The following is a 72089-nucleotide window of genomic DNA, read 5'->3' as shown; positions in this document are numbered from 1 at the left end:
CCTCATTATTTCCTATTGCTGAAGTATGACTGTACTATGGCTACGTGGTCCAAAAACATGTTGCAGTTACTCTGACTGTCCTAGTCCAGTGGGTAGTGCTACAGTCCTAAAGTTAGTCCTTTCCTGTTCAGGCATGGGATTTCAATTCACTGAGATTTGTTATTTCCAATCTGAAACACCTCTTTCTGGTGTGTTTCTCAACATGATGCAGAGTAGCTGCTACAAGAGCATGCACAGTCTTCCAGGTCTGGGCAGCCTGGAACCTACTTTAATGGTTTCCTGATGACTCCACTCCTTACTCAAAGTTTCTGAGATCCCACTTTTGTGCAGATCCTCTTCTAAAGCTGCACACTGATTCACCAAAAAGAGATTGTAGATAAGGAAGAAAGTCTGAGCAAGATATAATAGGTGGCATTAAGAATGATTTATTTCTCATGAAGTTTCATATTACTAAGAAAATACTCTAGCAATGGGATACTTCAGTTGTTCCTGTACGACCCTATGAAGAATGGAAATATCATGTTGGATTATGACAAAGGGACTGAAATTTTAGACATTGTAAATTGTTACCTCTTGAATCAACTTGTTAGAGAACTCTCAAGGAGAAAGACAAAGTTGGGTTAGCTATTGAGCAACCTGGCTCAATCTGTGAGCCTTAGACTCCTGTAGAACTTACCACAAGATGCTCAAGTGCAGTATTCTTACAGAAGGGTAAGAAAACCTCTACTGAATTAATATTTTAAATAGGCTGGGTGTGGATAGACTGTTCAGCATGAAAATAATGAAACTTGCTAGAGGGCAATTGGAAATAATAAAAAAAATATAAAACATTTGCAAGAGTCATGGATATCTGTTACTTACTAAACCAGGTAAATAGGTATGGCAGACCAAGAAGGGCTGTAAAGACAATACATGCACACACACAAAAAGCAATTGTGTTCAACAGCTGAAGGATACTTATCAGTTTTAAGATAAGGAATTTTTTAACACAGGGGTCAAGTCCAAAGGAAAGGCAGAGACATAAGTCAATTTTTTAGAAATTAGACATGAAATCACTGTAACACAGACAAAGAACAGAACTACTACCAAAGACGTAAACAAAAAGCTGGGGAGTTAACAGACAAAGCAAAAAAAAAAAGCATTCTCTAGGAAAAAATATATACTTAAAATATCCATAGCATTGAGGTATTGCAGTGAGTCATTTTTGGTAGATGAAAAGTCTAAAGAGTTGGATGAAAATAAAATTTCTCAAAAAACTGCTTTGAATGAAACACTAAACAGCAAAAAACTCGCAGGTCCAGCTGTTATTCACCAAGAGTTTGAAAAGACCAAGATGTGAAACAACTGAGATAGCAGCAACAATGTGGAACTTCTGGTCAAATAAGCCCTGGCACAGAAGGATTGGCGGGTGGCAAGTGTGGCCCCTGATTCTCAATGGAGTTCCAGGAGAGGATCAGAAATCTAAGTACCAGTAATCTAACAGCAATGTCAAGCAAATGTGCAACTACAGCAATGAAAAAGGAAATTTGCAGACAGCAGAGATGGACATAATACTCAGGAAAAAAAAGCATGGCTTTTGTAAGGGAGAACGTGCATCACCAGCACTACTAGTTACCCTGAAGCAATTGTATATGTACGGTGAGTCAGCTCATACATCACAGACAAAATTACAAAATGCCTTTGACATGGGCTCCTGTGAAAGTCTCTTAAAGAAATTACGTTGTCATGGGAGAGTAAGGTTGTTAACAATCAGCTAAATATGGAGAAATAAATGCCAGGAATAAACTGTGAGGTTTCACAATGAAAGGACATTTTCAGTAAGATCTCCCAAGGATTTGTGTTGTCCTTCTCATATATGAACTAGAAGAAAGAATTGAACAGTGAGATGACAACTTTTGCGAATGGTATAATAATAATTGACATTTTTCAGAGCAACCTCTGGCAGCCAGTTTTATTCTTGGCCAAAGTTGCACGGTACAGAGTGACAGAATGCTAAAATGGCATTAAATAGTGATAAATGAAAAATAATGTATATGTGAAGAAACTGCCTTTCCAGTATTTTCTTGGTTAGGTATAATTGTTCAGGTCATAGATGTTAAAGCCACATGCAGATGTTAGTTCAACACGCAGAAGCATTCAAAAAGGCAAATAAAATTCTGAAACCCATTAAGAAGGCAAGATTTATGGATAATGTGTTTTAATAGGTCATGCAGTTTTAAGTTAAAGCTTTTACTTGGTGTTTTGGCTGCAATATTTCCACAGTTACACGAATTGCAAAGAGCAGAAAACAAACAAAAATGATTCTGCAGCTATGTAGATCCGCATCCCCATCATGGCTAGGCTTCGTGAATGAAGATTTGGGAAGGGGTCTACTCACATTTGCTACAGGCATGCTGGTGGCTAAAGAGGCCAATGCGAGATAGGTAAGATCAGTTGCAAAAGGCACAGTAGAAAGATTCCTTGGGTGGTATTGGAAGGATATGATTCTTTCTGTGTTGTCTTTTCTCTTTGATGGTGATCCTGTGTGTGTTCTCAAAGGAAGCAGCAGTGTTATAGACAGTGTGTCTCCAGACCTCTCGACTGGAGGCCAGGGTAGACCAGCGATGAAGATCAATGTGGCCAAGGCTGAGATGTTGCTTCAGGGAGTCCTTGTATCTTTTCTTCGGGGCTCCTCTCAAGCGGCAGCTGGTGGCAAGTTCACCATAGAGCACGATCTTAGGGAGGCGGTGGTCCTCCATCCTGGAGACGTGTCCTGCCCAACACAGCTGTGTTCTCAGCAACATGGCCTCAATACTTGTAACTGCTGCTTGTTCTAGAACAGACGTATTGATCACATAATCTGACCAGTGGATGTTTAGGATTGTATGGAGACAGCGTCAATGGAAGCGTTCTAGGAGACACAGGTCACCACCTGTGCGGTAAATGACCCACGATTCGGATCCATATAAGAGAGTAGACAGCACAATAGCTTTGTAAACATTGATCTTTGTACTTTTCTTCAAGTGTTTATTTTGCCAGACTCTTTTATGGAGTCTTCCAAAAACTCTATATGCCTTTGCTAACCTGTTATCTATCTCTTCGTCAATCTTGCCATCTGAGGAGATGAGGCTACCTAGGTAATTAAACTGCTGGACTGATTTGAGCTCTGATTCACCAATGGTGATATGAGGATGATGGAAGACTTCCTGACGTGCAGGTTGATAGAGAACTTCTGTCTTCTTTAAGCTGACTTCCAGCCCAAAAATCTCAGCAGCATCTGCAAAGTAGGATGTTAAACGCTGCAGAGGTACTTCTGTGTGAGCGTCAAGGGCGGCGTCATTGACGTAAAGCAGCTCCCAGATAAGATGATTTAAGGTCTTAGTATGGACCTTCAGTCACCTTAGGTTAAATAGGCTTCCATCGGTACAATATCGAACGTAGACACCATCTTCTTCATCGAGGTCTGCCGTGGCCCTTTGGACTATCATGCTGGAAAAGACTGTGAATAGGGTTAGTGCAAGAATGCAGCCTTGTTTCACAGCACTGGATATTCGAAAGGGCTCAGAAAGTCCATTGCCATAACTGACTTGGCTGTGCTGATCCTCATGAAGTGAGATGATCATTTTAAGGAACTTGGGAGGACATCCTAAATGTTCCAAAATCTGCCATAGACCTTTTCTGCTCACAGTATTGAAAGCCTTTGTAAGATCAACAAAGGTTACATATAGACCTTTGTTCTGTTCCTTACACTTCTCTTTCAGTTGTCTGAGAACAAATACCATGTCTGTGGTACTCCTGTTGGCTCTGAAACCTCACTGGCTTTCAGGAAGAAGTTCTTCTGCTATAGCAGGTATTAGTTTGTTCAAGAGTATTCTTGCCAGGATTTTGCCAGCAATGGAGAGCAGAGTAATGCCACGGTAGTTTGAGCAGTCAGATTTATCTCCCTTCTTCTTATACAAGGTGATGACGACTGCATCACAGAGGTCTGATGGTAGTTTGCCTAGTTCCCAACAGCGCACCACAAACTCGTGGAATTTAACATGGAGTGCTTGGCCCCCTGAGGTGGTGAATAAGGCATGAACCCCGCTCAGACATGAATGGGTGCCAGAGCAGAATTAAGGTTTATTACAAAACACTTTGGTTTAAATACAGCGCTTAAACATGTCACATGATCTTCCAACCAATGACAATCAAGTATTGATTGAGCGTGTGTGAGAATCCAGAAAACTACAATTCCCATGATTCCTTGCTACAGCCCCCATGCTTTCAGACTTCAGGTGGAATTTCATCAACCCGAGTTGTCTTGCCAATTTTCACCTGCTGTATGGCCTTAATAACTGTTGAGTCTTGAACTACACAGTTGGTACTGAAAAGAGTCTGCAAGTGTTCAGACCATCGATTCAGAATGGAGGTTTTATCTCTTAGAAGCGTTTGACCATCTGCACTGAGTAGAGGGCTTTGGACCTGGTACGTAGGCCCGTATGCTGTTCTCAGGGCCTCATAGAATCCTCTGTAATCACCCGTATCTGCGCATAGTTGAACTTTTCCTGCTAGACTGATCCACCACTTGTTCTGTATGTCACGGAGTTTCTGTTGGAACTTGTTGCATGCGAGACAAAAGGCTGCTTTTCTTACATGACAGGATGGCAGTGCAAGGTGTGCTTGGTGAGCAGTTCTCTTCTTCCTCTACAATTCCTGGATCTCTTGATTGCTTTCATCAAACCAGTCCTTGTTCTTCTTGAAGGAGAACTCTAAGGTTTCTTCAGAGGACTGCAGGACGCTATTTTTAATATGGTGCAAAAGTGATTCAGGAGAGGGATCTATGGAATGATCCTCGAGCCTAGTTTGAAGGTTTGCCTAAAAGCTGTCTCTCACTTTAGCTGACTGAAGATTGTTCACTTGGAGTCTCCTCCTTGGGATGCTGCCCCTTTTAGGTTTGAACTTAAGGTTGAAGTTAAGTTTGCAGTGCACAAGCCGATGGTCTGTTCGGCATTCTGCATTGGGCATCACGCAGGTATGGTGGACATCGTGAACATCTCTCTGTCGCACCAAGACGTAATCAATGAGGTGCCAACGCTTGGATCTAGGATGCATCCAGGTTGTCTTCAGTCTATTTTTCTGCTGAAAGATAGTGTTAGTGATAGTGAGCTGCTGCTCCACACAAAACTCTAGCAGAAGGTGTCCATTATCATTGCAGTTTCCAATACCATGCTTGCCTAATACTCCTTTCCAGGCTTCAAAGTTCTTTCCTACTCAGGTGTTGAAATCACCAAGGATAATGATCTTATACTGCATTATGAATACCGAGTCCAGTTCTGGTTCCCTCATCTGAAAAAAACAGACAGATGGGAAAAGAAAAGATGATGGAGTCTCTGTAAAAGAAGCTCTTCCACCAGCAAGATACAACTGTGGATGTATCCAAGGGATGGGCAAAGGGGTGACTAGGGAATGTTTACTTATGAAAAAAGGTGCATGACACTCTCAGACATCAGATTTAAAACAGAAAATGGAAGCATTTTTCTAGTCAAACCGTAGTCAACCTCTGGCATAAATCACCTTAGAAGGCATGAAAATGAAGGAATGGAATCAGGCAGGGCTTAGAGTAGATCCACTGAGGGCTCTTGAACATCACTAACTGAAAGCTGCCCCTGGCTGAGGAAGTCCTTGAACCACTGATGTCAGAAACTGGGTTAGTAAGCCAAGGCAGCATCCATTTTCTACACAACCTGTTTCTAGTACTCTTTTCCAAAGTATTAATCACTTGAGACAGGATAATAGAATAATTGCAGCATTATAGACCTTGATCTTGATCTTCTGTTCTTCTGGGTCTGTTTCAGGCCCATGCTGACCCAAAGCAGAGATTAGGTTTGGTCTTGGCCCCTTTGCTACCCCTCATCAAATGTGGGAGGCTGCCAGTGAGTCTTTTGACAGTTTAGCTCATGATAGATGTAGTGGGATTATTTCTGGGGATCTTATTGCTGTCCCTCCACCTCCACAACTTCTCTGGAGCTCTTCTCATTACAGGAATTTTCCCTCCCCAGCTTCTCCAGCTTGGCAGGTATATGTCTTTGCTAAGTCAGGACCAGGCAATCTATACTCTCAAAATGTTCAGAAATCCCAGTACTTTTCACCAGGAAGCACAAAGCCTGGCTGACACTTCGAGTAAGTGTATATAACCCAAGGAACACATTCCTGAAATGGGGGTTTTCCCTGCTACACCAAGTGAACTCTCAAAGGTATGAGATGACACACAAAAGGGTTGATCCAAGAAAGAAGCAAAGCAGCTCTTGGGAATAAGCTCAGAATTCAGATATGGCCATATAAATTCAGTCCATTTCCTAAGCATGCTATAGAACATGATTTAAAAGTATATAATCATAACTTAGGAATGTCAACATTATAGAACATCATTTTCACACATAACTTCTCTTGAACATTCACTTCACACACTCCTTACTGTTTGGGTCTTGTATTTCTAAGCATTATGTTTCTTCTCAGACTCTTTGAGGACATTTATAAATTTGTCTTTCTTGTCAATTCTTCTTAAACTTTCAGTTTAATTATGTAATTATTTTAATTTTGAAGACTAAAATGTCAAATTTTAGCACCCATTTTGAAAATCATAGAATGATAGAACTGTTTAGGTTGGAAAAGACCTCTAAGATCATCAAGTCCAACCATTAACCTAACAGTGCCAAGTCCACCTTTAAACCATGTCCCTGGTACCACATCTACAAGGTTTCTGAACACTTCCAAGGACAGTGATTCCAGCACTTCCTGGGCAGTCTGTTCCCAAACTAAATATCCCCTCATGCAACTTGAGGCCATTTCCTCTTGTCTTATCACTTGTTATCTGGGAGAAGAGACTGACACCTGCCTTACTACAACCTCCTTTTAGGTAGTTGTAGAGAGCAATAAAGTCACTCCCAGGACTCCATTTCTCCAATCTGAAAACCCCCAGCTCCCTCAGCTCCTCACAGGACTTGTGCTCCAGACCCTTCCTCAGATCCATTGCCCTTCTCTGGGCATGCTCCAGAGAAAAACAGGAGAAAAAACCCCCAAGATTTAGGTGGGGATAATGTGGGTAATTTCTAAAATAAAGAGAATAAATGTTTATGAAATCTGTGAAATCCCCAAAATTTATTTCTTTTTTTCTAAGGAATTGTAACAGCTGTCCTCTAACATCCTTGGCATTGGAGGGAAGGAAAGTAATAAATAAAATACTCGCTTTTAAAGAACCCTCCAAATTAAACATCTAGCCATAGTTTAACTTTCTGGTTTTAGGACTGAAGCAAAAAATGCTATTAAAACTGAGCATGACTCACCAATGTAAGATAAGGAAAAAGAAGAAGCAAATATCATAATGCAATTTAACCTCAAATGTCATTTTCAACAACAAGACTCATAGTCTCTCAGCTGCAGAGTTGAGTCTAGTTTCTGTTGAAAAAAAAATGTTGACCAGGACTGATCAGAAGTCTAACTGACCTTTAAAAGTAGTTTGAACAAATTTTAGTTGTTCAATTCAAGAACAAGTACCCTGAGAGAAAATAACATCCCTCAAGAGTACAAAAAACATCTGCAAAGAGCAAAGTGTTTAGTTCTTTTTCTCCCAGGTGGGAAAGATATTGACTAATGGGCTTAAGATCTGTTATGGGTGGTATAGCACGGACATGAGTAAACACTGTTTGAATAGTAGCACTACAGAAACTTGTCTAGAGCAGTCATGTTATTTTCATAGCTTGATGTGATCAAGCACATGGTGACAGGCCCTCTGTCAGATATAGGGTAGATACAGATGATTGTGCCTTGAGGAATGATGTAAATTATCATCTCTTGACAGCTGTTCTACCTCTGTGTATTTTTATTAATAAAGAAATATTGCCATTGTTTATATTCCCTCCTGAAGTACTAAGTAAGTGTTTCCTTCCCTCATTCACTAAATGCTAATAGATTCATAGAAAGAGCTCCATTGCCCTGTCATTAATGGAATTAATGGAATTAATTCCTGCCAGTTGGAATTAATTTGGAACCTTACATATTATGATTTTTTTTTAAGTTATCTTATTCCTTTATACTTAACCTTAGTCATGGTAAGTATTGGCTTCAGGGAGACCAGGGCAGAGTTCTTGCTATAAGTAGTACCATCAAAAAGAGGGAAGATAACACATTACTGTCTTTACTCATCATTGACTTTTCTAGTCCAAACAGCTTCTATCCCAGCTCCCATATTAAAATCTTCCTTGACAAAAATTAACTGTCTTTTTTCTGGGTAAATATTTTATTCTCTATCAGGATTCATCAATGAAGTAAAAGGCTTTCTCAGAGTAGGACAGCATTCTCTTTGGATTTTCCTGAAAATCACTCTTCTAATAGGATAAATATTCACAGAGGAAGAATATCATAAGCCAATTACCTAATTCCTTTTGGGATTTGATTATGTTTTTTGGATGCTGAAGATCACATTGGTTTAATCATGAGCAGATAGCTCATGTTAATGCTGTGTTAAATATGGCTTTGGATCTAGGCCTGTCCATAGATTTCCTCTGTTCCCAATAAATGTGGTCATTCCCCACCAGAAAACAGGATTCTCCACAGATGAGGTGATGTTGCCTTGGGGAGGTAGTTAAAATGACATTTATTGGGAAATCTGTGCCATTTGCTTTGTCATCTCCTCTTTGTTGCTCATCTTTCCTTAACATGGCATTGATAATGACCTCAGAGGCTCGTGGGGTAGACTGTCCTCTCCTCTTTGTACTCATCCACCATTACATCAAAAAACTGGGAGACTAGGGTAGAATAAACAAATCTGAGAATGGAGGCTCGAGCTTTCATGATGTTTCTGTTTGTGGGCTAAAACGTTTATGCAGAAGTTTACCTGTGGTTAGAAAATGGAGAACTTTGTCTCCAGGAGCAAAAGTCTTAAGCATTGCTATTTGTAATCTCAGTTATTTTAGAAGCCATCTAGTTTCCACTCCCCCAAAATACTGGAGTTTAAATGGCATGCTTTCTGTTTTTTTTTTAATTTCTCTGCAATAGTCTATGGAATATCAGAGTATCAGTATCTGGACTCATTAGGGGCTAGTTTCATTTCTATTCCTAACAAATGACAGCTTGGGAATTGTATGCTTTCTTCTGTAATGCCTTATCTAGAAATTTTTTAAGACTCTCTTTCCAAATATCTGATTTATCTGTTGTGTGGTGTTACCAAGTGGAGTTGAAGACAGTTACAAACGTGGGTAGAGCCCTTCCCAAATCTTCGTTCGCGAAGCCTAGCCATGAACTTGAACACAGTTGTTTGAGTGATTTAGTCGCTGGATTGTAAAATACCATGTGATTTCTATATGTATGGTGTCATCAATATTTACTTTTTCCTTCTGTGCAACTACAAAGTAAAAATGTAAAAACTCCAGCTTCTTATCTGGAGTTACCCGTAGAAATATAATTAAGTTGTCTTCAACAACTTAATATAATTCAAGTTGTCTTCACTGAAGTACATTAGTTCTCTGTTAGATTTGATCCTTACAAATAAGAATATACAAGACTTCCTCAGGAATTGTTAACTCAACACATAGGATGCAGAATTGAAACATTAAATGTAGGAGGTTCAAAATTCTCATCCCAATTACTTTGAAAAAATGGTCTGGAGCAACATTTTGTCATGGACTTATCAAGTTCACATATGAGCTTTCTTGCCTAGATCCAAGAGTTGTGATACTCATGATCTTATTTCCCATAAAAGCAGCCGTATATGGAAACTGATGAAAGGCAGTGTCCAGACTTTATAACTTCCTATTTATTTGTAATATTTGGCATGATACACTTGGATGTCTGTCCCAAAGGAGGAATGGGAGAATGTGTAAAAAGTTTACCATGTAGGCTTTCTACCCCAAATAGCTGCATTCAAGCCAGTGGTTTCTCAGGCACACCCTTTTTTCTTCAAACTTAAAAGCTAAAGGAAGATTGAGAAATTTTACTTTCAGTTAACTGCTCTTCATTCTAAAATCCAAGTAGGGAAAAGTGTCCTGGAAAATATTTTTTCATCCTATCTTATCTGAAACATTCTGTGGTGAGTTACACACTAAGATAGTGTATTTACCTACTTTCTCACAGACTATAATTAGTGTTTCAGTATATAAACATAATCTGCACACACTTAAAGTGGTTTTGTCAACTTTTATCAAACTTGACAAAGCATTTACCAAAACCACAAAAATACTCTGTCAGAAAGGTATAATCTATAATGGAGTTCTTTCTAGAGAACAATAGAGGGTTTAGCCATTGGAAACAGACTGGTACCTCTGATACCAGGGATTTTACCTAGTAAAATTATCATAATTTTACCTTCTAATTTCCTGCTTTACTTGTGAATTCTTGACCTGATTTATTTTACAATGTTTGGAGTCTCAAAAAACCAAGGTTAGAAAGTTCAGCTTCATGTGATCAGATGCTCAGTTTCAGTAGCACTTATAAGCTGTCCCCCCCACTCACCAGGAGAACAATTTGACTGCCTGACACTAAGTACTTTCTGAAAGCAGCCCATGAAATCAGTCAAGCTCACAGTCTTGTAGCTCACATTCCCTTAGATATTTAATGCTGACTTGAAATTGTGTTCAGCAGCACAATGCTGTGGAAGTTGTGATTAGAACCTGCCACCAGTTCAAAACTGGAAAGAGGAGTCAAAATTCTCCACTGTTCTTGGGGTGGCCTGATCTACCAGGATTACTCAAAATGTGGTTAAATCCAGCTTGCTGATCAGGCCAGCATCCAGAGCAAACAAACACGGTGGGATGACTCACCCAACTGAAGTGCTGCAATGGATGACTAAAAACTCTTCAGAAAGGATAGGCAAGAAAGGAGAAGCGGTGGGGTAGACCTATCAGTTAGTGAGGGTTTTTAATGTCTATAGCTTGGCAATGGTGATGAAGGGATCAATTGTCCATGGATAAGAGTCAGGGGAAAGACCAACAAGGCAGATATCATGGTGGGATCCATGATATCCCAACCATATCATGATCAATATCATCCCAAGTAGGATGTAGAGACAGATGAAATATTCTATATGCAGCTGAGACCTCTCATGATTGCTAATCTTTGTTCTCTTGGAGGACTTCAACTCATCAGATCTCTGCTGGAAGTAAAAAACCATGGATAGGATACAATGTAGGAGGTTCCTGGAGCGTGTGGAAGATAACTTCCTGACACAGCTGGTGAGGCCCCACTGGACCTGTTGTTTGTGAACAGAGAAGGACTGATGGGTGATGTGGTGACTGAAGGCTGTCTTGGGCATAGCAATCACAAAATTATCAGTTGAGTTTTCAATTCTCAAAAAAGTAAGGAGGATTGCTGCCTTTGGCTTCCAGAGGGAAAACTTTGGCCTGTTTAGGAGCTTGGTTGACAGCAACCTCTGGAAGAAAGTCCTGAAGGGCAAAAGTTTTGATGAAGGCTGGACATTCTTCACAAAGGAAACCCTAAAGTTGCAGGAGCAGCCTGTCCCCATGGTGGCAGAAAGGACCAGCCTGGTTCAACAGGCTGGCTTGATCTCAGGGGAAAAAAGGAGAGTTTCTGACCTTTGGAAGAAGGGCAGGCAACTCAGGATTGCAAGAATAGAGTGAGGCTATGTAGGGAGAAATGCAGAAGGGCTATAGCCCATCTAGAACTTAATCTGGTTACTGCAGTAAAAGACAATAAAAAATTTTTCTATAAATACATCAGCAACGACAGGAAGGCTAAGGAGACTCTCCATCCTTTGTTGGATGTGGTGGGAAATGTAGTGACAAAGTAATGAGGAAAAGTTTGAGGTGCTTAATTGCTTCTTTGCCTCAGTCTTTAATACTAAGACCAATTGTTCTCAGGGTACCCAAGCGTCTCAGCTGGAAGACTGGGAAAGGGAGCAGAACGAAGCCTCCATCACCCTAGGGTAAACTGTGACTTAGACACATACAAATCTGTGCATCCAGCTGGGATCCAGACAGGATCCAGCCAAGGGTACTGAGGGAGTTAACAGAAGTGGTCACCAAGCCACTTTTCATCATCTACAAGCAGTGCTGACTAATCATGGTGGTCCCAGATGACTGCAAATGAATAAATGTGACTCTCATCTACATGAATATCCAGAAGAAGGATCTGGGGAACTTTTATCAGTCTGACCTCAGTGCCAGGGAACGTCATGGAGCAGATCATGTTCAGCAACATCACACATCATGTGCAGGACAGTCAGGTAATCAAACGGCTTTGGTTTATGAAAGGTAGGTCCTGCTTCAGTAGCTTTATCTTCTATGATGAGATGACTCACTTAGCGGATACAGGAAGGGCAGTGAATGTTGTCTACCAGGACTTTAGTAAAGTCTTTGACACTATTTCCCACAGCATTCTCCTGGAGAAACTGGCTGCTCATGACCAATGCATTGTTTCTGGGTGAAAAACTGGATAGCCAGGCTCAGAGAGAGTGGTGGTGAATGGAGTTACATCCAGTTGGCAGCTGATCACTGGTTGTGTTCCCCAGAGCTCGGAGCCAGTCCTGTTTTATATTTTTACCAATGATGTGGACAAGGGGATCGAGTGCACCCTGAATCAGTTTGCAGATGACACTCGGGTGGGAGTGTTGATCTGCTGGAGGGTAGGAAGGCTTTGCAGAGGAACACACTGGATCAACTAGCTGAGGCCAAAGGTATGAGATTCAACAAGGTCAAGTACTGGGTCTTGCACTTGGGTCACAACAAGTGCCCCTGCAGCACTACAGGCTGGGGGCAGAGGGGCTGAAAAGTTGCCCAGCAGAAAAGGACCTGGGGCTGCTGGTCAACAGAAGCTGAACATGAGCCAGAGTGCGCCCAGGTGGCCGAGAAGACCAGTGGCATCCTGACTTGAATCAGCAGTAGTGTGGCCTGCAGGACCAGGGAAGTGACTGTTCCCCCTCTGCTGGACACTGGTAAGGCCACACCTTGAGTTGTGTTCAGTTGTGGGTCACTCACTGCACAAGACACTGAGGTACTGGGGCAGGTTCAGAGAAGAGCAGCGAGGCTGGTGAAGGCTCTGGAGCACAAGTCCTATGAGGAGTGGCTGAGGTAGACAGGGAGGCTCAGCCTGGAGAAAAGGGGACTGCAAAGCCACCAGCCGCTCATGTGGCTGTGAACAGCTGTTGAGCTGCCAGGACAGTTTGCCTTCAGCCTCTCCCCCACCACCACTCCCCCAGGTTGCCACGGATTTCTCCCAGCCACCTGGGGAATCGGAACTTTGTCTTGCTTCTTTTTGAAAGTTCTGACTGCACCATTTGTTGTTTATTCAGATTTTGTTAATAAAAGGTGTTCTTTTCCTTTTGCACACTTCTACCTGAAGTTTCTTAATTTCAAAGTTGTAATCTTGTTAAACTGAGACAAACCTAAACCTCTCCTGGCACAGCTTAAGACCATGCCCTCTTGTCCTACTGCTGGTTGCCTGAGAGAAGAGATCAACCCCCACTCAACTACAACCTTCTTTCAGGGAGTTGTAGAGAGTGATGAGGTCTCCCCTGAGCCTCCTCTTTTCCAGCTCCCTCAGCCTCTCCTCATAGGACTTGTGCTTGAGTCCCTTGCTCTTCTCTGGACCTGCTCCAGCACCTCAATATCCTTCCTGAACTGAGAGGCCCAGAACTGGACAAGGTGTGTCCTCATCAGCACTGAGTACAGGAGAAGAATCACTTCCCTGGTCCTGTTGGCCACACTGTTCCTGATACAGGCCAGGATGCCATTGGCCTTCTTGGCCACCTGGGCACACTGCTGGCTCATGTTCAGCTTTCTGTCAATCCAAACTCCAGGTCTCTCTCTGCCTGGGTGCTCTCCAGCCACTCTGTGCCCAGCCTGTAGCACTGCATGGGGTTGTTGTGGCCAAAGTGCAGGACCTGGCACTTGGCCTTGTTGAACCTCATCCTGTTGGAATCAGACCATCTCTCCAGTCTGTCCAGGTCCCTCTGCAGAGCCCTCCTGCCTTCCAGCAGATCAACACTCCCCCCCAACTTGGTGTCGTGTGCAAATTTGCTTATGGTAGACTCAATCCCCTCATCCAGATCATTAATAAAGATATTAAGCAGAACTGGGCCCAACACTGATCCCTGGAGGACACCACTAGTGACCGGTGCCAACTGGATGCAGCCCCGTTCACCACCACTCTCCGGGCTCAGCCCTCCAGCCAGTTCCTAACCCAGCAGAGAGTGCCCCTGTCCAAGCCATGAGCTGCAGCTTTTTCAAGAGAATGCTGTGGGAGATGGTGTCAAAGGCTTTGCTGAAGTCCAGACACACATATCCGCAGCCTTCCCCTCATCCATCAGGCGGGTCACTTGATAATAGAAGGAGATCAGGTTGGTCAGGCAGGACCTGTCCTTCCTAAACCCGTGCTGGCTGGGTCTGATCCCTTGTCCATCCTGCAGATGTTGTGTGATTGCACTTAGGATGGCCTGCTCCATAACCTTGCCAGGCACTGAGGTCAGGCTGACAGGCCTGTAGTTGCCCAGGTCCTTCTTGCAGCCATTTTTGTGGATGGGTGTGACATTCGCCAACTTCCAATCCCCTGGGACCTCCCCAGTGAGCCAGGACTGTTGGTAAATGATGGAGAGCAGCCTGGCGAGCTCTTCCTCCAGCTTCGTCATCGCCCTAGGATGGATCCCATCTGGTCCCATAGACTTGTAAGGACCCAAATGGCTCAGCAGGCTGTAACTGTTTCCCCCTGGATTACAGGGGGCTATTCGGCTTCCTGTCTTTGTCTACCAGCTCCAGAAGCCAGTTGTCATGAGGATAACCTGTCTTACTGTTGAAAACTGAGGCAAAGAAGGTAAGTACCTCAGCCTTCTCCTCATCTTTGGTGACTATGTTCCCCCCCAAGTCCAACAAACAATGGAGGTTTTCCTTGCTCCTCCTTTTGCTATTGATGTATTTGGAGAAGCACTTCTTGTTATCCCTAACAGAAGTGGCTAGATTTGAGTTCAAGTTGTGCCTTTGTTTAATTTTCTTTCTATGTGACCTAACTATATTCCTAAACTCTTACTGAGTAGCCATCCCTTTTTTCCATAGTCGATAAACTCTCTTTTTTCCCCTAATTTCCTTCAAAATCTTCCTGTTCAGCCAAACTGGTCGTCTTCCCTGCCGGCTCGCCTTTTGGCACACTGGGACAGCCTGCTCCTGTGCTTTCAAGACTTGCTTCTTGAAGCACGTCCATCCCTCCTGGACCCCTTTGTTTTCAAGGGCTGTTTCCCAAGGTGCCCTCTGAACCAGTCTTCTGCATAGGCTGAAATCTGTCCTGGGGAAGTCCACGGTAGAAGTTTTATTGATGGACCTCTTTGTGTCCCTGAGTATTGAAAACTCTATCATTTCATGGTCACTGTGCCCCAGACAGCCTCCGACCACATCTCCCACCAGCCCCTCTCTGTTTGTAAACAGCAGGTCTAGCAGGACCTCACTCCGGTGGGCCCATTTAGCAGCTGGAGCGGGAAATTATCCTCTATACACTCTAGGAATCTCCTAGACTGCCTTTTCTCTCCTATATTGAGTTTCCAGCAGACATCCAGTAGGTTAAAGTCTCCCACAAGGACAAGGGCTGGTGATTTTGAGACATCTGCCAGCTGCTTGTAGAATAATTCATCACCCTCATCATCCTCATTGGGTGGTTTGTAACAGACTCCCACCAGGATGTCAGCCTTGTTGGCCTTCCCCTTCATTCTGATCCACAGGCGCTCAACCTTATTGTTACTGACTTCAAGTTCTACAGAGTCGAGAGATTCTCTAACATATAGAGCCACCCCTCTACCTCTCCTACCTTGTCTGTCCCTTCTGAAGAGCTTGTAGTCATCCATGACAACACTCCACTCATGACACTCATCCCACCACATTTCCATGATGGTGACTACAGCACAGCTTTCCTGCTGCACAATGGCTTCCAGCTCCTACTGTTTGTCACCCACACTGCATGCATTGGTGTACAGTTACCTCAGCTGGGCTGCTGGTTTCACATCTAACTCTGGCTTTCCACCCTTAGGCTCATCTCTGGAGAGCCTGGTTTCAACTCCTTCCCCCTTCAAACATAGCTTAAAGCCCTCTTGATCAGCCCCAACAACTTATGGGCTAGAGTCCTTTTACCCTTGCTAGATAGATGAAGCCCATCTGACTCTAGCAGGCTAGGTACCGTAGAATTTGCCCCATGGTTGAAAAAACCAAAATTCTGCCAGTGGCATCAATCCTTTAGCCACCTATTGATAATATGGGTTTTCCTACTCCTCATTCATCCCTGCTACTGCAGGAACTCAGGTGAACACCACTTGTGCTCCTGTCCCATCAATTAATCGGCCCAGCACCTCAAAGTTCTTTTCAGTTAGCCTAGCACCTCTTTCATTGATGTCATCACTGCCAGCCTGGACCACCAGCAGTGGATAATAATCTTAGGGCCGGATTAGCTCAGAGAGTCTGCTACTAATGTCCCTCACCTGGGCCCTGGGAAGGCAGCAGACCTCCCTGTGGGATGGGCCTTCAGTTCCCCTCAGAAGGGAGTTGCCTATTACAATTACCCTTCTTTTCTTCTTTATAGCTGTGGTTGTAATCCGTCTGGTAGATGGGGTGCAACCTGCAGACCCTCCAGACAGATCCTCTTCTTGACTGCCTTCTGCCTGACTCTCTGGGTCCAGGGCCTCATACCTGTTCTTTAAGGGCACTGTGGTAGCTGATGGGGGATCGGGAGGGGATTCTTTTACGTCTCCGGTCAGGGACCTGAGTTGACTTACAGGAAAAAAAAAAAAAAGAAAACAAAACAAAAACAAACCACAGCCACACACCTACCTCACAAGCCACTAGAGAGAGCTGGGAGGCGGACTGTGCCCTTCCAGCTCCCCCTGCCTGCGCGAACTGCCGTGCCGCACCCTCACTGCCATGCCTCGCTCCCTGGAGCAGTTTAAATCTTCCGGCAACGACCTCGGCTCCACCTCCCGGTCAGCTGATTGGGCCTGCAGGGCAGTCGGGCTAAGCTGGTCAATGCTCTTAAGGGTCCTTTTCAACCTGTATGGTTCTGTGTTTCTGTGATTCTATGATATTACCATTAACATATAGTAATTTCTACCACAGAGCTGGTTCTTACTACAAAACCAGGAGGAGACCTGCTAGAGCATCTTTCTCTGAGATTCAAGAGAAATAAAAGGAAGTTCTGAAACAAATGGAAATGTAGGCTTATGCTGTGAGCCCTATCATGAGATAAAAGCATCGACACAAGCACTTCTTTCCTTCATTCCACACCACCTTTCATAGCCTCCAGGAAAATGAGATTGTGTATACATTCCTTGGAATTAAATAGAACCGCACAGAAGGAGTAATTAATTCGTACTGCCTGTGTTTTGTCTCCTAAGAGAAACAAATCTTGCCATTCAGGCAACTGTTAGTATATAAATGAGAAATACTGAATTACAATATGCAAAGTATCTGTTTTAAACATTTCTTCGCAATGAATATCTAAATGTTTTCATCTAAATAGTATGGATCTCTGAGCCACCTGGTCTGGTAAAAGTTGTCCTTACCCACAGTACGGGGGTTGAAACTAGATAATGTTTAAAGTCCCATCTAACCCAGGCCATTCTATGATTCTCTGATGATTCCATATACTGTTCAGCTCCAGCACAAAGATAATAACTTGTAAACTGAGAAATTAGAAAATACTCATAGATAATGACGGTTTGTCCTTCAAAGAAAACTTAACTTTTTACAAATATATTTATCTGAAAAGATTGCCACATCTAAACTCCTTATTGTCTCCTAGTTGTTGGGGTTTTTCCTTGTAACTATATATATAATTATATTTTACTGGAAACAATGTATTTACATTTATACTCTGCAGTCTATTCTTCTTAGCAAAACATGTTACTTACTAGACAACATTTGTTAACATTTCTAGTTTCTCTTGCCTTTAAGTAATTTTATTAAAACTATATGCTGTACTTCTATTTATTAATGTTTCCCTTGAGTTATTTCACCCTTTACAACATGATGGTAAACTTTGCATTAATCTTCCTAAAGACCATGGTCACAAATATTTCTGCCAGTTTTTCAGTAGCTCTCTATTTCAAGGCCATGTGTGCATATAAAATATAGCAGGATCAGAGTGAATTTAAGATTCCATGATCTTTTTTTCAGATTGGTTTTTTTCCTTTGTACTAGCTACTTTTAACAGAGGGGAAAAAATTAGGAAAATAGTATCTAGAACTTAAAAAGCAAAATCCTGTTCTCAACCAATCTCTGACCAAGCTATTTTTGTGTGAATGCTTGTGTGGCAAACACTGAAGACATGCACATGGCGTGTGAAGAACATGCTTGATGTGGAGTCTCAGACTGCAGGGTTTCCTCCAGTTCCACAAACCATGGCTTCGCTGCTTTTCTTTCTTCTTCCCACAATTAGAAAATTAGAGTGTGGCTCTCTTTAAACAGTGCTGGAATTGAAAGCAAAAGCTTTGATTTCTTTCACACTGCATAACACACAGTGAATCAAGATCCACAAAACTGGGAAATAGGTTAGCAATCCCTAAACTCATAAGCCACCAAGATGTCCAGTTTTATACAAACATCAGTGCCAGAAGGCTTTAAATTCTTTAGGGAACAGTCCTCAAATACATGGTTAAGATACTAGTTTCCAACATATAAACAGTTATAACTTAAAAAAATCCGGAGTGAGTTACCTCCAGCTGTTCATAATTGTCATCAGGAGACATTAAACAGAGATGGACTTGCATGAGTAAGAAGACATTTCCAGTCACAGCGCTTTTGAACCTGGTCATCCAGGCTGTAAGAACAATGTCTTCTAGTTCAGTTTAACCTACCAGACCACACTTCCATTTGCAGCAGCAACTGGCTCCCAGTTTCCTCTAAATTCCCACTGCCTATGAAAGGACACAGAGCAGCTGCAGTTGAGCAAATATTTGGGTTTTAATTCCCTGCAGGTCACGACCCTACTGTCCAAGTGCAATTCCCAGTAAGGCATTCCACATCTCCTGTGCCACAGGGAAGGAGACAGAAAAAATCTCCATGATTTACATTTCCTCTCCCTATGGCCTTCCTCTTTCCTGCTTAACATTGAGTGAAACAGGCACCTTGCTTTGACATCAGAAGATGTAGGTTTACTCACTGTTACGTTTTTGTTACGTGGCCACCTGTCAGGCTGTGTGCAGTCAGTCATGCTGCTACATAGCTCCTGTCATGGTTCACATGACAGGACATTCTGGGTCCACGGACATAAGATTTCTGTCTCTTTACAGGGGAGAACTGCTTAAGTACATATCTAAATTCAAATTCTTATTTTCTTGTCCATCCACTTACTTCACACCCTGCTTTGAATGTCAGACACCTCTACCTTGCAGCTGTCAAGACTATGCACAGACTTGAGCTCTTCATTCCCTGAGCTCAGGGTACACTCCCTCTGGGAAATTAAATTTGTCATGGTTCAAACTCTATACTGATGCCTCTACCACATACACTTGTGGGAAACATTTTCCTCCAGTCAAGCCATTATTTCAACCAACCAACACCAACAGCAGGTCTGAACTTGTGCTTCCTACTTAGGAATGGGTGCAAGACACACAGGGCATTCCCTACCCTCTGCCCTTCACCCAGCCTGGCTGCTAACAGGAGGCATGAGCATGTAAGAGGGAAGTTAAAGACAGAGAGATGAGTGGCATTTGGGTTAACTGAAAGCAGACTTCTGGAGGGAGAAAGCAGGGGTGACAGCAGGGCTGAGAGAGCATGTAGCTGCCTGCAGCCAGGCTGGGGCAGAGAGCGTAGCTCAGGGACTGCAGTCAGGGACTGCGCAGAGGTGTGGTGTGTACCCAGGAATTGAAAGGACACGAAACTTGGAACCAGACATAATATGTGAACAAGATTAAATGGATATGCACATTTTACCTGAACTTCAGCTTTGTTAGTCTCACACAAGCTGCAGGTTACCTTATCCAATGGAATCCAGTGGCTTCTGACAATAGATGTCTCTTGAAGCACACCATCAGGCCAACTAGTGAAAAAAGTATCAGCAGGAGGGAGGGTCCTGGCAGGAGGTAAAATCCCCATTTTCAGGCTCCAGTCCCCCCAGAAGTGATGCCAAAGAAGCTTCAATCTCTGGAGGGGAAGCAGCAGCTCCTTGCATTGCTGGTCTGGGCTCTAGAGTGAGTGGGAAATACCATTGTCCTCCCAATACGCAGGACAGGCAGAGACAGCCTGTCTCTGCTGTTGGGCTGGCAAGGGTGGGAGCCATGAATGCAGGAACAAAAAGTGAACTGCTGTGCTTTCAGTGGAGATTTTCCTCCAGCTCTCTCAGGCTGACGAGTAGGACAGTCCAAAGCAGTGACCTGTAAGGTACTGCCATGTGCTGTATCTTCCCTGGCCTGTCTTGAAACCCTGGGTCATTTGCAGTGATGCAAATCCAAGACCATGAGGCATGTCCTTCAGGGGTCCATATTGGAAGCAGAGCTATTCAGTGTCTTTATTAATGACACAGATGAAGGGATCAAGTGAACCCTCAGCAAATTTGCAATGACTCCAAGCTGAGTGGTGCTATTGACACACCTGAAGGATGGATGCCATCCAGAGGGACCTAGACAAGCTCAGGAAATGGGCCCATGGAAGTCTCATAAGGTTTTACAAGCCCAAGTACAAGGAGCTGCACCTGGGCCTGGGCAACCCCCCCATATCAGCACAGGCTGGATGATGAATAGATCAAGAACAGCCCTGCTGAGAAGGACTTCGGGGAGCAGGTGGGTGAGAGGCTGGACATGATGATGATGCCATGACGATGATGATGCCATCAATGGGCACTCACGGCCCAGAAAGCCAAACATATCCTGGGCTGCATCCAAAGCAGTGTGGGCAGCAGGTTGAGGGAGAGGATTCTGCCCCTCTGCTCTGCTCTGGTGAGACCCACCTGCAGTGAGATCCAGCTCTGGAATCCCCAGCATAGGAAGGACATGGACCTGTTAGAGCGAGTCCCGAGAAGGCCACTAAAATGATTAGGAGGATGGGGCTCCTCTCCTACAAGGAAAGGCTGAGGAAGCTGGAATTGCTGAGACTGGAAAAGAGAAGGCTCTTAGGGTAGCCTAATTGCAGCCTTCCAGTACCTGAAGAGAGCCCACAGAAAAGATGGAGAGGGACTTTTTACATGAGCATGTAGTGACAGGACAAGGGGAAATGGCTTCAAATTGAAAGAAGGTAGGTTTAGATTAAATATTGGAAAAAATTCTTTACTATGAGGGTGGTGAGGCACTGGAACAAGCTGCCCAGAGAAGTTGTGGATGCCCCACCCCCGGAAGTGTTCAAGGCTAAGTTGGATGGGGTTTGGAGGAAGCTGGTCTAGTAAAAAGTTTCCTTGCCCACCGTAGGGGGGTTGGAACCAAATGATCTTTAAGGTCCCGTCCAACCAAAGCCATTCTATGATTCTGTAACTATTCAGAATGTCATTAAGGAAGACTTAATAAGCCTGAGTAGAGGGTTTCCTATAGGGAGTGAGTATTGTTGGGATATTCAACAGCTGAGAATCATAGCTCTCAGTGAAGATACTTTAAACCAGGAGTAGAGTGAGAGTTGGATGTCCTCTTGGTTCCAGTTACCAGGAATCTCCATTTGCTTTCTCTGGAGCCGCACTACATCTATGTCTTACTCTACTTGGCAGACTTTCTTGGCTAGATATAATTCTGCATTATTTACATACAGCAGATTTCTGTTGTATTTTGAGATCAGAAGGAGAGAAAATTCACCTAATGCCATGTTCCTTTAATGAAAAATAAAGCATGTTGTGGTTGGATCATGTGAAATGGATCCAGTGATTATGAAGAAGCTTAATTCTGATTATTTCTGCAGCCCTAGAAATACAACAGCATGATCCCTTTTTTGATCTGAACCTTCCAGTATTGGCTAGACTCACTTCAAATTTTTACTGAATCAGCACAAAGGCACAAACTTATCAACACTGAGCTTCAGTCAGGAATGGCAAGATAAGAAGCTGTTTGGTTGCAAGTTGTTTGTAATATTAAGGTTGTGTTGCCCTCCATAGTAAATGATGTATCAGTAGTATTAACACTTAATGTAGAATTTATCCTCTCATTCAGCCATGTGTCAATTGAATAATTTACTCACTTTACTAATACCTGTGAGAAAAAACTTTATTTCAAATCTTTCTTTTCTTTACAGTACACTGATAATATTAAAGCAGTGTTAGTCTAATTATATTTCTTTTGAACAGTGAGCAACTGAAATGTTCAGAAACATTTTATAAAATCATCATTGTTCAAAGTTAAAGTAAGCAACAAATTGTATAGAAGAGCAAATATAGGAGAAGGAACAGGCTACTGTTGAGTTTTAAATATTTTGTATCAGAAAAATGAAATGTTATTTAGCAATCAACATTTCCAGTTGTATATAGGTCATTCCTCCACTTCTCTAGAAGTTGTAGATCCTGTGACTGATCAAGGTAATGATGTCCTTTCAGTCTCAGTGCTCTCAATAACACTGAGTTTGGCTTTGTCAAGACTTCAGAGTCTTTAACTCACCTTGCTGAATAAGTTCCTCAGGGTTTCTCCCTTGACAAACCACATCAATAGTTCAGTTGGATTCCTACTGAAATAATTCTTGGATGAGACAAACCCCATATATTTGGTGAAATATTTCAAATGTAGGAAACTGATTTTTCCTTACCTTTGCTAGCTTGAAAATCTTTGATCCACCTAGCTAAATGTGCTGGCTTCAAAGCTAGGAAAACTTGTTGTATTGAGCTTCCTAACCTTGTTTTGATGGTTTAAAAAGTGTTTTTTATATGGGATATCCAGTTGTAATGACAGTCAATGGATATCCAATTCTAATGTGATGTTCATTATACTTCAGCAGTATGCTGAGAGTTTTCGTTTTATGTTTGAAATGATGGCTTCCATTTGTTCAGATTTTATAGGTATACTGGATTTGACCAAAGATAAGTTTCAGTGTAAGTATACCAAATTTTAGAGAGAAGAATAGTAGAGTTACACCGAAGTACTACTGAAAAAAAGGGATTAAAAAAAGATGGCAGCACTGTTACAATGTCATTGTAATTCATTAACTTGGGAAATCTAAGCTATGCTTTAAAGATACTTAAAGATATTAATAAGGCATGATCACAGAAGACTAAAATATCTGAACAGCCTTAACTCAGATGATCTAAGAATCCCCAGAATCATTATATGATTACAATTCTGATATTTTAGCATTTGTGAACCAGAATAGATGCAACTGGTGTCTTAGGATACATTTTTAATAACTTCTCATGGGATTTCAAAAAATGAGGAGTGGGAAAAAGTAAGGGAGGAGTTTGACAGCCTGCAGGCTCTTCTCTACACATGAAAGGTAAAAGCTTAAAAATAAGCATTTAACAGTGGACTTGGAAAATTATCAGGACTGGATAAGAAAAAAGAGTAAAAGACTCAGAGGCTGACATTGGAGATGTGGTGGTAGAAGATATCTGGACAGATAAACTGAAGTTGGCAAGAGAACAGAGAATGGCAAGGGGTCAGACAAATATGTTTAACCCACAGACTGCAATCCCTTAAGGGCCGTAATATTAACTGCAAGTGTGATGAGTCTTCGCAGTCTTCTTCTGGCAATGAATCACTGTGACTGCTCCTGGTAATGCGTATTTTATGCCTTCTAACAACTGACCTGCATGGAAAATAACATATCCCCTCTGTCATGATTAGTCAACCTGATTGGAAAAGATCTCAGCAAAGTTTGTGGACCCTGCCAAAGCACAGTGGCCACCAGTCTGGCTCCCGATGCTGAATCTTCCCTTCCTGATGGGTGTTAACTTTCCTCAAGAGACGGGAAGTTAGTGTCGGAAACAAATATTACTGAGAAAAACTTTAGGATTTTTATGAACATTTTGAAAGAAAGTATGCGCCAGCTGTTGATGTTGTGGGACTTAGGTAACTTGGTGTTCAAACCTAGGGCTTTCTGTGTGCCACCAGTATTGGGAGGCTTCCAAGAAAGCTATTATGTATTCATGTCAGGACTTACATGCCTAAATCCTGCAGATGTGCTAATGGTCTAGATGACAGCTACCCAAATAAATACCATATATACCATGGCTATATCAGATAAAAATGGTTAGTTTTTTTCCCAATAATGTGGACACACGTCTGTGTTTTGTTGACATCTCTTTTGATCTCTGGTGGAAGCTGAGGTGTACCAAAAGCAACACCTTCTAGACCCTCTCAGAGCTGTATTGTTCATTGCCAGCCATCAGCCACCCTCAGGTGTTCCTGATGGGGATATACACACCTTTTCAAAGTGGCATGTGGAGGTCCTCATCAGCATTCAGCTGCTGCTTGTGTTCAAGAAGGTAAGCTCCTAAACATATGCATAGGAACAGTCTTGTGTGCCTGTGCCCAGGAAGAGCAGGGTCCGAGCACTATACAGGAATGTGGAAAAAACATTGTGGCCAACACTTGGAATTTCCATTATGTTGGAAATTATGATATTTCAAAGAAAAAAAATTTGCATCATGTTCTGAAATAGAATTCTTTTAACAAAAACTTAGGAAAAAGTATAAGGCCATTGAACTTTTTACTCCCATGGTCTAGGTGTGAAGGTTATCTGTAGGATCATCATTGTAGTCTCTCTCCCCACCTCTCCTTTCCAAGTACATAATTTCATAATTTAAGTAATTCCCAAATCCTACATGTCCTAAGTATAATATGTTAAGCATCCTGGATACAATGGCATTCCTGCAGCAGTGCAATACTTTAGGAAAGAATATATTGCTCATGTTTACAAAAAAGAAAAAACACACACATATATATATATATATACACACATATACATATATGGAAGTGTCTACCAAAGTTAAAAACTCTGTGACGGCTTTGAATGCTTCTTTTCCTGGTGAGGGCTGGCAGCAGTCCCTCCCACACAGATACCATCTCAACCTGCAACAAAATAGCAAAAGCTATTTCTTAATCCCATCTTCCAGATGCTCAAGTACCATCACAAATATGAGATGTTCAGTGCAATCAGGAAACAGGAATTAAGGAACAAAGTAGGTGTACTGTAAGTATAAGGCCCATCAAAAGAAATGCCTCTTGTTACAACTTATTTGTCTTAATGGAAACCATTTACAAGTCCCTTGAATTTGGCCAACTGCTCAGGTCAAAAGCTGCTGTCAGAAGTATGGGTGCAACATTCTTACGGCTGGAGTGAGTAAAAGTTAAAAGTTTTGACTTGCTATAGTTATACAAATGAATTGATTTTTCTAAATTCCTCTTTTACCCCTGCCTCTCTGGCTCATATATCGATAATTGAACCTTTATCTCCAAAGAAGTTAAAATAGAAAGCAAATTTGAACACATATTTGTCATAATTTGTCATTTTTGAGGTCACTGTTGAATGCAAATTATAGAGTAGCAAAGTTGTTGACAGATACCATTTCTTATGGAACTTTCCCATACAACAAAAGGGATTAAAGAAAAAGTAAGTTAATTCCTTTTTTTCTGAATAGACTTTGACTTGAATTTACTTATAAGCATGTTTTGAATGCCAGATTGTCTTTTATATCCACATACAAATTTGCTTCCTTTAAAAACACATTTTTTTCATTTGTGAATTTGATTATATTGCCAGTGTCTTTTCTAACCTTTTTCTACTACTAACTTCAGAGATATAGCTTCAAAAATAAAAGCATGTGCATATTAATAGTAATGGAAAAGAATTTCGATCCAGTGTTATTTGCATTAAAACAAAGTTGTACCTTTTACCTACATGGGATTACTATGTTGTGTTTAGTAAGGACAAATAAACACCTTTATTTGACTATTCACAGGGGTATGTATCCCATTCAGTAAAGAGAAATGAACAATGAAAGGTAAAAAATTACATGTTCCTGGTCCTTAGATCAGTATTAAATATATTCCTGGCATGAATAGGCTTTTCATTGGTTGTAATGCTGGTTTTCAGGTGTACAATAAAACTCACCTAGGATGACCTTCTTTAGGTTGGGTATACCATTGATTATGAAGCTGTTAGAGGAGAAACACAAAGCTATTTAGAACACTCCCACTTTTATCAGCTTACTAACTTCTATGAATCCGTTATTAGCAACTTCAGACAGAGAGCTCTGGAGAAAGATGAAGTCACATGACTCTGCAAGTTAAGAAACCCCCTTCTGGAATATGAGAAAATCACATTCTTTAGGAAGCAGGGATGTGTTTGGGAACACTATAAGAGCGATGAAGGTAAGTAACCTGATAGGATTCTTCAAGTGCTCTGAAGCCCCATCCGAGCTCCGCTGCAGCTCCATGCACCTGCTGTGCAGCCGCATCGGCGTTAGTGCAACAGCTCTTAAGGCATCGATTTTGAAACATCGATTTTGGCTAGATCTCACACACACACATACAAGACCAGACACACGAACACATTAAGAGAGTCACAGGGCTGTGGCCACGCTCTGAACCAGAGACCGAAATGCTCTGCGGTCCCTCCTGCCGTCCCTCTCGGAGCTCGGGAGCAGCGGCAGGCGGCTCCCGGCTGGGCTGCGAGATGCAGGACGGGAAGAAATAAAGGCAGAGAGCAGGGAGAGATCCAGGAGGAGAGCGGGGAGGGAACTCGCTCAAGCGGACAGGCACGCACTGATGACTGACGCGCCTTGGCTCGTCCCCAGCTCAGCGGGTCAGACGCGCGTGTTGTCCCGCTGTGGTCGCGGCAGCCTTCCAGGGTTTCCCTCATGATTCATGCCGGAGGAGCATTCCCCGAAAATAAGCACGTCCCCGGACGGGGCTTCCGCAGAGGGTCCCGGGGCACTTCTCGTGAAACACTTCTGCGGGACCAGAGAATAGCTGGTGCAGACCGTGGCAGAGGGGTCGGTGCCGGCCACCCTCGGAGAAGGGGGTCCGAGAAGAGAGGGAGCCAGCAGGGTCATGATCCTTTCAGCCCGGCATCCCAGGCATCCTAGTTGGCAGTGCCCCTGGCAGACTGTCCCCCGGCGTCCCTCATGCCCAATGCCAGGACCAGTCTGTTCCCCGATGTCTCCGACATCCCGATCCACGGTGCCTGAGGCAGCCTCTCCTCCGATGTCCCTCGCATGCCGATCCCCAGTGCCCGAGGCAGCCAGCTATCCTGTCAGTTAACGCTGTCTCCAAGCCCGAGCAAGCGCTCCTCGCCTGCACTCCCCGCAGCCTGCGCAAGCCAAGAGGCTCCCCGGGAGAGTGGTTTGCAAGGCAAAACGTTCACCTTCGAGAGAAAAAAAAAACCACAACAACTGTAGACGGCGTCGGGAAATAACCACTACCCTCCACCCGCTCCCACGCTACCGTGTTAAAACGATCCACTGAGATACCCCTGCAACCTCCATGTGGGAAGTAGGGGCGCCTACCCCCGGGCAGTCCCTCTGCAAGGTTCCCCGAAGCACTTTTTCTCGTCTTTGAGAGAAAATCGTATGTTATTGCAACGGTCCACGCTGCAAGTGCACTCCACGTAGTTATGAGTGCTATTCCCATTTGTTTGATGCAAGACTGTCTATTGCAGAGCTTTTGTGTTTGCTTTTGTTTGGGTTTGGGTTTGGGTTTAGATACTGTCTTTGATTATTATTCGTTATCCCAGTTTTCTTTTCGAATAAGTGACACAATCTCAAGACTGAGTAATTATTATTTACAGTTCTGGAAAGAGGTGCATGAGACATTCAAATGAGCCCGGTTATGGAATTGGAAACCTTTATTTCCGTAGGCGTACAGGTACATATATGAAGCCAGCAACGATCTGAAGCCTGTGAGGAGAAAAACAACGTGTAAAGACACCATGGATAATCACAAGGGTAACCAAACAGTTTCTCTAGTGCTTCCGAAGCACGGGCATCTCTCTCTTCAGATCTGTCTTCCGTGCCTTGTTGGGTCACGTGCGAATTAACCTTTGGCTTTTTCTTACGCAGTTCTTTGTGGCTTGATCATCTTTATTCAAATCGCCTTCTTTCCGCGGGGATCCACTTACAATTTCAGCCTTTGTAACCACGAGGAGATACAAGAGGATCTACTAAACGTTTTGGATCCAGACAAGACCTTTACACAAGAGGTTGGTGCTTTCTCTAGTGGCATCGGAGGGAAACGGTCGGTACGGCACTGCCTCCACGTTTTTATTCTTGACCACCAGCAGCTACTTTCTGAAAATCTCCATTAGCAAGCCGGGAGTTGGCTAGTTTAGTAAATCGGTGCCTGTGAAACAGGACCTTGAGGTTACGCCCAACTGTCCTCCCGCGACCTTCCTAAAATGCGCTTCACTGAAGCTGGGACTGTCAGGGACGGAGAGCACGAGCCCGGGCGGCCGCTGGGAAAGCGCTACCCGAAGCTTCCCAGCGCCTTGCAGACTCGTAGGACTGAAAGTCGCTTGTATAATGAATGCTCCACCGACGCTGAAGATGGTGTCACGGTTGCAAAGGTGATCAGTGGTTTTAGAAGCTACGAGGATGGTTCACACACATCTTTCCTTAGCGAAAAGACCGGGCGGTGTTTTTGGGGACGAGTAAGCCCCGCCGCTGTTTCGGGCACCACAGCCCGGAGCCGCCCAGCCAGCCCAGCACCAGCTGCCCCGCACCGCCGCTGCCCGACCCTCGCAGCCGCTAAAGCACCCCGAGGCCCCGACGGGATGGTGCGGAGGGCAGTAGGGATGTCTATAATGGGGTGATCAAGAGGGCTGGCGGCAAGGGGCCGTGTCTTTAACAAGCATCCACCCTGTTGTTTCCCTCCAGGAGCTACAACTCGATTTTCACACCTGCGAGGATGCGCCCTCCCAGCCGACGGGCATGCAGCAGTCCGAGGTTCGCCCAGGTGCAAGCACTCCCCGGCGGCTAGGTGGCTTTCCCTTTCCATAAAACAAACAAACAAACAAACAAACAAAACCCCTAAACTACAAACAAACAAAAAAACAAAGAAAAGGGTGGGAAGGAAAGGGTAAGAAAGGGGGAAAGGGTGGAAAGAGAGGAGGGAAAGGGAGAAAGAGGAAAAAGGGGGAAGAGGGGGGAAAAGGCCGGGAGAGAGGAAGGTAGAAAAAGAAGGAAAAGCAGGGAGAAGGGGGCACGGGTGAGGAGCGAGGGGGGAGAAAGGGTGGATAGGTAACCTCTTTTTAAGGATGCATGCGGAAGCGCTTGAGGGAAAGGGGGTTGAGGGCCGGGGTCGTGACCAGCCGTCTTTCTGCAGGATTCCCGGCGGGCGGAGCGAGCGGGTCGGCTGCTGGAGTGCCTCTTGGAGCGGGCTCGGGGATGCGGGAAGCGGCCGGAGCTGTGGCGAGACATCCTGTCCATCCTACGGCGCCGCTGCCCCGGCTACTGCCTGGCGGGGGAGGGTGCAGGGACAGCGCGGCGGGGCCACCCCAGCGCGAGGAGGTCCGGGAGCAGCGCCGGGAACGCCGACGGGGCGGTGCGGTGGCGGGGTGCATGGAGCCCAGCCCCGTGCGACAGGAGCAAGGCCCGGGAGCTGATGGCGGTGTGGAGAAGCTACAACAACTTGGGATAGGTGGCCTTGGGAGAAACTTCACTTTTTTTGTTCGCCGTATTGACTCTTTTATTGTTGCAACGGAGTCATCCTGCGGGGTAGTTTGGGTTTGTTTGGTTTTTTAACATGCATAATTTATTTAAAACCACACACACACACAAAAAAACAAAAAAAAAACAAACAAAAAAAAAAAACAACAAAAACAAAAAAAACCACAAACCAACAAAAAACCCACAACCAAAAACCCCCCCCCAAAAACCAACAAAAACCCTGAACACCTCGGGAAGCGCAGCGGCTGCTGGAGCGGGCACCCCGCAGCCCCGCCGGGACGTACGCACCGTCGGGAGCTCAGCTCACCCCCGCCGGGACGTACGCACTGTCGAGAGCTCAGCTCACCCCCGCGCTCCGCTGCCTCGGTGTCACCTGCAGCCAGACCCTATGCTTTGTGAGGAGAAAGGGGATAACAAAGTGAAGAATAAAAGGGGATTAAAAAACCTGAAAAATAAAAGGGGGTTAAACCCCCCCGAATAATAAAAGGGCATTAAAAACCCCGAAGAATAAAAAGAAAGGACGCGCAGTGGTGGCTGCGGGGAATGTATGTAGCGCAGTGCGCGGGTGACGGTCCTCTGCGTGTCCCAGCGCGGCTGCGGGGTTGCGGGTCCTAGGATGCGGTTGCGGTGCGGGGGCCGCTTTCGGCGGCGCACGGCGGGGCGGGGCGGGCCGGCGGAAAGGGGGGCGGGCGCTTCCTGCGGGAGGATGGGCGGGAGGCGGATGCGGACACAGATCGGATACGGACACGTGCGGTGCCATGTCGCGGCAAGACATGGGGCTGTTCTCCGGGTTCCGAGTGCTCGGCCGCTTCAGCGGGCACGTCCCTCACGTTCTCCGCTACCACGGCCGGCACCGCGAGTTCTACGTGGCCACCGCCGTCGGGCGCAGCGTGCACACCTACAACGTGAGTACATCCCGGCCCCCCGTCGCCGCTTCCCCGGCATCCTGCCTCCTCCAGCCGTGCGGGGCGACCTGCTTCTTCCTCGCCTTCCTCCTCTCCCCGACCTCGCCATAGTGATGCGGGAGCGTGTGCAGGGCTGCGGCGCCCCGGGTACCACGGCCCGGAGGGAGGGATGGAGGCTGCTGACTAAACAGGCCGGGAATGGGCTTGTTCAGCCATGTGAGGCAGCGTTGGCCGCTACAGCTTAGCGCATTCGGTTGCCTAAAAGCGGCACTTAAAAGGAAACTTCTAAGATTCAAATTTGTGAGTTTTAGAAATCAGGCATTGTTTATTACGACGCGCTACATGGTCACAGCGCGACGGGTGCCCTGGGAATCGTTTCGTCAGAATGCACACCGAGGTATTTTTCACTGCAGCTTGTATGTCTGCATTGCATGATTATTTATTTTTCATTCCTTGCATTCCTCTTATATATTCATGGCATTCCCAACACTTATTAGCATATATACATGTCTTTATAAGGTCGTCAGGAGTCTCTAGGTCTCTTCTCTGTGTTTGGAGCCCCCAAAACTCCAAATGGCCACCTTGTGAAATGGTTATGCGGTAACTGAGTGTTGCAACTGGCTGCCTCAGTTCTTCTCCTCATTGTTTCTTTAAATCACTTGGCTTGGCTATCTGTAGTTTCTGTGTTGTAAGTACTATCAATCTTTCCAGAGGAGCACCCAGATGCTGAGGCTTTTCCTTGTTACAGAATAAACCAAAGCTTGCCTGCAGCAGGGATAGTTGTGGGTTAGTGGCTGCACACTTATTTTTTGAAGGGATGGGAGGCAGGCAGTTAGATCCTATTAAAACTCCTGTATGGAAGCAGAAGAGCAAAACTGAGTTCTGCCAGATGAAAGCCTGTGATATAGGCTCATTTCTTGCAGTGCAGAGTCACAGGGTTAGTGCAGAGTTAGAGTCAGAAGGGACCTCTGGACATCATCTAGTCTCACCACCCTGCCAGGGCAGGGTCACCTGGAGCAGGTGACACAGGAACACGTCCAGGTGCGTTTTGAACGTGTCCAGAGAAGGAAACTTCATGACCTTCCTGGGCACAGTCAAAGCATAATCAGTGTATAGAAACAGTAACTAAACAGAAAGGAATTGAATCAAGTGATTATAGTGAAAAGTAGAGTGCAGACAGCATGGATCTTCCTCCACCTTTGTGCTGCCTTTTAGTGTTCACTTCTGCCATTCTCTTCACAGACTTTCAACTGAAAGAGTAATCAGTGGGAAAAGATGCTTGCAACTAAAGCAAATTCTATGTGAGCACATATAAAATTAGAATATAGTGTACTTGCAGTTAAAATAAACTCAAAACAGAGGTGATGTGGAAATTAAGTTGCCCAAGCTCTGCAAGGTGTTTTAACATGTCTTTAGTTTCCTATGCATTAGGGTAGAATACATCAGGAAGCAGAACTTAATTTTACTGAGTGGCTTTCTTTTTGCAAATGTATTTTCCCATTCCTTTTGACCTGCTGTCTGCACGTTTTCTAGTAGGTGCTTTTGTAAACTAAGATGAATAGTTTTTCTGTTTTGTGAGGTATGCAAATTAATCTAATTTGGTATCATTCCTAGAATTTTTAATTTCTGTTTATAGCAAATTCATTACAACCAGTCACTAAAAATGCCTTTTTAACATTTTCATTACAGGTGAAGAAGCTTGGTATTGTTTCTGTGAGTAAGTATGCACAGATTGTTCATTCCTATCATTTGTGGGTTTTTTAACATGTTTGACATCTGCACTTGATTCTCAACTCAGAAGCAAAAAATAAATTGCATGTACTAATATTTACAATCAAATATGTTGACAGGAGTCTCAGAAATATAAGATATCAATTTGGAAATAAGACTGCTGTTGAAATTGTAACTTAGTTCTCTTAGAGACATACTTTGTGAACCTTCTGTTCTTATCATCTTGGTCTTCCAAGAACACCCCTAGGCCTTAATAATTGAGCAGTGAATAAAAGTCAAGTATTAATTTATTGAATTAATTTCAGATCCCTTATTTTGATTGTTGTTTTTGTGGTTATTAGAAGACTTATAGGAGTTATATAAAATAATTACATGAAGAAAATATGCGTGGATGAGAATAGAAGTCGTCAGGAATGTTAAGAATTGGTTGTGCTGCTGGATACAAAGGATATGAATTGATGGCCTGATATTCCCTTGGCTATTGGGAACAAAGCACTCTGGGTGTCAGCAGCAGGGCCCATCTTCTTCAGCACCATCACCAGCAGCCTTGGTGATGAGGCAGCATTAGGATAAGTTTGCAGATGATGCTGTATTAGAAGGAGTAGCTGACACCCAGAATGGTAGAGTTTCACTCCAGGGAGCTGATACAAAAAACTGAGCCTGGGCCAACTAGAACTTTGCCAAGCTCAGCAAGTGCAAGTGCAGAATCCTGCACCTGGGACAGAACAAGCTGAGAAATGACTGTCTGCATGGAATCCTACTGAAAAGGAGTTGGGGTTGTGCTGGTGCCAAATAGTTCCCAGCTACAACACAGTAGCTGGGAATAGGGCAAGCTGTGTATCAGGGTACATTAGGAACGCAGCCAGCTGATAAGGGGAGGCTATTATTCTTCTGTACTTCATGCTGGTGAGGCTGTTCCTGGACTGCAGTACCCAGTCAGTGTGGTTCTCCTCCTTCCACCACTCCCCTTTCTCCTGCAGGAGGGATGCTGAGGAGCTGGAGAGTGTCAGGGCCTACAGCATGCAGTATGAAAAGAGACCTTGAAGTAACTGGGTCTGTTTAGTCTTAAGAAAGGACAGATATGGGGTGACCTAGAGGCAGCCTGTTACCTTACAGGTAATTAGATGGCAGGGCTGAATTTGTGGTGGTGATGGTAGACAAAGTAAAAAGAGGCAGCAAACACAGGTTGCAACTTGAGAGGGTCACAGTGGTGCTCAGGAAAAATGGCCCTAAGAGGTAACTGTAGTATGGTGTAGAGCTTGAGCAGAACTCCTTCCCCAGAAATGTTCAAGACTCAGCTGGGCAGTTAACCCACCCTAGTACTGGTGATAGTCTAGCTTTGGGGGGAGCTGGTGGGATGCTGAACTGATTAATTTCCAAAGGTCCTTTTCAACTGATGTTTAGATAATTCAGAGGGGTGCATGCTGTCTTGAAAACTAGGGGCTTCTGTCTACCATCAGGTTTTTACAGAGACCTCATAAATAAAATATTTTTCATTAAAAGAGCACCTGTAAACGAGAGAATAAATGCCACACAACCAGGACTAGATTTAGAAGACCAGCTGTGCAGAGTTAGGGGCCTCTGGTGGTCTAGTGGTTAGGGTGCAGGACTCTCACCGCTGTGACCCGGGTTCGATTCCCAGCCCCCCGGGCAGATGGAGCTCGTTAGCCCTGTGTGGCAATCCATCTAAGAGAAGGTCACTCTAAACAAACCTACGTTCTGAGACCCTCACTGCCACTGTCCAAGCTTGCTTGGCCCCGGCAGATGAACCTCAGGATTAAAGGGTGGGCTCAGTTCAGCGCACACTGTGTCTCACCTAAAAAATCCACTGCGCAGGCTCGAAGGGTTAATGACCTTTCCCAAATCTTCGCTCACGAAGACTGGCCATTATGTGCAGAGTTAACAGCTGTAAACACATTAATGTAACTTCTGTGTTCAGCTTTCAAAATCATAAAAGCATTGCATATTCTGTTCAGTGAACTACATCTTCTTACAGAAGTAGTCATCTAAGCTTTTTGAGAAATTGAAATGTTTACCTACAGTATTGTGATTGAAAAAAATAATGCTATGCCTCTCTCTGTGTGGTGGTGTTGGTTGGTTGATGTTATGTGGTTGGTGCTCTGAACTTTTTAACTGGAGTCTACCTAAAACTGTCTTAGCCTAAGCAGACTTCATACAGCTCATGTGGAGTACCTATAACCTGTCTGTAAGCCTAAGTCACTTCAGAGGTGCTGTGGGAAGGTGTGTAATATATTCGAACAAATTAAACCTTAAGTGCAACCTTTTTTATTTTCTTAGTCCTTAGTTTTATCCTTTTGAAGCTGTGGTGCAGTACAGCAAAGGTACTGGTTTCTTTGTGTCTGATAATAATTCATAGTAAAAAGCAACATTGTGGGGAAGGCTGGTATGTGATCATGCAAGTTTTTTATCATAGGAGTACTCACACACTTATTTTTAATCTGATGTTTCTTTGTACAGTTGTTAAGTGCTGTAATTTGCATTTTTATGTTTCCCTGGGTTGACAGTATTTTTTTCCTACAGTATATTTTTCAGTTTTCTACCATTTGAGACCACACCAGCAGTTTCTCAGTGTGGTCTGGAACTTTGACTCATTTCCCTTTTGAGCTAGTAAAGTAGCAGATCCCAGTAGTAGGTACTCCTGAACCAGTCATGAGGTGGTGAGTGAGATGTATTCTTAGGGCAGTAAATTCCCAGTTTCTTTACCTGTGATCAGGAAACAGATGCAGGAGTTATTATTAAACTAATAAGCATTGCTAATGCTGAGATGTTGATTTCTCATCTGTGTTTCCAGCCTTCACAAAGATAACACTTACCTTCGCTTACAGTGAAAGTTCAGTAGTTTTACTGTTAAGTGTTTTTCAAAAGAACCACCTTGTGATCTACCAATTTGACGTTACTTATGATGTTGTCACCTTTTTATTGTAACGTTTTATTATAATATTGTAATATTGTAATATTTGCATTCATCTGAAATGTGTACATTTCTCTAAAATTCAATGTAATATTCAACAGGAGAGCTTTCTTGGTGAGTCGCCATGCCAGAGAAATATGCTGTGAGGCTTTCTCTTTCATTATGAGCCTGAGATTTGTTTATCTTTTCTTTTGTTTGATTAACAGGTAATGCTTTGCCACAAGACATTACATGTTTGGCAGCAGATCGCATGCTGATATTTGCTTCATATGACAATATTCTCCACGCTTTTGCCAGGAACAAAGAGGTTTTTATTAGTTTACTTATTGCTTAGTACAAGACAGCTGTGTAGTGTTTGTGGTATCAAGACAGTTAGTTTTCTACAGATGTTTATTTCTGTAGATGTTTAGTACCTTCAATTTTAGGGAAACAAACTGTAGAATAAAGAATAAAAAGCTTAAAACAGGAGGATGTAAATGCAAATTCTGTAATGGCTGACCTGTGTTTTATGTATTAATTATAATAGTTAAATAGTTAGTTAAAGATAAAAAAAAAAGTTGTTAATTCACATAGGTGAACTGAAATTAAATAATGAAAAATATTTAGGTAGAATATTTTTGCCAGCAGTTTTAAATGTCAGATATAGTTATCTATCCTCTACTTCAGGTTGTGTGGCCTTTCCATGTATTTTATTTAAACTTAGTTGCTTTTAGTCTGTTAGCTGTCCTCAGGTATTACGTTAGCATGATATGCTGCCCTAACAGCTTATATTAAAAGCATTTCTGTTTTGAATTTTTAGGTGGTTCATACCTATGAAGGTCACAAGGCAAGGATACACCTTCTACAGCCTTTTGGTGATCACATCATCTCTGTGGATGTTGATAATGTTCTTATTGTTTGGAATATACAGTCAGAAGGTGAGAGACTTTTTTTTTACTACTTTTTAGGATAAGATTGTTAAACATTCATTAGTTTAAAAAGGAGTTTTGTTAAATGCGCATATTCATCCTTAAAAACGAAAATTCCTAAATGGTAGTGCTACTTGTTAGTCTGAAGTCCTAATCCTGTAATAATATTTCATGAATGGATTCTGCATCACATGCAGAGACCCAGTAGGGTTCCATATAGGTGTAAAGAGATAATGGTTATATGGAAATTACATTTTAGTTTTCCATTTTCTGGTAAAGACTGTGATACAGCAGCTTTAACTCTATCTCTGAAATTGTGTAATTCCTTGATATTTACCAGACTGGGTGAGACTAAATTCTAATGAATAATCTTCTGATTGCATCACCATCTTCTCGTGCCATTGTCAAGTGCTTTATGAAATTGTGCTTCAGTGCCCCAAACTTTTTCCTTTAGAAAGCATTGCCATTGGTGTGACCAGTGTTATTCCCTGGATCTTGGGCCTCAAAAGTGTCTGTAAATAGGCTTTAGAATTTGAAGTTGCTAGGACAAACAAAAGGCATGCTAATTAGATGAGGTGTTTTGCTCAGGCAGGAGCAGGAATCCCTCAGAAAGATAAAAATCGCTACTGTTCTGCCAGTATTGCTGTAGTAGGTAGGCTTATAGGGAAAAATGTACCTTGGAGCCAACAGATGTTACAATGTAAAGCTGAGACTGTCCTGTTACACATTAGCTAATCCTTTAATGTAAGAAACACCAGTTGCAGGATTTGTAAAGTAAACATCAGCTCTGCTTTTACATTTGCAAAGGGATGACAAGCCTGCAGATTTGTAGGGGTAGGCACACTAACGCTGTTTCTTACTTTTTTTTTGCAGAAGAGTATCTTCAAGTGGATTTTGATAAAGCCACTTTTGTAGTTTCTGCTCTTTTGCATCCCAGCACCTATTTGAATAAAATTCTCCTTGGGAGTGAACAAGGAAGCTTGCAGCTGTGGAATATAAGATCCAAGTAAGATGCTTAATAACTTGGCTACACTTCATGCCCCGAGTAGCTTGATATGCTACAAATAATACTTTTAAGTATTATAGGTTTTGAACATGGAATCTTTTACCAAGTATTGGCAAAAGTTTTCAATTGGTCTTTCTCCAGAACAGAAAATGCTGCTGCCTCCTGAATGCTGACACCTTTCAGGTTGCATGTTGTTTACTCTCCTTGCAAAATGTCAGAGGTTGTTCAGGACTTTTTTTTTCACATTTCTTGAAATCACATAGCTTTCCCATGAAAGCAATTAAAATAATAGTAAAAGCATGTTCAGGCCTTCTGCCTCCCTTCTAGCTTAATTTTTTGGTTGTTGTGGATACAAGGAAGTGTTGACAGGTATTGTGGACGTAATTACTAGCATTTGAGCCTTACACTCAAATAAGAGATGTGTAGATATGCCATTGTCTCTGAGCGTGTCTGAGTAGATCATCATTCATAATGTCAATATTTCTTGTCTACCAAGATCACCTGCTTTTCTAACTCGTGAAAGTTACAAGTACAGTGAGTTTCCCTGCATGTTGATGTACACACTGCGAATAGATGTTGTCAGCTTGCTTAATTCAGTGTTTTATTTTCATAACCACTGCATACTTTAAACTGTATCACTGTGATTTCTTTTTGTTTCATATTCTAATGTTTTAGAGATGCCTTATATGCTATATAAATCAGGAAATAGGAATAACCTAAAAATACAGAAAAGTAAATGTCTCTACTCATAGTATTTTTACATCTATTCAATGCCTGTCACAGCATCTTGAGATGCAGTACATCCTAGATGACAAAAAGTCTACCTTAGATGGCTTAATTTCTCTGTTAATTGTGTAAAAACTTATGGCATGTTACTGCTCTTTTAGCAGTATTGCTGGGTTAAGCACAATACATTTTTGCCTGTTTGTTCCCTCCTTAGATTGTTATGTAGATAGGAATGGAAAAGCTAGACCAAAAAAAAAATTAAAGAATTGAGGGGAAAGTTTGATTGTATCTGGCAAGAAAGGAAAATGAGAGGTGGTAACATGACTGGTAGCAGTCTTTTAAGAATGTCAACCTATGCCTGTGGTGATAGAACAGATTTTAATCGTGTCCTTAAATAACATCTTCACAATTTCACCCTTAATAAGTGCTGCATGACTGCCTTGTCTTTGAGCAGTCCTGCTTCATATTTTGGCTGTTACCATGTCTGAAAGGAACAAGATGGTGTGTGCTTGTAATACATACTAGTGTCTTAATTTAGGGAAGTTACTCTGCACATGAAAGATTTGATTCTATTAGAAGTTGAATCAAGACTGGCTTTTTATGTTGATGTTGAGAATTCTGCAGAGGTGTGATCGTGACAGAAATGCATGGGGAACAACTGGCATAGAAGGGTCTTCCTCCCTGTTCATGGCATATAATTATGTCACTGTTGTGGGATTAATGCATGACACTAAATTTTTCAATAAAAATGAACCATAAGTTTTATTCTTAACCCTACTTATTAGTATCACAGGTTTTTTTTTTTTCTTTTATCTGATTTATAAAAATAGAAGGCTGATTACTTTTCTATGTAAGTGCATATAAAGCAACCATTTTGTCATGGAAGATCCCCAAGGGTTAATTGATTTATGGATTATGTGTGTTTGTTTTCCAGGATGGGGCTTCGCGGTCACAACTCTTGCACAAGTTAGTACTTTTGTTGCCTTTTATTTTTGTGCATAACTAGTCAGCTGGCAAAATATNTCATTTCCAGGATGGGGCTTCGCGGTCACAACTCTTGCACAAGTTAGTACTTTTGTTGCCTTTTATTTTTGTGCATAACTAGTCAGCTGGCAAAATATAATTGTTAAAAATTACAGCAGTAAATATGGCTTGTATTCTCTCAAGGTACTGTAATAACCTTCTCTTTAGTGACGGTTTGTTACCTGCTCTTCCTCTAGTCCTAGTTATGTTGCATTTAGGATCTTAATTGTTTTGTGTTTATCACATCTATAGTCTTTACTAAATTATATAAATTCATAGAAACAGTTTACATTACACCAGTAGTTTTTTGCTAAATTTATTTTGCTTTGGAGGTTGATAAAAAGTAGATTTTGCTGATTCAAGAAGAGATTTTGTAATTGTATTTGCTGTATTTTTTTTTAGATATAAAAATTAATTTAAACTTATTGGTAGCATTGATGACAGCTTTGAAAAAGGCCAGCAGTTGTCCAGGATAAAACTTGTACACATGGAGGTGTGTGGCAGGGTATATAATGAATAATAACCAGAACTACTGGGCACTAAAGTGATGTGTTTTTCAAAGGATTCAAAGCTTCCGAAAACCAATAGAGACTAAGCACAAAATCTTGCATCTCTTTTGGTTTTTTTTGTCAGATCTTCAGTTTTGCGTTACAGTGATATAGATAGAAAATCTCATGCAAGATGCCTTATTTTTTTCTTTACTCTTTGTCCCAGACTTAGATACATTGTCTTGAATGTATTGGCATTACCAGTGTAGCTGCAGGCTTTTTCTTTTTCATTTTAGTTGCTGTTCAATTTTTCTTGCAGGCACCAGCAGTGGATGTTGTTGCAGTCGGTCTTGTATCTGGTCATATCATTGTACATAATATTAAGTTTGATGAAACTCTGATGAAATTTCAACAAGACTGGGGTCCCATCACAGCAGTATCTTTTCGTACAGGTAAGTCTTAGCATTTTTTTAGTGAAAATATGTATAAAATCACTAAAACTAAGTGGGACACAGGAAAATATTTTTTGATAAAACATTTCAGAATCAAAATTTGTGCTGAGAGTTCTAGTTTTCAAAGGCTGAAGGTAATATAGAGAAGTTACCAATAAGTAAGGGAGATCACGCATTTTCATCGTGATTTATAGTGCTATTTTATAGCATTTTCTTGTATTCTGACTCAGTCCACAGGAAGTGTGACATACAGCATTTTTGGAAAGAAAAGTTTGTTTACAATGTGCCAAGAGCTAGCACAGTACAGTTATCAGAGTTAGTGCAGAGTAACCAGTACACCTTAGTTTACTGTCCAAACCTACTTCTCAGCAATGTCTTACCCCCCAAATAAAGTTAGAGTGTTAATGGTTGTGTGACTACTGAATGGATGTAACTGGGGAACACTGTTTATTTTCACAGCTTTTTCTTGTCTAACAAGTATATGCTGATTACTAAAGGTAGTTATTTTGATGTTGATCCTTCCAACGAGCTGTTGATACTGAATCTAGTCTCTCATTCAAAAAGAGAAACTCGCAAATCTTATCAGGATATAGATTGATGTAGACCCTGTTGAGGATGAGTGGTACTGGAGAAAACTGTGAAAAGACTTTTGAGAAGTAGAATGTGCTTTCTATCTCTTGTGCTTTCAAGCAAAACTTCTAGCACTTACTGCTGGATTTAGATATTTTGTTGTTATCTGATATGAAAAAAATCCTGGTTTTATTATCAGTGAGCTTTGTTTCTTTTCTGATTGAAATACTGGAGTGTTATGGTTAAAACATATTTATAGCATCAACTTGAGATTTTTTTTCTTGTGATTTTAGCTTTTTCTTCATCAGTTCTGCATCAGTTTAAAGATGCAAATTGACTTCTTTATTGAGAAGTCAATAAAGATGTGCTGAATGTCAACAAGCAAACCTTTTTTTACTTTTTTTTGAGCAGATGGACACCCAGTAATGGCAGCTGGCAGCCCGGTTGGACACATTGCTTTGTGGGATCTAGAAGACAAGAAGCTGATGTGTCAGATGCAAGATGCCCATTCCACAGCAATAGCTGGCATGTCGTTTGTCCCTGGAGAGCCACTTCTTATTACTAATGGTGCTGATAATGCTCTACGGGTGAGTTACAAGAGCTGCTGCTGTCTGCTGTTACCTTTTTCTTCTCTGGGAGACTCTGCAAAGTGTAAATGTTTAGTTTGGATTTGAAGTAGCAGTTCTCAAATGAAACAAATACAGCAAAACTCAAGTCGCTGGTTCCTCAGCTGGACTGTAGTTTAAAGATTTGCTACCATGGTGCCATTACTTCATTTACTGCTTTGTGGTAGCATTAAAGAACAAAGTTTAAGATCCACTTTTCCAGAACCATACTTTATATCCTGGTACACTATCTTAAATCTTGATCCATTTTTATAACGTTTTGGATCACAAGCAATTGCTCTTGATAAAACTCCCTTGTGCTGCATGTCTTCTGGTGCCGTCAGCCTTTGGTGGAGGGGTGGAATGAACAGCAGGAAACAGTTTATGTGACAGAAACTTCAAGAGTTTTAGGGTGAAGGATGAAAGCCAGCATGTGAAGTTCGCTGCACCAGCTCCCAGCTAAACCTGTTCCACTGACTAGAGGTGCACTTACTGACAGGGCAATGTTTATGAGTCTTGTTTCTCTGCTTATTTTGGGATGCAGGTGTGGATTTTTGATGGACCTGGTGGTACAGGTCGTGTATTGAGAAGCCGAATGGGACACAGTGCACCACCAACAAAAATCAGATACCATGGGCAAAATGGAGAGCAAATTCTTAGTGCAGGTATGAGTTCTCATTTTTGTTTATCAGCCTGATTTCTTGCTGTGATAAGGAAAATGCACACAGCTAAGTGTCTTTGTTTTATTAATAAACTAGATTATATTTCATGTGTTGTGTATATGTATTTATGAAACATAGTAAGTAGTTAATGTAGACAGTGTCATTATTACTGTAGCAAACTGTTTCACTTAAGCTGAAAAGTTCGAAGCAGAATAACAGCGGAGCTGCTTTTATTATGTGTATTTATGTATTTGATAAATAAAAATCGATCCATTATCTCCTGAGAAGCTATCAGCTGGTCAAAATGAAAACCTGTAACAGCTAGGGAAATCTGGTTGTGACAGGAAAAAAATAAACAGCATAATGCATTTAGTAACTGAGAGGAGCCACACTGCTTTTCCCACTAGTTTGAGCAAGCTTTGTTGCTTGTACTGTCTTTGTAATTTATTAGGGCTCAGTTGTGTCTTTATTATATATTTTCAAGGCTACTTCTTACCGAGGTATTAATCTAGAAGTGTAAAAATGCATAAGTGACTGCCATTCCTTAGAAACTAGCATATTTAAAAATCTCTTGAAGGACCCCTTAGGAAATGATGTGCTAGATCAGACTGTTTTGTACTCCAGTGCACTTAAGTAATGGAATGGTAGAGACTCTTCACCTAGTCTTTACTTACTGTTAAGCAGTGAATTGTTTACATGGGCAACATTTGACAGTGTTACACTATGTTTTGATGAAGTGTTACATCCAGTATGGCACAGCAATAGATGGTGCTAAAACTACATACTGAAATCTCTTGCTGGCCATCCAACTGTTAACTTGGATTTAAGTAACAAGTTCCTTGACAGTAATTCAGCTCACACAAGATAAACCACAGTATCAATTAAATCTTGCTTAACCAATCTTCACATTTGCTTTTGCAGTTTACTGCAAAACATATGGAGAGGACACAGAGGTAACCACTAAAATGAAAAGGATCTCAAGCTCTGAGATCTGATGTATCTGCAGTGTAAAGAGATTGTCTCTCTACATTCCTTTCTGAAGCAGTGGTAAAACTTTGTGCAGCAGAAATGAGGTAGCAATGCTGTGAGGTGTCTTTCAGGTCCTAGTGGTTTCCTTAGAACAGGCATCTCTATAAATTAACTTTGTAAAATTTCACTGTTGTCACAGATTTACCTCATACTTAACCTTTCTCCCAGTTCCAAATACACAGATCCTGACTTAGGTCTCCATCACAGCGGCAAGGAAAGGTTGCTAGAATAGTATAATTTTTCAATTGTCTTTCAGATTCTTTAAGTTCACTTTGACTAAATTTCTGTTTCTTTACTTATTTGGAGTAGTAAAAGTGTTTTGTGATTCTTGTGATTTTTAAGAATTATCTCAGTGCCTTTAATTTTGCGTGTGTTGTGCAGTTTTGTTTTCTGTTGGGTTTTGGTTCTGCCTTGTCCATGTCTCCCCCACCAAGTGGACCTGTTTGCTAGTTTCAAATTTGAGCTTTCTATCTCTATATTAAATTCCTATCAGTTTTGTGAACATTGGTCACTGGGTGGAGTAGGAGAGTCCCATTAGTGTCCTGGTTATAGGAAAGATGGACAACCCAGCTTTTACCATTTTCATTTGGGTTAGCTTACTGAGTAACCTGGGTGTAGTTCTTAAGCAGTCACCGCATGTATTGGTTAGAAAAATAAAGGAAGGAATGTTGTAGTTATTGAAGGGAGTATATGACGTCATGAGAAAGCTTTGGAAGTATTATGGAGGTATTTGAAGGATGCAACACTTTATTTAATGTTCTAATTGTTGAAAGCTGGGTACAGCAAGATATTAGGGTAGAGAAAGGAGCAGGGACAGAGGAATTAACATGGAAAAGATGTCCATAAAGAGGTGTCATTCTGGTCATGTGTGGGGCAAAACTGTAGGAATGGAATGTAGGCCATAGAAAACTAGGCTTCATTAGTTATGCTGCTTATAGTGTATCTGTATTTTTTCTTGGACCAGAATTTTTAGTAAATACTTTATGATGCTGTTTGAAGTTGCTTATTACTTATCCTTTTATTTTCATTTCTCAGATAGATTATGCATAAGTTGATTTTTGCCCTTCTCTACTCTGCTAATTTTTTGTCAGGTCAAGATGGAACATTGCAGTCCTTTTCAACAGTGCATGACAGGTTCAATAAAAGTTTAGGACGTGGTGAGTATTTCAGTCAAAGTACAAGTATTGGTGAAAAAAAGCTCTGAAAAGTGTTTATGTAAATGTTAAGCAGAGTTTATTTTCCCTTTAACTGTTGTATAAAAATTAGTCACCTCAGTTGTTCTGTAAACTCAGTCCTTCCTGCAAAGTGTACTTTCAGATTTGTTTGTACTTAAAAAAAGTAATATCCATAGCCTAGCTCTATATGCTCCTTCACCATGGGAAATGTTGGGCACGACTTTTGTATTTAAAATGTATAAGGCATTAGCTGACATTTAAGTATGTGTAATTACAACTTTTTACCGTATTCCCCTTCTATTCAGTTGACTAAATTGATATTTCATAGCTTGAGTTCCTTTGATCTAATGTAGAGTTTAACTTAAAACATATCTTGCACACAGTGCCATGATATAGTTTGGAGAGCAAGGATCAGAAAGACTAAAATAATTCTTAGTTTTAAGTGTTTATTTATATGGTTGTATATGTATTTAGATCTGTTTGAAAAGACATATGCAGATTAATTGGTTTTGTATATATATCCTTTGGCTATAAATTTGAAATTCCCAACTCTTTGGTTATTGAAGGGGCTGGGTGTTACATATTGCTTTGTATAGTCATGTCTGTATGACCATGTTTTTAGCTGTAATGGGGGAACTTCTGCCTCAAGACTTCAGCACATGATCCTGGAACAAATAGGCTGAGTAGTACACCTGTGTAAAAGGCTGGTGATTTGTTCAGCATCACGTGAATGTTGACAGGAACTCTGATACTATTCTTACCTCTTCAAACCCTAGGGAACAGCACTGCTGTGTTTATATAAGCCAGATTTTTCTGTTAATAGGAACGTTATGTTTTGTTAACAATCCTTTTTAAACCATTATTCTCATTTGTCATCATGAGACTGAGACACTTATCTTCTATTTTTAAGGTTCAATTAACAAAAAGAAATCAAAAAAGAAAGGTCTTAAGCTTGACACGATGGCACTTCCACCAATTACAGCCTTTGCTTCGGGTAAGTGGTCTTTCACATACATTACAGAGTAAATGTTAATACAGTGTCATCATATATTCGTTTTGTCTTTTAACCCTCAAGTAACTACTGTTTTGAAAGCTCATGATATAATAAGATGAGATTATTGAGCATCTGTGGCCTTTCATGAGTTGTTGACAGGTTAAAATTACAATTTATTTTGTAAAGTTTTCCAATATTTCAAAAAAAGCATTTTCTTTTGAATGTCTATCTTGCTCTTTGGCTTGAAAATCTCCTGCCAGAATCTTTTGGTGTATATATTATTCCAGCTGGAGAACCAGCAATTAGAGGGGGGATGAAGATCTTTTTCAGCTGAGGAAATCTTAGGAACAATGTCTGATTTTGATTCCTCAGCTCTTTCATTTCAGTGACTTTTCGATGTCAAAGTTCAAGTAATCTGTTCATTTGTAATTCAGTATGCAGATAAGAGCCTAACTTTTTTGAAGCAGAATTACAATTATCTTTGCTTCATCAAAATGTGCTTCTTTAAATTAATGACCTCCTTTTGAAGTCTGTTTTGTCTTAAGTATAAATATTTTCTCTTCTGAGGATGGTTTATTGTTTCCTATGTTGAAAGATCTGGATTTACAGTTTTGTGTAGCCATTTGACACATATGACATTCATATTTGTAGTGATACAGACATTTATACTTCAGTGATACAGACTGTCTGTACATACTAGTTGCAAATATCTCTGTGTATTTTTAAAATTCATATTTAAATATAATTAATTTTGAATTAATTATTTTTAAATTAATATTATACCTTCTTGCATTTGGAGACATAAACCCCCCATTTATTTAAATACGTTATGGAGTTGTTTCCTTTTTGCTGTCTTGTCTTTGGTAAAATGAACCTGTTTGTATCTCCTTTTAGTCTTTAAAGTTCAAGAAATATCCAGTTTCAAACTTTCAATTTTTTTTAATGTATATATTATGGAAAAAAGGCAAACTTGCTCATTATTTAGACTTTTATGTATAATATTTGACTACAAAGTTTGGATACTGAGCTTTGGAGAAACAAATTTTCCTGGAAATGCAAAAAAAGTGTTTTGCTGTGTGGAGCAGATTTAGCTCTTAATCCCAGCTTTAATTTGTTACATAGAGGCTTCTGCTGCTTCAACAGCTGAAGAAACAGCTAACAGGCTCAGCTGGAAATGTGTACGGATGGAGCAATTTACGCCACTTGCACTGGAATACGCTTTTCAAACTGCATAGGCTAAAACATACAAAGACATAAGACATCCAAAAAAATGCTTATGGTTCTGTTAGCATTTATTTGCACTACCACATGCACAACATTTTGCCAGGTGTTTTTTTCTCTATGGCAGTCTTTCAACAAGAACAATAAATATGAACTGTTCTGTCTAAAGTTATTTCAAAATACTCTTTCCTAAGATATCAGAAAAGCTTGTTTGACTTTAGAATTACTGTTTGTAAAAGGACTATATGTTGCATTTGCAGAAGTGGCACATCAGAGTGACTGGGATGGTATTATTGCCTGCCATCAAGGGTATATAACCTGTACAACCTGGAACTATCAGAAAACTTCTATGGGAGCTCATAAACTGAGGCCTGAAGAATTTAGCAAGTACAAACCTATTGATATATATGCAACAGTAAGTTTATTTCTTATAATGTTTCTTCAGCATTACAGTGTATGTAAAATGCTTTACAACTTGAGTTGGACACAATGACATTGTGTTGAACCCACAATGAAGGCAATACAAATGTTTACTGAGCTTTACCTGCTTTGTAGACAAGTAGTTACTGTGGCACACTTCATGTGCTAGGCATTGAGCAACTCCTATATCTTGTGATAAATTGTTTTTCTGACCTTGTGTGTAGTAGTTAAGTGGTAGATAAAATAAAGTTAATTGTAAGTACCTGGTTTTCTTTTGGCTACTGGATTGCTTTGGACTGTATTTTTCCAAAGACAGCTAGACCGTTGTTTCTTTGTTTCTTGCTATTTAAACTCTGTGTGAACTTGCCTTATTTTAGGGTGCCACAGGCAATATGGACTTTCAAAGAGGCATGCAGTCACCATGCTTACACTTTATCTTAGGGATTGAATTTGTGGATGTCTTGATTTTTTTGGGTTGCAGTGTTGATATTATTACATATGGCTTCTGATGGATGTCACTAAACTTTCATCACCGAGCAGTGGCCTTTTCATTACATGTTGACTATTTGCTTATTTTAAGAGCTCCTCCCTCTACTTTTTTGAGATATAAGTTGTTAGTTCTGTGCAGGTTTCCTTGAAGAAGTCTAATAAAAATATATTAGTATTTTGTATTCCTACATATTTCGTATGCTACGTATCATCTAACAACTTTGCTAATTGATATACACTCAGAGAATTTTTTTTCATAGGTTCTTTGTTTTGTTGGGTTTTTTTTTATTCCCTTGAAAGGCAGTTGATATTACCTCATGTGGTAACTTTGCTGTAATTGGGATGTCAACTGGACAGGTGGATGTGTATAACATGCAGTCTGGCATTCACAGAGGGCGTTATGGCAAAGAAAAAGGTAAGGATTGCTAGACTTTTAAAATACTGGCTCTGAAAAGAACAGCAGTAACCTGTTATTCTGTCATCTAGGATATTTAACATAGGTTCTGAGTTGAATTTGGGAATCTTTTCAGTGTCTCTGATTACCATACACTGTCCTATGTTGCACTGCAGTCAGAAACCTCATTTGAAGGACAGGATCCTTGCTAGTTTTAACAGGTCTGATGTTAGCATATCCTTGGTTTTAATTAACACAAAATTGTCAGTTCCAAAATGGTTAGCACCAAAATGAAATCCTCTGGCCTCTGCTCTTTTTGAGATAAGCACATTTCTTGGCTTCTTGTTACAAGGTTCTGTCTCTGAGATAAATTTTCCCATCTGCTTTGTGCTCCCTGCTTAAAAATTAAAGAATATTTTACGTGAGTGGGAAATTAAAATCCTAAACAAGTCTATTTCTTTGCATATGGTATTATTTTTAATTACCCAGCTGCAAAATTATGACGTAATGTGACAGTGTTCTGTCGTTTCCTTTTAATGGTTGCATGCATATATATTTCATATCATGTATCCTCATGCATGTTTTTTGGTGCTCAAGATCTGAATGTTTTGTTGTAGAAACAAGGAGAGAACCTTTAAACATTACTGGATTTTTAAAAGCATAGGAAACATGAAGTGATCTCCTAATAAAATAATTGGTTGATAACAGGATGAGTTTTCTAATTTTATTTACTGGCCAGTAGCTCTAGGCATAGATAAAGAAATAAAATTGATCCAAACCCAGAGGAGCTATGTCTTGTCTTTACACTGCAGTGTAAAGTAGCCTAGGAAAACTTCCAGACTTTGTGCTGGAACCAAAGCTGGAAATTTTTTCTGGAGTGGTCTGGCCTCCTGGAGGCATTCCCTAAGTGATTCAAAAAGTCTCTCAAATCTCACACTCACAAAAAGCTCCCCAAAACTGAAAACAGAAATATGAGCTAATATTCAGCTTCAGCTGCTCACAAATTTTTACTTGTATTCCAGGTGTTTACTTGAAAGCAGTTTGGTTTCTGTACAGGTTAAAAAAAATATGATATTGGAGCAGTCTTGTCAGGTGGCTTTAGAATTGTTTGTCACTTGCTCACTGCTCATTCAGTGTAGTTAGGCAAAGACATACAGAATGGTTTTTGGCATTCAGTTGATTTCTACGCTAAGTTTAAATTCTGAAATAATACTCTTATCTCTTGATTTGCAGCACATGAAGGGGCCATTAGAGGGGTAGCAGTGGATGGATTAAACCAGCTGGTAATCACAGCTGGTAGTGAAGGATTAATTAAATTTTGGAAATTCAAAACTAAAGAGCTAGTTTACTCCACTGAACTTTCTTCTTCTCCAAGTGCAATTCTGCTTCACAGAGATAGGTAAGAAACTGAAGCTATTCCATGTGCATGTTGTTTTGCTGTACATATTTGTCTGAAATGGCAACCAGCATTCTAATTAAGTTTATATATTTGATGCTTTGAAATATAACTGACTACTAGACACAAAACAAAATTATTACAAGATATTTTATTAGACTGAAGGGGTGTAATACTGATATTATACAAAATTATTTTAGGATAAAAGATACCTGGAGCAATGTTAGGATATTTTTTGTCTCTCGAGTATTCACTATCACATGTGTTAATCTTTCTTGGCAGTGGTATTCTGGGAATTGCCTTTGAGGACTTCAGTATTAGTGTTTTGGATATAGAAACCAGGAAGATTGTCAGGACATTCTCAGGACACCATGGACGGATTAATGACATGGTAATTGTTAACTCATTTTCTGTAAAGGTGACATAGACAGATACGTAATTAATTTTAAAGATAATTAATTTCTCTGCAGGTATTAAGTCACTGAGTATTATATTCAGCTGTGAATTGTGGAGTTGTATTTCAGCTCTACAGCAGTTTTGGCCATGTTAGTTTTCAAGTTAAAATGTATAGTGTTGGAATGGCCATCTATTTTTAATGTACTTTGGGATTTTACTATAATTTTGCCAGAAGCTGCTTTTGGGTCAAACAAAATAAAGCATTAGGAATAATGAAAAACACATTGAGAAGCAAAATTGTACAGTAGTCTCAGATGTGTACATAGAAGAGATGAGTCAGGTGTAAACAGATCTGAGATTACACTACACAATGACCATTCCTTATTTACATCTTATGTAATAGTGTTTTGTAGAGTTCATTGCAGTAGTTTTTAATTCTAAATGCTACTAAATGAGTATTTATTTCATTTTTTCAATTTTATGCTTAGTGGTTTTCATCACTAACAGTCAAAGCACTTTGGTCCTGACTTTTGTAAGTCAGATCTGTCCTGTATCATATATTTAAACCTGTTTCGAAATACCTTTTCTCACTTACAACAGTGTGTTTTCGGTTTTGGTTTATCACCAGACCATTTCATCGTGGTTTTAGGCAGCAGTCTAATCTTGACAGTGCCTCTTGTAGGGATTGGCTTGTCCATTGTGCCATTAAATTGACTATTTTATTTTAGACTTTCAGTCCTGATGGTCGTTGGCTAATAACTTCATCAATGGACTGCACCATTAAGACTTGGGACCTTCCCTCTGGATGGTGAGTCACTTTAAAAACATATAGCAGAACTAATAATCTCATGTCTGATAAATGGCAAAAAGCCTTCTGGCTTGATTATCTGTCACCAACTTGTGCTATGTGATATTCAAAGTTGCACATGGTATAACAACTCAGTTCTCAGTATTTTAGTTGTGTCCAATGCAAGACCCTTTTTCTGGGTCTGCAGAATAACAGCATCTTTAAGATCTGTTGAGGACGCCTGGAGTTTTCATACAGTGTCAGTGAGTGTTAATTTGTTCTTTGTCTGGAACTAGCACTATAATCTAAAGGTCAAGAGGTTGCTTAAGCTGAACTGCATTGTGATATGCTGGAGTATTCATGGGATCATAGAGTGTTTTGAGTGAGAAGCGAGCTTCGAAGATCTAATTCAACTACCGTGATGTGGACAGACACTTCTTTCACTAGACTGGGTTACTCAAAGCCCCCTCCAACCTGGCCTTGAGCACTTCCAGGAATGGGCCATCCACTTGGCAACTTGTTTGTGCAACCTGTTTCAGTGCCTCACCACCCTCATCATAAAAAATTTCTGCCTTGTATCCAGTATAAACCTACACCTTTTCAGTTCAACACTGTTGACCCTTGTCCTTTCACCACAGGCTCTGTTAAAAAGTCTAACAACCTTTCTTACAAACCCCCTGTAAATACTGAAAGACCACAAAGTCATCTCCCCAGAGCCTTCTGTTCCCCAGCGTGGACCCTTACCAACTCTCTCAGCCTTTCTTCGTAGGAAATATGTTCCAGTTATTTTCCTAGACTTGCTCTAACTTCATATCTTTCTTGTGCTGGGAGCCCCAGAGTTGGATGCAGTACTCCAGCTGGTTTTGTAAATAGAAGCCTGTTTTCACTTACATTCATTTTAGCACACAATAAGGCTTTACGTCAGTTGTATTTTTAATTGCAACTGCCAAAAATTCTCCTTCGTGATCCGCTGTGAGTAGGCTTCTCCCAGAGTAAATTTGGCCGAGAAATATATGAGTACACACAGGAAGTTCAGGAGCCCAGAAAAAAACAAGCTGAAAAGTAACTTAGGGTTCTGTCAGTGCACTTTTTTAGCAGCACATCAGATAGATTTATTTTTTTAAGTAATTTAAGGCAGTGCTATGCAGCGTGCAGTTCAGGTGATCACTAAATGGTTTCACTGGGATTGATTAGTTGATGTGGTATGGTCAATAATTTTGTATACTGTTAAAAGTTTTACTACCTAAAGTGTGTTGAGTATCAACAAACAAATAACCTGTTCTTACATGATGAATGACACTAGTCTAAAATAGGACAGTGTGATGGTTTCACTCTAGGCCTTCCTGGAGACCAGCTTGTAACCAGGAAGGAACTAGGGTAATGACTTAGGAAGTATTCCATGCTATTCCTTTCCGTAACACAACATATAAAGAGGCGCAGGTAAGAGAGCTCGTTCTCTTCTCTCTTCCAGTGGCAGAAGGCAACAGGTCTCTCTGTAGATGGGCATTTTTATATAGGCCAGGGCCTGCTACTCAGACCTGCTGTTATCTCCGGTCTCTCCGGGAGGTGTGCGGGAGTTGGCTGCTGCCTTGCACAGCTCTGCTGTCCCGATCAGGGAAGTATTTAATTCGTTTTTATATTTATTGACTAGCTCTCTATTAACAGGTATATTTAAGAGATATTTGTTTTTAGGCTTCTTTTTATCCGTGTTTCCTCCTCCCTTTTCCCTTTTTTTCCCCTCCTCCCAGGAGCTCTCTGTTGTGGATAATATATTCAAATTGTATATATATAATTGTAAATATATTTTTTTTTTTTGATAGAATCCTGTTTTGTTGAAACTTCTTTCAGATTTTTTCCTATGGTTCGTTTTTTCTTCCCTCTCTGGGAAGCAGGCCTTGTTGTCAAGTTTTGGAGACTTGGCGGGAAGCCAGCTCAAAACTTGCACAGACAGGATGGACATTAAGTGTTGTCTTTCCAGTATAAATGGGAAGAAAATTAACACTCTCTTTGGACTTCATCTTTCTAATACTCTTTCCCTTCCAAAATAATATTCCTGCAAAAAATTGCAGTATTAATTAATATCAGTTACTTCGTTTCTTTGATAACATAACACTTTGCAGTAATAATCTATTCATAATGTTTTTGAAAGTACCCTAACAATAGTTCTTGTTTACGTAACAAAATTACATATTTTGTCTCTTCTCTCTGATGGCAAAAAATTCAGATCAAGCTGAAATCTAGGAAGATATATGACAAACCCTGCTTTTGAAAGTACTTAGGTTAAATTATTTTTCCAGAATGTAAAGGCAAGGTATTCCCTTAACTGTAGGAAGAGGAGTGTATTGTGTCGTGGTTTGAGAGCCCCAAAATCCAATTCTGGAGTCCAAGCCCCCCCCCCCTCAACCCAGTGTGAGATGGGTTTTCCAGACACCACACAAGACTCAAAATGGGGGGAAAGGGAATTATATTACAATGACTATACAAATAAATATTACAATACATCATATACAATCATAACTATCTGTCCTATAATTAATCAGTATTTACAATGGATCAATCTCTTCTCCCTTCAATGAAAGTCCAGAAGGGAAAAGGAAAGATCCTTTCCACTCTCAGAGCAGCCGTGTCTCTAGGGCAGCAGTCTCTCTCTCTCTCTCCCATGCAGCAGCTGTAGCTGGATCTCTTTCCATTACACACGAGTGGGGTCTCCAAGCCCCTCTTGGCCCTTCGACTCCAAGCGAGGGTCTTTCTCTTCCGTGGGCTGTGTTCACTGGGACAAAGGTCATTTCACCACGTCATATCACGAAGTGCAGGAGTCTTCGTGATGGTCCCTATCCTCAGGGGATTCAAGCTCCCTTGCAGAGCTCCTGTGCTCTGTCATCAAACTGCTGGCTTAGCAGCAGCAGTGGGGAAGATGAAGCCCTCCTCCACATTCATTTTGGCCGTCCTGGTCCAGCTTTCCAGGATGCCTGAGCTTCTCAGCTCCTCTCCCTCTGGTGCATGCTGCATTTTAGGACTTCCATCAAGTGGGAGTCCATCACCCCTCCTCTCTAGGAAGGATCTCCAAGGAGTTTGGGGAATTTATTTCAGTTCTTACCCAGACTCTCTCTCTGTAGAGCTTAGTCCTGCTCTGTCTCCATCAGACATTTCTCTGTGTCTTTCCTCCTTGGCTGCAATGCTGGCTTTGCTGCTTCTCCCTTATCTCTTGGCTTTCAGCCATAGCCTCCGTTCACTGCTGTTTCTGTTGCTGCTTCTGCTGCTGCTTACAGTGGAGAAACATCCCCCAGCTCTTAGCTACAGATACTTAGCCCAGTCTAACACTGTTCCAAGTCCCTGTAGCCCCCCAGCTGGGGGCTGGGGGGGACCCAGCCCCCAGTGGGGCTCCAGGCCCCTCTCTCCTCATGGCCTCAGAACATGGCCACCTCTCCAACAACAACCTCATCAACCTTCTTTTCTGGTCTGTTTGTGATATGTTTATATTCTGCAGGAGCGCTGATTGGGTCAACCCCAAGGGTCACCACCCCCTTGGGGGTTGTAACTCCAGGGGGGAAACGTTTTTCCCCCACCACAATTTACAAGAAGGAACAGCTTTTAATAAAAAGCCTGATGCTTGCTTTACTCCTGTGAGTGATACGTAGAAGAACTGACTTATAAACTCAGTGTTCTAAAGCCTCAGCTTTGATACTGTTCTTATAAAAAAATGGAAAACATGTTTCTAGAATCCTACTTTACAAAAATTACTGACTTAGATAAATGGTATGGCATCTCTTAGTTAAACATGTTTTTACTTGGGAATGCCGCTTCACTGTCCTTATGTATTGTAAGTATTCCTAGTGGGTGTTTTTAATGCAGAGCTTTTTGAAAATCGGGAAAGAATTGCCAATTTATGTGAAGAAGGGCACAAGCAGGAACTTGGTGTATTTTATGCTGAAAGGGATGAATGATGTTTCTCTTACCTAAGATTTGAAACCCGTGTCTACCAACATGCCGAAGGAAATGTTGGGGAAAAAAATGCAGGGGGAAAAAAGGCTTTTATTTTTAACATGGTCTGTCAAACCATCACAGGAGTGCATAGTATTTAAGAAAATACATGCCCACAGGATTTTACATTTTAAACTGCTTTGTTACCTCTGTATTTTTTCTACGGTTAGTGAGCAAAACAAGGTTGTACAACTAGCTGCTCTCATCAGTTCTCACTTTGCTTTTGATTTTGGTCCATAAACAAGAGCAAGGTATTCCAGCTCTCCATTTTTCTTTTTGTTTCTCTCGGTAAACTAGTTGTCAAATTCAACTTTTACTTACATTTTGAAGTAAATAAAATTTATACCTCAACAAGTGACAAGCATGCTATGAACCTGGACTGGAGTGGAAGTCTGGCAGGGCACGCATCATCCAGGACTTATGGCATCATCCAGAACTCAAATGTCACTCTGTTAGAATAGTCACATACTACTGAATATTTTGACCTTGGTTTTGCATGGTATTTTTTAAATTTTTTTGCAATAGTGAAGGGAATGGTCAAGGAGTAGTATATCAGGCTGATGATATGGTAATGTCAAAACTTTTGCAGTTAATCAAATTTTGCATTGTACAGTCCATTCTTTACTTTGGAAACATTAGGTGCAAGTATTACCCAGCTGTATGTGAAGTGTATTGATAAAGGGAATTATCAGTTAATGGCAGAGCATTAAAAGATGAGGTCAGAGCAACATGGGGCTGTTTGAGAACTCAAAATTTATGGCCACTAAGAAGGTTAGCATTAGCCATAAGGAGTTAAATGTGGACAGATGGTTCATCACATTTTCCACAGAATGTGGATGTCTAAGGAGGTGCCAATTTTAGAGAATTTTATAGAGATGAGTGGTTTGATGCACAGTGCTGTTCACTTGCTAAGTTTATGTAATATATTTGAATACATCTATGTATGTATGTAATATATTTGAATACAGTTGTGTGCATACTTCCAGTGTTCTGTTTGCATTCAGCTGTAATTCAAATATGCGTAGATAAACAAGTTCATCTTGCTGAGAATTTCTCTGTTGTGTTTCTTCTCCCTAGCCTTATAGATTGTTTTTTGGTGGACTCTGCAGCTGTGAGCCTTACTATGTCACCTACAGGAGATTTTCTAGCTTCAGCACATGTGGATGATCTTGGAATTTATTTGTGGTGAGTGTATAATAGTTGTGTTTCTACACAAATTTTCAGATGGGAAAGAATTCTTTTAATCACCTTCATTGCAAATAGAGAATTGCTCTGTGAAGTTTCATCTCCAGTGTTTGTCTCATTGTAATTAAGGGAGATATTCTGTGTTGCTGAGATTCATAAATCTTGAAATTTCCGCAGTTAAGGTATTTATTCTGATAATTAAATTATCTTTTTTTCTAAACATTCTTTCTTGTTCTTAAAAATTCCTGTTATGCCATTCCTAAAGTTTTTCTTTGTCTCTATTTTTTTTAACCCCTTTGAAATGTCTTTATTCAAATAGTGTTTCTTTTTGAAGTGCTTTTCTTGTCCTGCTACACAGCATTGTCTGAGACTTGTGAGTAGTATTTGAAAGTTGTGATTATTTCTATTAGTGATAAATGAGCACAGAGGTAACGTGTTTTAGTTCAACTTCCTCCTGATAGGGTTTTGAAGCAAATGACTGCTTAGGTCAGTACTGGAGTAATACACCATTTAAGTGTTTTGGGGTTTTTCCCCTTTTATTTGATAGATCTTTCAGGTTACATATATTGACTGTAGTTTTGCCTGAGGAGTGTTCAACTGTTAGACCTTCCTTGTGAATAATAATAACAAGTATTTTTACCTAGCCCTGGTTTATATTGGCAGAAAAAATAATTTGCCAGAGAAATAATTCAGCAGAATGACTTGTGTACATGTTCCTTAATCATTATTAAATGTTCTTGGCAATAATACTTCAGCACAGCCTTTATGTTTCAGATTTTCAGGTGATATCTGTTGATGTGTTTCATTTCCTGCTTATCTGGTAGATTAGAAAAACTGATGTTGACTAGAACCTGGTGAATTGCCATAATGCAGTAGTTTTAGACTGCAGTAAAAATCATGTCTAAAGTGCTTGTTCCCATTCACCTGAAGATTGTTTTTAAAATGCCTGTCTTATTTTTCAGGTCAAACCGTTCTCTGTATTCACTTGTGTCATTACGGCCCCTTCCTGCAGATTATGAGCCTTCTTTGGTAACACTCCCTAGCACCTGCCCTGTGCAAGGTAATTTTCAGATGAAAGCCTATTTTATTTTGAATTTGCTATTATATTTCAAATAGAAGATGATTTTCTTCCTCAGTGACAAACTCATTGTGTCTTACCATGCCTTCTCTGAGCTGTTCCTAATGCTTCCACCATTTTTGGCATGCCTACTCATATGCTAATACTATTTACTAAAATCTAGTCATGTTTCTATGTTCAGACATGTGGAATTACATTGTGATGATTTCAACATCTTTGAGAAGATTTTTTTTTTTAGGTGGCAGAAACATTGTGCTATTTGCTGGCTTTCTTTAATCCCAGACTTGTGTAAATACCTTACGTTTTGACGTTTGTGGGGCCAGTTTGAAATTAACATTACTGTCTGGCAGTGGGAGGGAGATTGTTCTTTATTCCACTTCCCTCGCAACTTGTTTCTCTCCTTGTGTGCCACAGTATATTCACTGCTGTGTGTTGTCTTGTTGGCAAGAGAATTGGGTTCAGCTGACCCTACCTGTCTAGATTCCTAGTGAAAGAAAGGCCTAAATGGCATTTTAGCTGCATTTAATTGAAATGATTGTGCTTCTGAGGTCCTCTAGGTGGCGATCTTGTCTGCCCAAGTTTTGCAGTGCTTGCATTTCTCTTTCTGGAGGAGAAACACCTAGCCATGGGCCGCTAAAAGAGCGAGGAACATGCTTGATGATGACTGCTTTATTAAGCACATACTTATTTGAGATACTTAAATTGGGGAGACAGGATTTCATCAAAAAACTCTGAATGTTTTTAACCTGATTCTGGCTGAAAGCTTTAATCTACTTCCTGTTTTCAGCAAATGTCAAGTTCCTGTTTAGATGCTCAGAGCTCTTAATGGTTTTTACAGGTCTTTGTTGTTGTAGGCTTTTCTATTAGATTCATTGTTTTAGCCATGTAGCATTTTGCAAAAAAAAAAAAGGGAGAGTAGAGATGTTTGGTCAAGACCACAAAGGAAGTCCAGAGAAAATCTTATGATAGAAATTTTGTTGTGGGATGTTGTGCTTTAATGTTGAGATTTCCTTCATTTTTATATGCCACTTCAGTCATACCTGTGAAGAGATTGTGATGAGGTTATGAATATGGTACATATTTAAATGCAAAGATTTTACAGCTTTGTAAAGTTTGTAGAACTAAAATTGCTGTGGATATATTTAAAAAGGTTAACAAAATTTTAACAGTAATTCATTGTTCTTTTAGAATTCTATAAATTGTTTTGATATAATTTCAGCCAAAGTGGACAAATCTTATCAGTCTTTAAAATTTTGTTTATCCAATTCTGCATTTTACTATAAGTTTTTTAAATCTAAACATTATATTTCATAGGGTTAACAAGATTCTGTAGCTTTTCAGCTCTAAGTTATGCTAGCACTTATATCCATAACTGTTATGCATTTGTTATTCAAAAATTGCAAGATACATAATAATACTGAGTTTGATTTAAAAAAAAAAAAAAAGTGGAGTCTGTATGTTCATAAACGATATCTGTTCCTGAAAGATGAGGATATGTCAGGAGAAGAAGAGCCGTGTGATGAAATGATAGAATATGTCACACCTGAGCAGTTGGAAGAGCAGCTGGTGACCCTTTCCTCATTACCGGAATCAAGATGGAAAAACCTCCTCAGCCTTGATGTTATCAAGGTACTGAAACTGTGGAAAAAATAGCAAACAGCCAGATATATTTCCCCTTGTTCTATGAGATGCATTACCGATTCATGAAATTCGATCCCTCTTTTGAGGTATTTTCAAGATTTTGCTGTAGAAAGCCATAAGGTGCTTTTCGGAATTCCTGGGATTTGGGAGAGGAGTTGTTTGTCTTCTAAATAGTATCCTCACATTTACTAGCAAAACTTTTACCTATGTATTACTTTTCAATTAGTGTTTAGAGTTTTCATAGTATTTTAAAAATAAAACTCTTGACAAAAAAAATTCCCATGTATTCTTACTATGATGATGATTATTTTAATTCAAATATCTAATTAACAGAAAAAAAATAAACCAAGAGAGCCACCAAAAGTTCCAAAGGCAGCACCTTTCTTCATACCAACAGTTCCTGGTCTTATACCCCGATACATTCCACCAGAGGAAGAAAAAGATACACAGGTAAAACCAACAAAAATTATAACTTTTTTTATCTAGTATATTTTCAAAGAAATCTTAAATGCTTTTTAGTGCTGAGTGACATTCCTACTGACTTTAAAGTGCCAGTTTTAACTCATTCCATTAATGCATATTTGCCAAAGTCTTTTATTCTGTCAGTAGGGAAATAATCTAAGTTGTAAAAATATATTTTCATACTCATGTACACTTTTGATACTTTTGTGGTCTAGTCAAAGGTAGTAAACCTTGGAGTACTGGCACAGAAATCTGATTTCTGCGTTCATCTTGAAGAAGCCCTGAGCACTAATGAATGTAAGTTAATAAAATACTTCACTAAAAATGTTGATGCTGCTTATGTTTTGAAATACATGTGCTTTCTAAAGTCAGAATTGTAACACATGGGAGGCAAAAATATGCATAGTACAGTAGCAAAGAGAATGACCTGATTAATGCATAGATAGCCAATCTAGGTCAAGATCCATTGGTATTCCAGCTTGCCTGCAGCGTGGAATCCTTACAGAGAAATGCTGGCTAACACCATTCTAGAAAGAGAAGGTAGTGCTCCTGAGATCATTAGCCTTTTTGGAGACTGTGGTGGTCTTGCCCAGAAAAGTGCTGTGTATTATTTGTAGGGGAAGGAAGGGATTGATTTGGTAAGAGATAGTCTGGTGATTTACTGAAACATGAAAAGCATAATGTCCCTAGGAAGTTCTCCTAAGCGCTACTTCTCTAGGCATTCAGCAAACTTACACCTTTAATTAATTGTTTTATAATTTAAAGCTTAAGAACAAATGATATAAAAATAAGGTGTTGGATTTCTTTGAAACCTATTTTGAAATTTAATCACTTAAATTGCCTTTGGCATGTACCAGCTTAACTTGTGCTCCTACAGAATCATTGAAACTTAGTTGTTTTGAAAATGATTGCTAACATAGCTACCTTGGAAATGTAAATGGATATTCACTGGCAGTTTGTCTACAAAGCAGTTCTGCTGGGAATTCTGTTACCCCTTCTTGAACTCTTTTGAGTTGACTGGCTTACTCAACTGCACTTGAAACATTTTGTGTGCAGAACTTTGTCACAAATGAGGCATGTTTTTATGCTGTGTTTTTAGTATTTCTAATTGATAGTATTCTGTTAAACTGCTTCAGGTGAATATTTAAGAACACTACCAAGCATCTAGAGGCTGGCTGTACCAGGGAGCAAGTGCACTCTTTCCCATATTGTATGTGTACCAATTTCATAACATGTTCCGTGCTTAGTTTTTTTAATAGCACAGAAGTTATTTAATGTATCTGTTTAGTACTGTTCATATCATAGTTACATTTAAAACTAGCTAATGATTTTCATAGGAATCAAATACAGATTTATACCACCTAAAGAATCTTAGCCAGTGTCTAATACCATTAGTTACCAAGATATGAGAGTCTTTGGGAATGATATGAGAATTTGGTCTTCTTAGTAACTTCTTAAATTACATTTTTAAAAGTGTTTCAACCATCAGTTGCATTTGCAACCAAACATGTTTTTGCTTCCTCATTTTTAAAGCAAATGGGTGGGAGTCTCATAGGTAATCAGGTAGGATTGTAGAAATCCTGAGGAGGAACACTTATGAAGAGGAGGAAAAAGTTTTTAAATTGCATGTATTTCTACCATGAGAAAGATTTTTTTTTTTTTTCCACCACCCCCCAGGTCCCAGAAAAAGCAGGAGGAATTCACTTGACAAAAGCTGTAATTACATTAGACGCACCAGATGATCCCCAGTTTTGCTTAATGTCAATAACAGTAAAGATGCCTAGTAAAAATAGTACCTTATCTCTTTCAGAGCATATTCACTGTTCTAGTAGCTTGAAATCCCAAGTGTATACATTCTTTTTGCCAAGAGATATAAAATGACAGTGCTATGTGGTTAATAAGAAATTTTGTTCAGCTTAAAGGAGAGAAAACGGGGGGGGAAATGAAACAAATAGAAAGGTGTTACTTGTATTTTTCAAGATGAACTTACAAATAAAGTACATGTGTCTTATTAGAAATTTACTTCTCTAGTATGTGATGGGACAGTAAATTAAAGGCAGGAAGGCATTTTGTTGTAAACAAAGTAGTAAGGAAAGAGTATGAACTTGAAATTCATAGTCACTGCTTAAGAATTTTGGAATAAACCTGTCTTATGAAGGTACTTGTCGGCAGATGTTCCTGATAACATCTCATTCAATGTTTTAACACAGATGAAGTTCCACTTGACCTACTGAAAAGGTTGGGACCATCTAATACTGAGATAGAACTACGAGGTTTGGCCCCTGAAGGTGGTGGCTCAATGGAGGTGATGCTGAGCTTTTTGAGAATGATTGGGATGATGCTGAACAAGAAGTACAACTTTGAACTTGCTCAGGCATACCTTGCATTATTTTTAAAGGTAATAGTTTTCTTAAAAAATTTGATGTTAGTCCTGTTTAAAATTATGGTTGTGCAGTAAAAGGATATAACTTGTCTGCTTGAAAGAGTATCTTAAATGATTTTGTTTGGGAATGGTTTTAAAATGTCTAACTGAATGTATTGGATGATTTGACAACTCATCTGATCACAGTCAAGAAAAATTTGCAAAAAACTCAGGTATTCTGAATAGGACCCTGGCAGCCAGGTTTTATTCTAGTATTTTTTATTTAGAATTGGTTTTATTTTTTGGTAACAAAAATGGTTGTTAATTGTTAAGCTGATATATGCTATGTCTTAAGTAGGCAAAGAATTTAATGCACAGTGGTTGGGAAAGTAAATTAGAGATTTTGTTGGACTCTACCGCTATACATTGCAAGCCTGACTTACTTTCCATGTCAGTGGGCTTCCTTTCCTCTGTTACCTGTTAAGCATCACAGAGCTAGTGAAATAACCCCCAGGTCTTGTATAAGTCAGAAAGTTATTTGGATGAAGCACAGTATAAGTTAATCTTAGAGAGAAAGTCATTCTGCAGAAGATTGAAACCGTTCTGATATACAAGTGCTTAAGGTATTCTGATTTATGAAACCATATGAAAGCAATTAATTACAGTTTACTGGTGAAACGTTGTTATAAACATTCAGGCACCTTGTAATACTGGGGCATTCATGGCTTCTCTGAGCAACCTGTTCCAGTGCCTCTCCACTCTCACAGTAAAGAATTTCTTCCTAATATCCAAACTGAACCTACTCTCTTTCAGGCTAAAGCTGAATAGCAATACTCCCAGATTTAAATTGTAGCCTGGAAAACAACTATTCCATTCATTAAGTGGTAATAACTGCTACAAGATCGAAAGGGTTTTTTTCCTTCTGCTTTAACAAGGTTACTGTTTATTACAGGGAAAGATATCATCCATCTGTATTGGTATAGAGTGTGCTGGCATCATTCTTCCTGCTGTATGCAACATGGATAACTAAAATAATAATCCTGATTGACCTCAGGGCATCTGTCTAGCTTTTCTAGCCTAAAGAGGAATTTGTGATGCAAATCAGAAGGAGGAGAAAGTTATGCTCTAGAAGAGTGTGTGATTAGGATAGATTCAGCAGCTTAGGTAGAAGAAGATCAAGTAAAGCAGTAGCATACTGAAGACATTTTGCTGCCTTGTCTCATTTAGTACATATGTGGGAGTAAAATGGTTTGGGTTAAACTAGCAAAAAGGAGGCAGCATGGAATAGAGGGAATTAATTCAAGGAAGAAGAATTCCTTACTTGGAAGGCAAAGTATTTCCTGAAGGCAAAGTATTGAAATTGAATTTTTTTATTATCTGTATTTGTTTCACTAACTGCTTGTTTTCATTTTCAGTTACATCTGAAGATTCTCTCATCAGAGCCAAACCTACTGGAAGAATTATCCAAATTGTCAGTGCAACTCGAGGACACTTGGATTCGTTTGCAGACTCTCTTCAATCAGAGTCTGTGTGTTTTAACATATATGAAAAGTGCTCTGCTGTAAAATACTAATGGTTTTGTCTGCATAAAATCTCCCTCAGAATAATAATAGAATTCATTACCAAAAATACCAGATTCCAAAAGTCATACTGGGTCTTAGAAACATAGAATCATTAAGGTTGGAAAAGAGCTCCAAGATCGAGTCCAACCTTTGACTGAATACCTCCCATGTCCACTAAGCTATATCATTAAGTGCCACATTTACTCATTTTTTGGGTACTTCCAGGAATGGTGGCTTTACCTCTTCCCTGGGGAGGCTGTTCCAGTGCTTCTTCTGATGCTGTATTTTGTACATCTGCGTATGGCAAAGTATTTTAGAACATGCAAAACTGCATATTTTTGTTGAGTTGGAGCAAAAATTAGTACATGCAGCTATTCATGTTCTATTAGTTTTTGCTGTCAGTGAACAGACAGTTGAATTGAAGGCCAGGTTGGACAGAACCCTGAGCAACCTGGTCTAGTGGATGGTGTCTCTACCCATGGGAGGGGGTTTGGAACTAGATGATATTTAAGGTCCCTTCCAGCTCAAGCCATTCAATGATTCTATGATTCTGTGGCTATAGATAATGTAGCTAGTTACCTTAGGCTTTCATGGCCAAAACTGTAGATCAGAATGAAAAAATTACTTGGGGGAAAAAAAAAGAGGTGGGAATGTAATTTCTGTGCAGGAGACCAAAATCTATATTGTGTTTAATAAAGTTATTTTTTTTGCAAAAATAAAACAAAACGTCTGAATTGTTAACATTTTATTAACATTAGTTTAAAGCAATTTAATCTAAAAATTGTGCTCCTCTGCGATTAGAGCACTTTTCCTATGAAGTTTGTAAAAATCAATCTTTTTCTGACTTTGGCAAGCTGTGTTCTGTAGCTGCAGACATGTGTTTCTGAATGCAGATATTTCCAACTGTACTACAAATACTTGAAGTTTAAAAAAAAGAAACACCAAACTAAACAAACAAACAAAAACTTTCACTCATTTTTTATAATCAGGTTTTTTGGACGCTCAATTTCTTCTGAAAATTATGTTTCCTTTCTTAAAGAGAAGAGATTACCAGAATAAAAGCTCTGAGTTTTGGGGAATTTTAATTTAATCAGATGTGGTTTTTACAAATTAATATTTAGGTTTCAAACAATAAGATTTGGGCATGGTTTGGGAACTCATGAGTGAAATTATCAACTTTGCACTTTGAGAGTACTTCCTCACAGCAGAAGAATCTCCTGAATGAGGCCTTTGGTATATTTCACTTGCTTCAGCTACATAAACAGTCTAACAGAATAACTAACACAAATGTATGCAATTTCAATGGGTAAACTTCAAAGATGGATTCATTGCGTTTGGCACAAGACTGAGACAAGGGTATGGTTTTGTCATGCTGTGTGTGTAATTTTTCTTTTTTTCAATGCCATCACATTATAGAACTCATTTTATTTAGCTATACTGGAACAAATTATCTGCAAACAGAATAATCAGAGAATCACAGAACGGTTTGGGTTGGAAGGGACCTTAAAGATCATCTGCCATGGGCAGGGACACCTTCCTCTAGACCAGGTTGCTCAGGGCCACATCCAGACTGGCCTTGGACACTTCTGGGAGTGGGTTGTCCACAAGTTCCCTGGGTAGCCTGTTCCACTGTCTCACCACCCTCGCTGGGAAGAATTTCTTGCTAATACCCAATCTGACCCTACTGTTGTTAAGTCTAAAGCCACCCCCCCGTCTGATCACTACAGGCCCTTGTAAATCCCCCTCCAGCAGTGTTATAGCCCCTTTTAGCTACTGGAAGCCTGCTATTAAGGTGACCCTGGAACTTCCTCTTCTTCAGGTGGAACAATCCCAATTCTTTCAGCCTTTCCTCATAGGAGAGGCATTTCATCCCTTTAATCATCTTCATGGCCCTCCACTGGACTCTCTTCAAGAAGTTATGTTTCCCTCTCTGCAGTCAGTGGGAGCTTCAGCAGACTGCCACAACTTCTCAAATATCATGGGTAGTGACTTAGCCTTTTCACTCATCAGCTTCTCTATGTTGTCCTGGCTGTTCTTTATCCATAACTTTGCCTCATGTAAAGGCTTGAAGGGAATGGCAAAATACTACAGAAGTTTCCAGTCTGGCATTATAGCCAGTTAGGACTGGGAATGTGGAGTTAGTGGGAATAATGTACACCTGAGGTGTTTTTATGAAGTTTACTATGGAGATTTAAGAAAATCCTTTATACCATACAATTATTAGCTGCTGGTGATATGGTCCTCAAGAAGCCATTGCTTCCAGTTTCTCGGATGCATCTGAAGCAGTCCAAAGTCCCTCAAATTTCACTGTAATATATAATAAACCTCTGAACTTACAGGCATTATTGTAACTAATCTAGATATTAAAGAATCATTTTTTGAGCCAAGACAGAATATTAAAAGTAAGTCATTGGTTGTGGACCTGCCTGAGTGGAAGAAGGAACAGTGGATAAAGAACATTCCTCTTGGATCAGAGTAAGGGTCTGTCAAGCCTTGTACCCTGTCTCCAGCTGCAGCAAGGAATAGATGCAAAGGGTTTAGCAACCTGGTCATATATAAAGAAGTCTTTCTCAAGCACATACCACCACTTTTCAGCAAATAGCTATTTAGATACTTTGTGACCCAGCTGTAGCCCAATAGTTGTGCTTAATGTTCTGTGATGGACCTGTTTGTTCTCTCTGAGTTCATCTAATCTCTTTTAGAACCCATTTATCCTTCACTACATCCTGTAGTAATGGGACCTACAATTTAATTAACAGAAGTAATGTGTTTCTGTTTATATACTCCAGACCTGCTGTCTTTCAATGTTACATACCCCTCTTACTTCTTGAAAGTTAGAAATATCAGTTGTGCTCTAGTCTTCATGATTTACAGCCTCTCCACCACAGAGCAGTGATGAAAGAGTTTCTATTCGTGAAGGAGATACTTTGTGTTACTCAGTGCAGGTGTGTTTTTTCACTGGGATACAAGAACACTTTATGGGCACAGTTGTTTAAATCTGTTTGTACAAGATTTGTCCACAAGACTTGTATGAATTGTAGAGGAGGGTGGCTTTTTTAGTTTCTTTTTTCATGGTGTATTTGATGTAATCATAAGAAAAAAGACATACTCTGCCAGACAGGCCATTCTTCTGAAAGCAGAAAAATGAAGGTAATTTTTATGAACAAAATATGCATAACAGAGTTCACATAGTATTTGCAGTCTGGATGATCTCATTAAATGTGTTTAATTCAGTTTCTTATATCATACCTAGATGTGTTTTAAGTCTACTTGGAACACTTCAGTTGTTTCCTTCAGAAAACAGTGCTTAGATGTGAGTGTTGTCCCACCTCCTTTATTCTTTTGTCTTTTTCTCAACATTCCTAGTCATCACTGCTATTTCAGAGATGTTTGGCTATTCTTAGAGCTGTAGAGTCTTACATCAGTAGCTCTGATTGCTTCTTTTTCTTGGCCTTTTATTTTGTCCTTTTTACCACACATCAAAATGATGAAGAACTTTTTGCCATTAATAAATAACTTTTTCAGAAATAAAAAATAAATTCCACCTACTAGTGGATGAAGGTGGGTATTTCACCTGCTACTTCCTGTATTATTCCTTCACCTGAGACATCAAGGACAATAGTTTATGATGTTAGTCAAAAGTTGTTGATTACAGGTGATAAGACACATGACAATTCAATTTGATAGGTGGGGCTTTGCATTACACATAATAATTCATTTAATCTGGTGCTCTTGTAGTAGCATATGCAATAGGACGTGGGAAAATCATTAGATGGATTAAGGGATATAGTCATTAACTCTAAGTTTTCTTCTGAACAGGATAACTACCGAAGATTTTATAATTCTTACACAATACCAAGCCCATCTTAAGCAAGCTCTGACTAGCAGCTTGCTGTTAGGATTTTGCAATATTTCTGTGTGTCACAGCACACCTTCCAGCTTTGTCTCAAGTCTGTTACTTGCCTGTGCCTGCCTGTGTCCCTGTGCTTCATTTTCACCATGGTCTTGGCTCTTGTGGCTTCTGAGCATATCTGCTGCTCTTGGTAGCTCCTGTACCCAGCAGTCCTGTCAAGTTAGACCCCAGAATAATACATGAGTTTAACAATTCATCCCTCCTGTTAGCACCCTAAATTTTTCTTAACGGTTAGTCAGATTCACGTCTCAGAAGGATTTTTGTAAATATAGCTCACTGAAAAAAGTGGTTATGACACTCTTTTCTTACACTCTTTTCTGATATTCCTGCTGCTTTGGAAATGTTCCACCTCTTTGGCATGGCTGGAGCTGAAAAGTCACCAGACTGTTGTAATGCAACATGTCCCTTCCTGTCCTGTGGGGCAAAGGTTCTCTTTGAAGATTTCAGTTTCAACAAAATCAAGATAAATGTAAGCTATTTCGACAGTGCTTACATCATTGAGATGGTTTATTCATGGTGCTAGAGAAAACAGCACCATCTGTACAGAAATCCCTTCAGCTCCCTTTGTGTGGGTGGAGGAGGATGACAACCCATTGGTGCATATGGAAAAGGCAGAAATACTTCATACCTTTTTTTTTGTTTGAGGCTTCTCAGGCAAAGACTGCTTCCGTTTTCTGTGAACACCACAGAAGGAAAGGAGTTGCCAGTAACAGGGAAGAAATGCGTTAAGACTTAAGAGCACAATCACCTTATAAGCATGGGACTCCACACATGAACTTTTGCACAAATACTGGTTTTGCCCATCAGCTGTAACACAGTTGTAACACAGGAGGTCCCTGACAACTGGATTGAGGCTGTAGTGTCCACTTTTAAAAAAGGTGAACTGGAACATCCGGGAAACTCTACATTCATAAAACTTGTCTCACTGTCCAAAACAATCAGGGACCATGTACTGCATGTGCTTTTGGAATCCATCTGCAGAGAGTCACGAGGGCAAATCATGCTTGACCAAGTTAAGTTGCCTTCTGGGATGAAATGGCTGGTTATGTGGACAGAGGAAGAGCCATGAATTTAATGATAAAATTCAGTACAAGTACAGCAGTCTGTAATTACTTTATCATAGTCAATAATACGAGAATTGCTGCTCTTAAAGTCAACAGGTATGCTTTCAGTTAAGATTTTGAAAATTATGATGCTTGTTCATTGCAGTCTATGTGCCATGAACCTTTTATATTGTGAGCTGACTTAAGTGTCATATTGGGTCTACAGCACAGAGGTGTGAATTACTTTTGCAGTTCCCCAGTATAACTGGCATTACAGAAATTAATTTGGTCATGTTCTAATTATGCCTAATGCATGATTATTTTGTCTAATATCCCATAGCAAAGAACCTTAATAAATCAGATGCAGAATGTTGCGTAATGCTAATGGCATTGCAGAGATTTGCAATGACACATAGAAGAATTAGACTGCCAAGGGAATTGAAAGTATTTCAAGTTAATGTCTGATAAGAAAAAATTATTCTAAAATTGGTTTGAGCCACAACACATTAGACCATTTTGTAATGTCTTGCCATTTGCCAACAGAGGTTTCATTCTTGTGGATCACCACTGTATTATGTCCCCTGCTGCAGCTATAGATCTTTCCTCTTTTTGCAATAGGTTCTTCAACCTGATTGTTTTTTAACCATTTGGTAACACAATGTGTGCCTGAGCAAAGACTCTTCCTTGGGTACAAGGCACTTAGTCTGGGAATGGTGAGACATCCAAGAAACACTGTTAAGAGAGACTGTAAAACCAAGTAGCCAGCTGAGAAAGAGACACAAAGTGCAGTTGTCTTACAGTGAAGATGGTGCCTAGAAATGTATTTCTGGTGCAAGACTGCTGCTTAGGCTATGAGACAGCAGGAATCTCAAAACTGCACAAGAAACAGACTGGGATGTATCTTCTCAGGAGCTGGGGACTTACCATGATTAAATCTTGTTTCTTAGCAAGGAAAATGTATGAGGTGACTTAAAGAACCTGTACAATCAAAAGAAAGCAAATTGTCAGTCCTCAGGAAGAGAATGGGGAAAAAATCAATATTAGAAGTAAAATAATGGACTAAACTTTAGTCCTAAGGGATAATGATACTACTGAAACCAGTGTGTGCTAATGAAGGCTTACCATGTTAGGTTCTCTGCTTCATGTATATAAGAATGTTTTTTAACTGAGCCCAGTAACTGATGTTTAAAGAATAAATCTTCATTGTAGCATACATTTGTAAACAGACTATTTTGGAATAACTGAGAAGGTGCTGTTCTTCTGTTATGTGCCATTTTCCTTCATGCTGAAAAGAAAGGCTTTGAAAATCTGGTAAATCTTCTTCAAGCAGAACCACAGCACAGCTTAGATACTCATTCCTTATTTATTATCTTGATATGTTGGGAGAGGAAATCCTGGAGCTACAAATCATTGCAGATGTTATCACTAGTCTTAAGGTAACTCACCTTTATCACTCCAAGTCCATTTAAGTCTCTGGACTAAGAAAGGCAGATGGAACTCTGGGATTAGCAGAAGTTGGCCCTGTGGGTTGATATTCAACTTAAACATGGACCATGAGCTCCTTGGTATGCCTGGTCAGCCTAAGCAGGGACATAATGTGGTGACTGTGGCATGAAATGAAAATGGTTCTGATAATAAAATGAATCTAATCCCATTTGAATTAATCTGTAAAGAGCTGTGGGCTCATGCCTAGGAGTGGAGTGTCAATGTTCAGCTGAACACTGATGCTGGAGAAGGAGCCAAACCCAAAACGTGATGGTAGAAAATTCTTACCATCTCAGAGTATTCCATTAGTAAGAGAATGGTCACAGCAGCCTCTCTGAAGTTCAGCTTTAACACACTAGTCCAGATTTTTTGTTATTCTGATTTAAATACTTTTAAAATACTGGTTACAGTCCTAACAGAGCTGCTATGGTCTAGGTAACTATTAAGCTGTGCTAGCTGTCTGCTTTTAATAACTGTCAGCCCTAAGTGAACTGTCAATTAAAATGACAGATTCTTGTTGATTAGAGATATCTACAGTGAATCCCTAGTCACTGAAAAGAAACAGGCTCCTACGCTACAAGACAGTCTACTGAATAACAGGAAAAGTATTTTTTGTAATAAGCCATAAATTAATTATCTACTGTCTTTCAATAATGAAATATGTTATTTTGAAAAGAGACTGGAATAAAAGCTTTAAACGAGACTTTTGCAAAACTTATGCGAGATTCGTAGTTAATCAGGATTGAGAACTGCATTCAGAAAAGTTGTGTAACTGTTTTCTGTGCACTGAAGAACCTTAAACGAAATAATTCACTGCCTTTAGATAGAAAAGGACAACTGACAGCTTCAAATGATGCTCCAACCTCTGTTGTTCTGTTGAAATTCGTCTACATGACCGTAGACTTCACCTCCCCCAAATATTAACCTAACTAGGTATTGGAAACACATTTAGATAGCAACAGACAAATGAAAGAGATTTTAAGTCTAATAAAATATAAATTTTTGTACTTAAGAGTATTGTGTAATTTTCCTCCTTTTCCAGTCAGCTTTTACTTTTTTTCCCAAAAGACATTTAGCTATAACTATTATCCTTCCCAAAACAGAAAAGCAAAGGTTTACTAGCATTAATTGATGATCTTTCCAATTATTTCTGTCAATCTTCTCTCAGTTTCCATGAAATTGTTCTTGTAGTATTCACTCCACTGTTTCCATGTATCATCTACAGAAATGTTAAGAGCTGAGTAAAATGTCGTGGACATATCTGGTCAATTCAACATTTTCTTATCTATGTTCTACATTTCTAAACAAGATTCTCTCTTTACATTGCTTAGTTATGCTTTTCTCCTTTAACCAAAAGGGCGGGTGTCTTACTAAAATGACAAGATTTTTCCTCAGATTGTACTAAGACAAAGTGGGGCCCCTGGTGGTCTAGTGGTTAGGGTGCTGCACTCTCACCGCTGCGACCCGGGTTCGATTCCCAGCCCCCCGGGCAGATGGAGCTCGTCAGCCTTGTAAGGCAATCCATCTAAGAGAAGGTCACTCTAAACAAACCTACGACCTGGTCCTGAGACCCTCACTGCCACTGTCCAAGCTTGCTTGGCCCTGGCAGATGAACCTCAGGATTAAAGGGTGGGCTCAGTTCAGCACACACTGGGTCTCACCTAAAAAATCCACTGCGCAGGCTCAAAGGACTGATGACCTTTCCCAAATCTTCACTCGCGAAGACTGGCCATACATACTAAGACAAAGGAAAAATTTTATTTGTTCCATTAATCTTTTAAATTTCCAGTCTAGGATTCAAACTGTAACAATTATCCTTTGTTACAAACTGCTGCTCTTCCTATTAGAGACTAACTTGAAAGGTAGGTGCTTCTTTTTCCATTGTCATTTCATTAGCAACCATGATCTGAAGAGCTAATTCTCTGTCTAAGCAGCACCCACTCATTTTATAATGTTGGTAATAATTTCCAATTCTGCAATGGGAGGTCCTTTCAACCAAAGTCTTAAGGTGCTTGACTTGGACAAATTTAACTTGACAGCAAACCATGAATAGGTAAGTGTTATCAGAACCAAATGACTTGTAGGAAAATGGACCATGTAGTATAGTACCTGTATGTTGTCATTTGGAGTGCTAGCTAGAGGTTCAATTAGCAGTTGTGGCTTTCAGCCCTACATACTTTGGTGCTAGATTGTCACCTGTTGCTTTTTTCATCGTGTAGTCTTGATATACCTATTGTTGCTGAATGTCCTCTAGAAAGTCATCAGAAGGATCAGAATTAGTACAGAGGAATTCCAACTTTGGGTTCCTTGTTCTACCACTCAGTATTAGTCCTGTCTGGAGAAAACTGGGAATGGAAGAAAAGTGATGAGAATCAAGACTTTACGCACTCATAATATGCTGCACAAGAGCAAACCCCATCTTCTAGTTTCCATGCTGTGACCTATACTTTTGAGATCTAACCAACTGTATTTTTGTGAAGATTACTGCTCATTTTACCCAGGAATTCCTACTCAAACCAGTATTACCATAATCACCCCTAAACCATATCCCCAGGTACCACATCCAGATGCCTCTTGAACACTTCCAGACATGGTAACTCCTCTGCCTCCCTGGGCAGCCTATTCCAATGCCTGACTATCAGTGAAATGTTTTTTCTAACATACAGTCTGATGTTAGAACCTCCCCTGCCATAATCTGAGGCCATTTCTTCTCATCCTTTCCTCCAAGAAATTCTCCTGCTGTGTGGGGACTGCTGAAGACTGACGGGTTTGACTCACAGTAAGAAATTTGCACTGCTAATTTGTTAGTTTCTAATTGATTATGTATTTATATTGTAGTCCACAATTTAGAACTCCATATGGTGACTCACTATGGCCTAAGAGTTGCGAAGAAGCCTGACATGGGGTTCTGATGCCATTCAGTATATGTGTGATTGATGTTATATGCAACTAAACCCAGAAACTCAGCTGCAATGTTAGGCCACCTTAAAAACGCCTCACGCACAGATTCACAGATAATGAATGTCCTGAAAACCAAGTACACCAAAAAGTCAGACATGTGGCAAGGGCCTGTCTTCTCATCTTTTTGTTGCTCTTTTGTGTACATCTACAAAAAATTGTATGGACTTCAGGGATATGATTTATGGGCTCAGAAGCAAATAATCAGGGTGCCACACCACAGGATGGGAAATAACTCTCTACAGTTCTCTACAAATACCTCAAAGGAGGTTGTGATGAGGTGAGAGTCGGTCTCTTCTGCCAAAGGTTTCAGAAGTCCCCACATAGCAGGAGATTTTCTTGGAGGAGGTTTTCTGTGTTGTGATGAACCTAAAAGTTATTTAGGAAAAGAAAGTATAGGAAAAAAGCACTTGAGTAAGATCATGTTTTTATCTGACCTGCCTTCTAAGTTTTGCTTTATGCTGACTCAACAAATGCGAAACTTCTATGTAACAACAAATATGGCTCTGTTAGATCTGACTGAAGTGGCCAAAAAAATGACAAGGTGAAGTGAAATACAGCAAGAATATCTGCTACTTCTGAAATGCATTCTCAGACTTTACCAATTT

General features: G+C 40.4%; 1 protein-coding gene across 1 annotated transcript; it reads left to right on the top strand.

Moving 5' to 3' along the window:
* The first annotated feature begins 30214 nt into the window (after nucleotides 1–30214).
* On the top strand, nucleotides 30215–65315 carry WDR36 (WD repeat domain 36). Its single transcript, XM_017812730.1, has 23 exons — nucleotides 30215–30407; nucleotides 32097–32124; nucleotides 35277–35377; nucleotides 35870–35987; nucleotides 36852–36984; nucleotides 38721–38775; nucleotides 39541–39673; nucleotides 40655–40830; nucleotides 41393–41513; nucleotides 43631–43696; nucleotides 44625–44708; nucleotides 46190–46344; nucleotides 47139–47253; nucleotides 48466–48631; nucleotides 48911–49019; nucleotides 49753–49832; nucleotides 54870–54977; nucleotides 55940–56037; nucleotides 57542–57684; nucleotides 58030–58146; nucleotides 58374–58455; nucleotides 60369–60556; nucleotides 61936–65315. Exons 1-23 carry the CDS (start codon nucleotides 30261–30263, stop codon nucleotides 62083–62085), a joined length of 2673 nt encoding a protein of 890 aa, XP_017668219.1. The 5' UTR covers nucleotides 30215–30260; the 3' UTR covers nucleotides 62086–65315.
* Nucleotides 65316–72089: the final 6774 nt, after the last annotated feature.

This window comes from Lepidothrix coronata, unplaced genomic scaffold (assembly GCF_001604755.1).
Source record: "Lepidothrix coronata isolate B3197 unplaced genomic scaffold, Lepidothrix_coronata-1.0 Scaffold37, whole genome shotgun sequence".
Lineage (NCBI taxonomy): Eukaryota > Metazoa > Chordata > Aves > Passeriformes > Pipridae > Lepidothrix > Lepidothrix coronata.
The sequence above is the reverse complement of the archived record's forward strand: the minus strand, read 5'-3'. Positions and strand labels throughout refer to the sequence as shown.